Source organism: Taurulus bubalis (assembly GCF_910589615.1).
Source record: "Taurulus bubalis genome assembly, chromosome: 18".
In the NCBI taxonomy this organism is placed as follows: Eukaryota; Metazoa; Chordata; class Actinopteri; order Perciformes; family Cottidae; genus Taurulus; species Taurulus bubalis.
The window spans coordinates 1788753-1860353 of record NC_136606.1 but is presented as its reverse complement, the minus strand read 5'-3'; the positions used below and the strand labels follow the sequence as shown (position 1 = coordinate 1860353).

Here is a 71601-nt window from a genome sequence, read left to right as displayed (position 1 = left end):
CCCAGCAACCTAGCTACCCTGTCCAACAACAGCAACAGCAGCAGCAGCTGCCCCTGCAACCTAGCTACCCTGTCCAACAACAGCAGCAGCAGCAGCAGCAGCTGCCCCTGCAATCTAGCTACCCTGTCCAACAACAGCTGCCCCAACAACCTAGCTACCCTGCCCAGCAGCAGCAGCAGCAGCAGCAGCAGCAGCTGCCCCAACAACCTAGCTACCCTGCCCAGCAGCAGCAGCAGTTTCCCCAGCCACCTAGCCATCCTGCTCAGCAGCAGGTGCCTCAGCAGCAGCAGGTGCCTCAGCAGCAGCAGGTGCCTCAGCAGCAGCAGGTGCCTCAGCAGCAGCAGGTGCCCCTGCAGACTATCTATCCTGCCCAGCAGGTGCCTCAGCAGCAGCAGGTGCCCCAGCAGCCTAGCTATCCTGCCCAGCATCTGCCCAAGGTGCTCCAGCCACCTACCCATCCTGCTCAGCAGCAGGTGCTCCAGCCACCTAGCCATTCTACTCAGCAACAGCAGCCGCCCCAGGTGCCCCAGCCACCTAGCTATCCTGCTCAGCAGCAGCCACAGAAAAAGCAGATTCCACGCTATCCACCCAAGCAGCCCCAATGGCCTTTCTTCATGCCCCAGTTGCAACGCAGGATTCCCCAGATGTCACGCTACCTACCCAAGCAGCCCCAATGGCCTTTCTTCATGCCCCAGATGCCACGCTACCTGCCCAAGCAACCTCAGGATTATCAGCAGCCATACTAAAGTAATTATCCAACTTTTGCCAAAGTCACTACCCAAATGGGTGAAAGAGTGGACGGACGGACATTTGTCTGATGGCTTTAGTTACTTTTCAGATGACAGTTTTTCATCCCTTTCCTGTCCAGTGAAAACAAAGTTTCTCTGTGTTGCATATTTGTGATAAACTGAATGATAGTGTTCCTTTTGTGTTGACAAAACCCTCATACTTCTTACTCTGAATACAGGAAATCTGGAAAATGCATTGTCTTTTTACAGTGGTTTTCACAGTTTTGTGCGATGCTAAACATATTATGAACTTATACAATTCATTGCTGAAGATTAAACTCATACTTTTTTTTCCACCTGTTTTTTTTTTTTTTTTTTCTATTCTATTTATGGAACACATGTGACGTCTCCCCACTGGTGGGCACCCTGCTGTACATAATAAGCGTCCATCTGGATAGTAAATTGAACTGGAAAAAGAATGCTGTCTTAGGTGTAAAGTGAAACAGTTGGCTGCAACAGCTCCAGAGAAACTTTAAAAAGGTTCTAGACTTAAATGATCCAATTTATTTGAAAGTATGTGCTTGTTTGTCGAGGTGTCCTTAATCATTTTAGGCTCGGGAAGTTTGTTTTAAATATATTTCACATTCCTTGTTTTCTAAACTTATAAGTAATTGTTTGTTCCTCCAATTGATTCCTTAAATTTCCACCGAATATGACCAATAAAGTCTGTTTGAATCCAATTTTAATTCATATTCCAAGTAATAAAAGCAAGACAACAAACATGTATTTGTCTGAATTATTATGCATGTGTGGAAAAGACTAATTTAGTTGAGCAGAAACCATTATTTTAGTGTTGAAGTCTGATCTAACTTTCTTCTTTCCTCTTCTGGATGTTTGCTGAAACGTTTTAACTCATGATATATGAAGTATGACTGAATTAACACACTGGTTAAGGTGCCTAGATACTTTTACTCTCTCCTACTCTTATCACATATCTACTTTGGCTTTCACAACAATCTTTTTCAATCATGTTAAGGAATGAAATGCAAAAAGCCTTTGAACCAGCCATTCCTAGTTAAAATAATGTCAGGCAATTAGCCACACCTGCCATCAACTGCTCTCAACTGTGTCCAGTTAATCAACAAGGAAAGTAGGGTGAGCTTAAAAACAGCTCTAGTGTGTCTTCAGTCATGTTCTGTCTTAATTGTCTGGTTTGGTAGGAGCTGACAGAAGTGGCATAGTTTGCTGTTTCACTGGCCTGTAACTGTGGCTGAAGCCATGGGGTTCCTCTTGAGGTACAGTTTAAACATTATTCTGTTTGATCATTTAAATTGTTCCACTTGCTAGTAAAGCATAACTGTGGGATGTCTTGTCTAGATGGTTTCTGTTGGCCTTGCTAGCTGTTGGAAGACATCAAGCGAGTGGTAAGTTCAGTCAAGTTGTGAAGCTACTTATTTGGTTGTGGTCATGCACTAACATGTCTGCTCTACAGGTTTCAGTATTGGATCTGCTGAGAAGCATGGAGATAATGAAGTGCCAGTTGCAGGCTATCGTCCATATTCAAGTGGCTTTAAAACTGGAGACGGATCTTCATGGAGCAATAGGCTTCTTGGTGGTGGTTCAACCTCAAATGCATATGAGGCAAATGGCTACAACACAAAACTAATTGCGGGTTACCAGCCTGAAGCTGAATCTCAGCAACCACATGATCAGTCTGTGCCAGAAGTCCAGTATTCATCAAATTATCCTGAACAGCCACAGGTAGCAGAGTCTGGGCATCCGTCCCAGTGGCAGAAGCCCCAGGTTGCTCGGGGGGCTAGAGATTCTCCCCAGCAGCCTCTGACGGTTCCCCAGCAGACTAGCTATCTTCCCCAGCAGACTAGCTATCTTCCCCAGCAGACTAGCTATCTTTCCCAGCAGCCTCTGAAGGTTTCCCAGCGGCCTGCGACGGTTCCCCTGCGTGCTAGCCATCTTCCCCAGCGGCCTGCGACGGTTCCCCTGCGTGCTAGCCATCTTCCCCAGCGGCCTGCGACGGTTCCCCTGCGTGCTAGCCATCTTCCCCAGCGGCCTGCGACGGTTCCCCTGCGTGCTAGCCATCTTCCCCAGCGGCCTGCGACGGTTCCCCTGCGTGCTAGCCATCTTCCCCAGCGGCCTGCGACGGTTCCCCTGCGTGCTAGCCATCTTCCCCAGCGGCCTGCGACGGTTCCCCTGCGTGCTAGCCATCTTCCCCAGCGGCCTGCGACGGTTCCCCTGCGTGCTAGCCATCTTCCCCAGCGGCCTGCGACGGTTCCCCTGCGTGCGAGCCATCTTCCCCAGCGGCCTGCGACGGTTCCCTTGCGTGCGAGCCATCTTCCCCAGCGGACTACGACGGTTCCCCACCGGGCTAGCCATCTTCCCCACCGGGCTAGCCATCTTCCCTTCCAGCCTCCGCCGCCGAAGGTTCCCCTGGAGGCTAGCCATCTTCCCCTCCAGCCTCCGCCGCCGAAGGTTCCCCTGGAGGCTAGCCATCTTCCCCTCCAGCCTCCGCCGCCGAAGGTTCCCCTGGAGGCTAGCCATCTTCCCCTCCAGCCTCCGCCGCCGAAGGTTCCCCTGGAGGCTAGCCATCTTCCCCTCCAGCCTCCGCCGCCGAAGGTTCCCCTGAAGGCTAGCCATCTTCCCTTCCAGCCTCCACCGCCGAAGGTTCCCCTGAAGGCTAGCCATCTTCCCCTCCAGCCTCTGCCGCCTCCAAAGGTTCAGCATCAGGCTAGCTATCCTCTTCAGCAGCATCAGGCGGCTAGCTATCCTCTTCAGCAGCATCAGGCGGCTAGCTATCCTCTTCAGCAGCATCAGGCGGCTAGCTATCCTCTTCAGCAGCATCAGGCGGCTAGCTATCCTCTTCAGCAGCAGCATCAGGCGGCTAGCTATCCTCTTCAGCAGCAGCATCAGGCGGCTGGCTATCCTCTTCAGAAGCAGCAGCATCAGGCGGCTGGCTATCCTCTTCAGAAGCAGCAGCATCAGGCGGCTGGCTATCCTCTTCAGAAGCAGCAGCATCAGGCGGCTAGCTATCCTCTTCAGAAGCAGCAGCATCAGGCGGCTGGCTATCCTCTTCAGCAGCAGCAGCATCAGGCGGCTGGCTATCCTCTTCAGCAGCAGCAGCATCAGGCGGCTGGCTATCCTCTTCAGCAGCAGCAGCAGCATCAGGCGGCTGGCTATCCTCTTCAGCAGCAGCAGCAGCATCAGGCGGCTGGCTATCCTCTTCAGCAGCAGCAGCAGCATCAGGCGGCTGGCTATCCTCTTCAGCAGCAGCAGCAGCATCAGGCGGCTAGCTATCCTCTTCAGAAGCAGCAGCATCAGGCGGCTAGCTATCCTCTTCAGAAGCAGCAGCATCAGGCGGCTAGCTATCCTCTTCAGAAGCAGCAGCATCAGGCGGCTAGCTATCCTCTTCAGAAGCAGCAGCATCAGGCGGCTAGCTATCCTCTTCAGAAGCAGCAGCATCAGGCGGCTAGCTATCCTCTTCAGAAGCAGCAGCATCAGGCGGCTAGCTATCCTCTTCAGAAGCAGCAGCATCAGGCGGCTAGCTATCCTCTTCAGAAGCAGCAGCATCAGGCGGCTAGCTATCCTCTTCAGCAGCAGCAGCAGCATCAGGCGGCTAGCTATCCTCTTCAGCAGCAGCAGCAGCATCAGGCGGCTAGCTATCCTCTTCAGCAGCAGCAGGCTAGCTATCCTCCCCGCTATCCTCTGCAGCTGCAGGCTAGCTATCCTCCCCGCTATCCTCTGCAGCTGCAGGCTAGCTATCCTCCCCGCTATCCTCTGCAGCTGCAGGCTAGCTATCCTCCCCGCTATCCTCTGCAACAGCAGGCTAGCTATCCTCCCCGCTATCCTCTGCAGCAGCAGGCTAGCTATCCTCCCCGCTATCCTCTGCAGCAGCAGGCTAGCTATCCTCCCCGCTATCCTCTGCAGCAGCAGCGGGCTAGCTATCCTCCCCGCTATCCTCTGCAGCAGCAGCGGGCTAGCTATCCTCCCCGCTATCCTCTGCAGCAGCAGCGTGCTAGCTTTCCCTCCCGCTATCCTCTTCAGCAGCAGCGTGCTAGCTTTCCCTCCCGCTATCCTCTTCAGCAGCAGCGTGCTAGCTTTCCCTCCCGCTATCCTCTTCAGCAGCAGCGTGCTAGCTTTCCCTCCCGCTATCCTCTTCAGCAGCAGCGTGCTAGCTTTCCCTCCCGCTATCCTCTTCAGCAGCAGCGTGCTAGCTTTCCCTCCCGCTATCCTCTTCAGCAGCAGCATGCTAGCTTTCCTCCCCGCTATCATCCTCAGCAGCGTTGGGCTAGCTTTCCTCCCCGCTATCCTCTCCAGCAGCTGCCCCGCTACAATAATTACCCAACTTTTGCCCAAGGTGCTTCCCAAATGCATTCAAATGGTATACTCCATAGTAATAATGGGTAATGTGTGTAGTCTTCAATCAAATCCAGAGCAGCAATGGGCAAGGTATGTACATTAACTACAGAATCTGACTAATACTAAATATGTTTTCCTTAAATCCACCATTTTGTGTTTCAGGCACTGGAGAATCTGCAAAGACTGCTTCACACTAAGCCATTGTATTGATTTGTCAAATTAAAATAAACTGATCTTTGTATCCTATCATTTCAATTCATATGTCGTTTAGACAACTGAGAAGTTTAGAATCAGTTAGTGATGTACTGACCAGGGGTCCCATTTATCGAACCGTGCGTCCGATTCGCACTAAATGTTTGCGACTCAATTTCTGCCATTTGGGTTGGGCTATTTGGCATGCGTGGCCATCCATACAAACGTAGGCCAAATGACAGTTTCCTTATCAAAATCTGTCATTTTGAACTATATGTATATGCAGAATGTCCATCATGCCTGTTGAAAAGGTCACTTGAGAATCAGTTCCTGTAAAATCCCTTCTAAATGCATGCCTGTAAAGGGCCCTCTTGGTATGGTGAGTTTTTAGCAAATTGGATTAGAGTTTAAATTTTCAGGTAAATCTGTGCCTTGTGCTTCTTTGCCTGATAATTGAAGTTTGTCCAATCATGTTTAAACCAGTGACTCCATATCCGTCGAGGATAGTTCAGTCCAACTCGGCTTCTTAGACCGTTGCATTGTGGAGCTTCTGTAGGCCAAATGTACTCACCCCATGACAAATGATTCCTTTCATCCTAACCTAACTGGCAAATGTTCCCATTTGTCCTGGAACTATTGGAACTTTTTTGGACATTTCAGTAGTTTTATGAGGGATTTTCCAAATGGCCCTTTTTGTCCAGTCCCAAGCCACCCCTTTGAAACATAAAAAAAATATATGTACAATTGGTATTTTAATACGTTTTACTCCCTGACATGTCTTCCAGGCTCTTTTCTCAAATAGTTTGTCAAAATGTCTTTAATGATATGTTTGAGAAGTAAATCTGTCTATATAGATGGCCATGTTCTATCTTTAAGAGGACGACATGTGTGTTCAGCCTGGTATCTTGCATGTATCCTTAGCATTGGCGGGCCATGGGTTTTGTACTTCCGCCTTTCTCTCCTTCTGGATGCATTATTGTCTCTTCAAAGCACATTACTAACTCCTTTCCGGGAGCCTCTGTGCTTCCTCGCCTGGATCGTGGCTATCTGGAGCCGGTCCTGCCTCCTACCATGGCCCTGCTTATACGTCCTCTCTACCTCCTTCTGCTGACATGAACTGTGGTTATCTGGATCATGGACCATGCCTTCTACTCATATGAATATTTCTGTCATATTCATGTAATGTGCTATAACTCTGTTAAGTTATTCATTCTGGTCACATGACATCTATTGCTTCTGTCCATCCGGGGAGAGGGATCCTCCTCTGTTGCTCTCCTGAAGGGATCTTCCCTTTTTTCCCTGTGAAAGGGTTTTTACTATCTTTATTGGGGGAGTTTTTCCTGATCTGATGTGAGGTCCCGGGACAGGGATGTCATGTGTGCAGATTGTAAAGCCCTCCGAGGCAAATTTGTATTTGTGATTTTGGGCAATATGAAATGAACTGATTTTAATTGAATGTACTTAAACATTAAAGATGGAACATAGAAACAACTGAAATTAGAGGTTATTTATTTATTCATTAAATATTTAACTCAACATCATCAACTGGGAGCTGCAGCAGCTCTTCAAAAACGCATTTGTTTATTGAGGTGCCCCGTTAATATGTATTATTATTTTTATTACAACTTCAATATTCACAAAGATAGTTTTTCATACAATTCACATTAATTTATTTCAAAATGTATAATAACAGTAATTGTTCATCTCTCTGTTGTTTGATTCCATAAATGTTTGTATGGCTGAATTAGCACAGCGATGAAGCTGCCCAGATACTTTTACTCTCTCCTACTTTTATCAAATATCTACTTTGGCTTTCACAATGCAAAAAGCCTTTGAATCAGCCTTTCCTATAATGCAGTGGTTCCCTCTTGTCAGGTAATTAGCCACACCTACCATCAACTGCTCACACCTGTGTCCAGTTAATCAACAAGGTAAGTAGGGTGAGCTTAAAAACAGCTCCAGTGTGTCTTCAGTCACTTTCTGTCTTCAGTCTGATTCAGTCGTCTGGTTTGGTAGGAGCTGACAGAACTGGCCTGTAACTGTGGCTGAAGCCATGGGGTTTCTCTTGAGGTAAATTTTTAACATTATTCTGTTTAAATTGGTCCACTCACAAGTAAAGCATTAGTAACTCTGGGATGTCTTGTTTAGATGGTTTCTGTTGTCCTTGCTCGCTGTTGGAAAACTTCAAGCGAGTGGTAAGTTTAGTCAAGTTGTGAAGCTATTGACTTGGTTGACCCCTTTGGTTGTGTTCATGTACTAACATTTCTGCTCTACAGGTTTCCGTATTGGATCGGTTAAGAAGCATGGAGATAATGAAATGCCAGTTGCAGGCTATCGAACACATTCAACTGGCTTTAGAACTGGAGACAAATCTTCGTTGTGCGCTTGGCCACTTGGTGGTGGTTCAACCTCTAATGCATATGAGGCAAGTAGCTACAACACACAATTACGGGATACCAGCCTGAAGCTGAATCTCGGCAACTACATGATCAGTCTGTGCCAAAGTTCCAGTATTCATCAAATTATCCTCAACAGCTACAGGTAGCAGATTCTGGGCGGCAGCAGCCCCAGCCCCCTAGCCACCAGCCCCCTAGCCACCAGCCCCCTAGCCACCAGCCCCCTAGCCACCAGCCCCCTAGCCACCAGCCCCCTAGCCACCAGCCCCCTAGCCACCAGCCCCCTAGCCACCAGCCCCCTAGCCATCAGCCCCCTAGCCATCAGCCCCCTAGCCATCAGCCCCCTAGCCATCAGCCCCCTAGCCATCAGCCCCCTAGCCATCAGCCCCAGCCCCCTAGCCATCAGCCCCCTAGCCATCAGCCCCAGCTTGGCCATCAGCCCCGTAGCTATCAGCCCCAGGTTCCCCAAGAGCAGCCCCAACGGCCTTCCTACATACCCCAGATGCCACGCAGAAATCCTCAGCAGCCACGTTATCCGTCAAAGCGGCAGCCCCAACGGCCTTCCTACATGCCCCAGATGCCCCGCAGAAATCCTCAGCAGCCACGTTATCCGTCAAAGCGGCAGCCCCAACGGCCTTCCTACTTGCCCCAGATGCCACGCAGGACTCTCCAGCAGCCACGTTACCAGCCAAGGCGGCCCCAATGGCCTTCCTACATGCCGCGCAGGATTCCCCAGCAGCCACGCTACCTGCCCACGCAGCGACAATAGGGTAAGCTGTAAAATGTTTTAGCATTCGCAATACTTTCAGCATCTGTTAGTAATCTGGTCAATTTGTATTTCTTCCAGGTACAGCGCCACTGGAGGTCATGGCAACAACATTGGGTAGGGATATAAACTACAAATACAATACATAAATGTCAGGGTATACCCTAACTGAGCAAGCTGAGAATTGGACTTTGTAATGCTGACCTTTCACTTTGTTTTGTGTTTCAGGCATCACAACAATGGAGATTATTCAAAGACTGCTTCCAACTGAGCCTTGTTTTGACTTGTCAAATTAAAATAAACTCCCATTTTTGTACCCTATAATCTCAATGTATCTTCTAGACCACTGAAGTGTAGCATCAATTGGCGCTCAAAAAGACTAGGGCTCATTTATAACCATTGTATAGGACCTTGCTTGCAAAAGTTGTCTATTAAATGTACGGAAACTATAACCGATTCATATGAACACTTTGGAGACTTAGATGGTGCCCCAGCAGCTACGCTACCTTCCCAAGAAGCCTCGGGGTTCTCGGTAGCCAAACTATAGTAATTATCCAACATGAGCCCAAGGAGTTTCTCAAACTTCAAATGGGTAAACTGCAACTTTATTTTGTCCTGGCACTACTTGGCACATCTCCAGATGCAGTATTGTTCAATGTTGAGGAAATCCTGTCTAAAGCCTCTTGGATCAGCTGGAAAACGCATTTTCACAAGGCTGAGAACGGGCCGTTTTCAATGATGCATGGTTATTACAGCGACGCTTCAAACCATTTTATAGAATATGATTTAAAATCTGTCCCAGTCCCAATGTCCCCCTAAAGCCTCAAACTCTGAACCCTCATTTACTGACTTCACCTGGTAAATGGTTGAGTGAGGGCTTGAAATTATGAATGGGACGGCAACATATCGTGACCATGACGACATAACATATTGCTTGCAATTGTGGGTATTTAATACTTTTTAGTCCCTGATTTAAACGTCTTCAGGCTCTTTCCTCACAAGATGAGATGTCTTTTCAAATCTATTTACTTGTTTATCAAAACTGCTATAAAATTGAATGTTTGATTAATAAATTTCAAAAAATTATATATACATTTCTGATTTCATGTGTTTTCATGTTCCATCTTTAATCCTTAATGTTGTGTAAATGTAATTTATTGGGCTGAACACCCACGTGCCTCTTTATTTACCTTTTGTTGTACGTGTCCATTCTTCCATTGATAACTGCGCTTTTAACACCACATTGCTATGAATTGTGGTTAATTCCCTTGGGCAAAGTTGGCATCCAATGCTGACTTACGGAAAGAGTTCATAAAGGGCTCAAAATGTCTGCCAGGGCCCTCAAATACTTCGAAGATGTTCTTCCTCACTCTCCAAGTCTTCATCTTCCCATGAATCGATACCAAAGCCACTGATGTGGCATAACAAAAAAGTGCAAAGCCTGGCCTTACAAGAGCATATAAGGCTATTTCACATGTCTATAACACAATTCAACAATAAATATTAACAAACCATGAATATGACTCGAGAGGACTCGTTTTTTCTTTTTCTTTCCTGTATTCTATCATCAACCAATAAACCAGTAACATATACTGCTATATGTACCTCTTAACTAGTTTCACAAGTGTTTCCTGTATATTAGCCCTTTTGAAATTATTCAAATAGCCCTTGTGGTTGAGGAGATATTCTGTATTTAGTATGGGTATGCAAACCATTTGGAATTTTTTAGAAAAATGGCTGTTAAACAAGTTGTCCGTGAGTCCGAAAGGGTGGAGAATGGGATTGGGCCGTTCCCTCTTGTCAGGTAATCAGCTACACCTGCCATCAACTGCTCTCACCTGTGTCCCGTTAATCAACGGGATAAGATCGGTGACCTTAAAAACAGTTCCAGTGTGTCTTCAGTCACTTTCTGTTGTCAGGTTGGTAGGAACTGATAGAAATGGCTGAGTTTGTTTCACTGGCCTGTAACTGAAGCCATGGGGTTTCTCTTGATGTAAGTTTTGAACATTATTCTGTTTAAATTGTTCCACTCACAAGTAAAGCATAGTAACTCTGGGATGTCTTGTCTAGATGGTTTCTGTTGGCCTTGCTAGCTGTTGGAAGACTTCAAGCGAGTGGTAAGTAGTAGTCAAGTTGTGAAGCTACTAACTTGGTTGGGTTCATGCACTAAAATGTCTGCTTTACAGGTTTTAGTAATGGATCCGTTGAGAAGCATGGGGAGGATGATGTACCCGTTATAGGCTATCAATGGCAACCCCAGGCTCCCCAGCAGCCTCGCTACCCTCCCCAGGCTCCCTTGCTGGCCGCCCCCGTCGGCCGCCCCCGTCGGCCGCCCCCGTCGGCCGCCCCCGTCGGCCGCCCCCGTCGGCTGCCCCCGTCGGCCCTATGCCTCAAATGACGATTGGCACACATTAACATTACGGAAAAAGCGAAAAATCTGCTTTTTTTGGGGCTTCCTAACGGACGTAAAAGAACCCTTTAAAAATAAGCGGGTTTCGCGGCGGGCCAGTTCGACACTTCGGGACGGGCAAACGCCGGCCGAATCGGACCAACGGAGAGCGCGTGGCTTTTTTTTAAGTGCGGTCGAAAAAACGCAATCTCGCACCCTACCACAAGGTGGCGAGGGCTTGAAGACGATTGGGAACAAAAGGGACAATTGGCAACAAAATTGACAATTGGTGTAGCCTGCCCTTAATTGTCACTTTTGTTCCCATTTGTCACAAGACAAATGGGAACAAAAGGGACAAATGGGGAAGACAAAAGTGACAATTGATGGCAGCGGCCGGCGGGGTCGCGCGTAAACATTTTAAAGTGCCGTATCGCCGCCGTTCCTCGTACAGCGTCGAAACGTAGGTATCAAGACAGCGTTAAATTGTAGAAAATGGATAAAAAAAAAATACACCGGACAATTAGAATAAAATTCGGCCCACATTAATGTAGTCGAATTGTCATTTTCTAAGGAATCGATGATCCTTATAATTCAAAAAATGACAATTCAACAGTCTTAATTCAAATTACTTTAACCACTTTGAGATGTGGATTCTTTTCCTAAATTAAGAGGGGAGGATTCTCAACATAGATAGCATCCAATCTGGGACCAATAGCTGTAGTTGACATCTGGAAAAGGTACACAATGAGACATATCTCGAATCAGAATTCAGCCCAAATTAATGTAGTCGAATTGTCATTTTGTAAGGAATCGATGATCCTTATGCCGTGTTCACACAAACGGGTTGCGAAATATTCGCGCGTCCAGATTACATGTTAAGTCAATGCACAGCCGCGTTAAAGCGAATTTTTCGCCGAGCGTCGCGATAGAAGCGAAACGGCGTCGCAACGCCGCTTTTTCGCTGGCGTTCAAATATTTCAACTCCAGCGAATAATTCGCATGACGCGGAGTTGCGAAAGCCAATCAGCGTTGAGAAGCTCCGCTCGTCACCGCCGTCCGGTCGTCTATGTTGCATCAGCAAAATGGAGGACCAACTTATAGTTGCCGTCTGCGGTCACCCGGTGCTTTACAACACAAACTCATACGAGTTTCGTAATAGAATTAAGAAGGACACCGCATGGAGAGCTGTCAGCAAAGCCGTGGGGCTACCTGGTAAGTTTTTATTGTATTTATATGCTTTTATTCTAGCTATTTGTTGTACTTTATGAACCAACTGCCGGCATATGTCTTTCATGTCAGATGAGGTATGCTGTGGAAGGGGCTCAGGGAAAGGAAAGGAAAGGAAAGGAAAGGAAAGGAAAGGAAAGGAAAGGAAAGGAAAGGAAAGGAGAAGAGAAGGGAGAGTGACACGAGAAGTGGGTCAGGAGCAAAGACTAATAAAAAGTGGAAATACTCTGCGGTCCTGTCATTCCCCGACCCCTTTATCACTCTGCGGGTAACGAGCGGAAATATGGGGCGGAGGGTCGAGGAAGTCAGGACCGCAGAGTATGAAGCTACGCCAGGCTGAGGCAGACAGTGAAAGGGCAGGTCAGTCGACAAGTGAAGACGCAACATCACAGTCTGGTTAATTATAAGGAAAAGATTCATATGTCTGAAAAGTAACCATAGCAAAGTGTCTCCTAATGTTCATCTGTGATGTGATCACCTTTCTGTTGCCTGTAAAAGCTATGTTTTAGTCCAGTGTTATAGTTCTTGTTTAATCCTCCAGAGCCCAGGGTACAAAACTAACTTTTACCATTACAACTTTGTTTTGCTACAAGAAGTTTCTTTTATTTGAGTTTTAACATAGATGTAAAATAAACAAGATACTATCATATAGTTTGAACTATATGTAACTATAGTTTGAACTATATGTAACTTTAAAGGACAATAAATGTGCTCGTATTTGCAGAAAAATCACAATGTAATTAGTGTCACTTTTGTGTTATAACATTGTTTTATTGTTAATAAGACAGTCCAGATGGATTTGAGCCAGAGTGTTCTCCTTCTCCTGCTGCTCCTCCTCCTTCTCCTCCTCCTGCTCCTCCTGCTGCTCCTCCTCCTTCTCCTTCTCCTCCTCCTGCTGCTGCTGGTCCTTCCAGACCACCCTCAGGTATGTGCATGACCAAAGTTGGATTTCGTTTCTTTAATATGATTATAATTTATGAATTCATGGTATGTATTTCACAATGACAAATATGAACTATCTTTCAAATATCTTTGCAAGCTATTGTAGTGATGGAATGCAATAGTTTCATAAAATATGGTGTTTCCATTCCATACAGGAAGAAGAAGGGCCCAAAAAAGGCCGGCAACAGCATCGGCCAGCGAGCGGGAGAAAGAGATCGAGGAGCGGCTCCTCGAAGCTCTCAAACAACCGACTGTGCCTCTTTCTGAGGACGAGCTTTTCATGAGAAGCATGGTTCCTTCCCTGGAAAGATTGCCACCCCAGCAAAAAAATTACGTAAAATTTCAGATGCATAAATTGCTCTATGAAGCCGGCACTGTGATGCTGAATTTGGAAACATTGGAATGAAGGTCTGGGGGACAATCTTTCCAGGGAACGAACCAGCTTCAAACCTGTTCGGTTTCATTTGTTTGTTTTTGTCCGTTTGACATGATTGCACTTTTTTTCATATACTATATTATTATTATTTATATATCTTTATTATTAATGTTAAAATTGTGTTGAAATAAATTTATTCAATGTTACTTATTCCATGTTCTTTATTTCATTTACAAGAAAACTCTTTAACAAAGGAACCTTTCTTTAGTAATGTGTGGTTGGCTCTTAAAAGAGCCGTTTTGGGTGTGCTTGGGCACGGTGTCTTGCCATGGGATGGTTCCTTCAGCAGAGAAGAAGGATGTGAAGGCCTCCCTCACCCTGATGGCCTCTCTTGCTGAGTTATTGGCAGCAATTCTTCCCAGATCTGGCAGTGGCTCCACCTCTCCAACCGGTATGGTCGCTGCAGTTCGGGCTGTCCTCCGCAGGAAGTTATGCAGGACACATGTAGCCTTCACACACTTCTCCGCAACTTCTGGTTGGAGCTCAATGGCACGCCTGTACATCCTCCACTGAGAGGAAAGGATCCCAAAGGCATTCTCCACAACCAGCCGAGCACGGGAGAGACGGTAGTTGAAGATACGGCGCTCCCTTGCAAGGTTGCGGCCGGGTGTGACATTTGACCCCAATTCCCTTATATTTTGTTAATGTAAAAATTGCAATAATTCCCTAAATATTAATATTTAAACTCTAATTTTTCTCACAGACACTCAGGACAGGGCCTACAATGAGATCATGGGGTGAAATCCCCTTTAAAAATAACCAAAAGGCTTAATTGGCTGCGTGAAATCCAGGATTTGCAGAGGGTGTAAGACTTAACGAACCTGAGACCACCTGAAGAGTCTGGTCCGATCGGGGCTTTTTTTGTTCTGAACATGCTAGAGCTTAGCTTTTTGAGGTTGTAGCCACTCCCAAATGGAGTCCAACCATGCTGGATGTGGCTCTGTAACCCTTAGCAATGCTGCGTGGGAGTGGCTTGAAGACCCCCCAAAAACACCAATTTCACTCCTTCAAAGGTTCATATCTCCTCAGAGAAAGATTGAAAGTGCTTGAAACTGGATGGGTCCATTGTCCTGGAAGCCCTGAATAGATTCTAAAAACACAAGTCTCTAGACCCTCTAGAAAGCTAACTTCCGGTAGCAGCATGCTAGCTAGTTAAAACCAACTGGCCCTAGTAGAGCATCCTCTGTTGTCCACCAAACTCCAGTTTTGTGTAAAAAAGTGATTTTAAAAGTGTTTCAAGTGCAACCAGCAAAATCTCACTCCAGTCGAGAAAGGCCTTTTTCAAAAAATGCACTTTTGAAAATGACCCAATTGTCACAGACGGTGACAATTCTACTAATTATTCTGCCCATGTTAATGTAGTCGAATTGTCATTTTTTTGAATTATAAGGATTCTCGATTCCTTACTTAAAAGATGACGTTTCGACAACATTAACATGGGCGGAATAGTTGCTCCAATTGTCACAGTCAGTGACAATTAGACTAACTATTTTGCCCATGTTAATGTAGTCGAATTGTCATTTTTTGAATTGTAAGGCTTCTTGATTCCTTACTCAAAATGAGCTCAATCGTCACAAATGGTCCCATACGGCACTGAGAACCAGTCAATTTTAAGACTGGTCATAATACATCACAGATTAGTGCTAAAGACTCCAGATTTTGCACAGACACTCTGCGAGGGGCCTACAATGAGGTCATGGGGTTAATATTGTTCAGTTTGAAGGTCATTTTTTTTCTAAACATGTCAGAGCTTAGCTTTCTTTTTCATGTTGTACCCACTCCCAAATGGGGTCCAACCATGTTATTTTTACCACGATAGCCCTTAGCAACGCTGCGTGGGAGTGGTTTTAAAAACCCGAAAAACAGCCAAATTCACACTTTCAAAGGTCAAAAGGTCCCAGAGAAAAAGTTACAAACTGCTTGAAACTTGGTGGGACCATTGCCCTGGATACCCTAAATGACATACTAAAAGCAAGTCTGTAGACCCTCTGGAAAGCTAACTTCCGGTAGCAGCATGCTAGCTAGTTAAAACCAACTGATCCTTGAAGAGAGTCCTCTGTTCACCGTACCTGATTTAAAATATTAGTTTGGAATAATCACAAATTTTCAAGGTCATTCAATGACTTTCAAGGACTTTCAGATGATTTGAGGAATGGCCCTAAATGTCACAATACACTCCCACATTTGCATTAAACAAAATATTTTAGTCCTATTGTCACTATAGTTCCCATCTGTCACAGGATCCATTAGTTGTCAACAGTCGCCCTCTGCAGGATTTCATAGTTCAACACACCTTTATGCCCCATTTGTCATTCGGATGGACAATCGTCTGTTTTGTTCCCAATCAGCACCATGTTAATGTGTGCAGTTTGTCTTTTTTTTCCCAATCGGCAATATCGAAGACGGCGTGTCACATTTTTGACGATTTGCACATGGCCCCAGGAAAAGACTGACAATTAGCACACATTTTGGCAACTTCCCTTGCCGACCGCCGCCCCGTCGGCCTCCCCGAACCCCTCCCCTGCAGCCTCGACCGCTCCGCCGGCCTTGAGTGCCCCGTCAGCTTGACCTAATATTGGGTATGTATATGGTTGTCAACCAGAGCAGCAATTGGCAGGGTATGTACACTAACTCTGCAATCTCATTTAAGGCTTTCAAATGAGTTTTTTTTTTTTAATCAGTTTTGTGTTTAGGGCATCGCAACACTTGGGATTCTACAAAGACGGCGACCAACTGAGTCCTTGTATTGACTTGTCATTCAAATAAACTTACATTTGTATCTTTTAATCTCTCCAAAAAGTTGTTCTTGGATGAGGTTTCAGATGTACTCTCTGGATCCAACTTTGTTTTAAGCCTGTTCAGATCGCCACTACTGCGCACCCTACCAACGCTACACTTTTTGTGACAGGATTACTATTGATGATTCAAAGTGTCAATGTAGGGTGTGACTATACAAAACTGATACAATACACTTTGTATTGGTTTTTCTCATGGAAAACTCATCGTTCTGTGCAGTGACGTCTCAGTGTACCAGTCCATGTACACCAATAATCATGAGCTTTGGGTAGTGACGGTTTTCTTTTCAGGTAACGGCTAAATGCATTATATAAATTTACAGATGCAAACATTACGTTCTTATAAAATATGATTCGTTGTGGTAGCTTAAAATCTGAATACTTCTTTCAACACTTATTTTTAATCCTTTACAACACACATTACAGGTGACATCCTCCTCACTAGTAGGCACCCTGCTGCACATAAGCATTACACCAAAGCTGAAGAAGGCCAAAATAAGCTATGACACCTTGTTCCCCCAATGGCTTACAAAGATCGGCTGAATGTGTTGAGCTGCTTTGGGCGGAACCAGAAGTATCTGTTCAGACTGTCGTCAGCTCAAAGAGCTGATGCCTCTTGGATTTGACAACAGTTTATTTGAAAATCCTACTTCTGTGAAATATTTAATGCTCAATTGTTGGCCTTTGTGCAATGAAGGTTTAATCTAAAAACTGATTTTATTATATGAAGCATATCTAAGCGAGCATCAAAGAATAGCATACAATGCAGGTACTCCCATTTCCACATGCATGTATTTACAAATGTGAATGAATCCGAACGAGGTATGCAAACTACAAATAGCCTAGAGGTCAGATCAAAAAGGATGCAACTTTCTTTGACGTCCTGTATATTTGAAGTTTTTTTCCAACACCCTCTGCTGCTGCTGCCTGACCTCGTTCACTTTCCTGGCGAACAGTTCAACTCTAACTAGCCCAATTTACTGTTTAAGTCTTTCTTCTGCCCTCTACTGAAACAAATGTTTTAACATGATATATGAAGTATGGCTGAAGCTGAGCAGATTCTTTTACTCTTACCAAATTTTGGCTTTCACAATACTGTAAAAGTCGGGTTACGAGCCGCTACTACCTTCGGTCAGTGTCCCCGTTAGCTCCCCACTGTAGCCAGCTGGGGCTCCTGCTAGCGCGCCGTTACTTCCCCGCTAACTTCCGCAAGCTCCCCGAAAACCACCGAGGGTAGCGGGACCAGGCTCGACACCCGACTTGGGCAGAGGGGACGCGGCGTGCTGCAGCAGCTGCGGCCGGCAGCAGCGCTAGCTAGCACTGCTACTAGCTTGCTACAGCGGGGACACTGACCGGAGGTAGGAGCAGCTTGTAACCCGACTTTTACGGTAGTTTTTTTTCTTCACATTTTTAAATCATGTTCAGGAATGAAATGCTAAAAGCCTTTGAACCAGCCTGTTAAAAATAATGCAGCGGTTCCCTCTTGTCAGATGATTAGCCACACCTGCCATCAACTGCGCTCACCTGTGTCAGTTAACCAACGTGGTAAAATGGGTGAGCTTCAGTCACTTCCTGTTGTCAGTCTGGTTCAGTTGTCTGGTTTGGTAGGAGCTGACAGAAGTGGCTGAGTTTGCCTCTTCACTGGCCTGTAACTGTTGCTGAAGCCATGGGGTTCCTCTTGAGGTACAGTTTAAACATTATTCTGTTTAATTGTTAAAATCGTTCCATTTACTAGTAAAGCATAACTGTGGGATGTCTTGTCTAGATGGTTTCTGTTGGCCTTGCTAGCTGTTGGAAGACATCAAGCGAGTGGTAAGTTCAGTCAAGTTGTGAAGCTACTTATTTGGTTGTGTTCATGCACTAACATGTCTGCTCTACAGGTTTCAGTATTGGATCTGCTGAGAAGCATGGAGATGATAAAGTGCCAGTTGTAGTCTATCGTCGAAATTCAAGTGGTTTTAAACCTGGAGACGGATCTTCAAGGCGCACTTCAACCTCAAATGCATATGAGGCAAGTAGCTACAACGCAACTAATTACGAGTTACCAGCCTGAAGCTGAATCTCGGCCTCCAGTATTTATCAAATTATCCTCAACAGCCACAGGTAGCAGAGTCTAAGTATCAGCCCCAGCGGCATGTTCCCCAGCGGAGGTTGGCCCCGCCGCCCCAGAAGCTTCGCTATCTTCCCCCGCAGCGGCAGCATCCCCGGGTGCACCAGCAACCTAGCTATCCTGCGCAGCAGCAGAATCAGCAGCAGCTTAAGCAGCAGCAGCAGCATAAGCAGCATCAGCTTAAGCAGCAGCATGAGCAGCAGCGGCACCAACAACAACAGCAGCAGCAGCAGCAACAGCAGCAGCAGCAGCAACAACAGCAGCAACAACAGCAGCAGCAACAACAGCAGCAGCAGCAACAGCAGCAGCAACAGCAGCAACAGCAACAGCAGCAACAGCAGCAGCAGCAACAACAACAACAACAACAACAACAACAACAACAACAACAGCAGCATCAGGAGGAGCAGGAACAACAGCATCAACAGCAGCAGCAGCAGCAGCAACAACAGCAGCAGCAGCAGCAACAACAACAACAGCAGCAGCAGCATCAGGAGGAGCAGGAACAACAGCATCAACAGCAGCAGCAGCATGGCTACCCTGCGTTGCAGCAGCAGCATGGCTACCCTGTGTTGCAGCCCCTGGTGCCCCAGCAACATCTTGAATATCCTGCCCAGTGGAAGCCCAAGCCGCAGCAGCGGCTTCCCCAGCAGCCTAGCTATGCTTCTCGACGGCAGCCCCGAGGGCCCCTGTGGCATAGCTATCCTCGTCCACAGCAGGAATGATCCATCTTTTGCCCAAATGGATTCAAATAGTAATATTGTGCCTGGATATGGTCTTCAAACAAAACCAGAGCAGCTATGGGCAGGGTATGTAAATTCACTCAATCTGTATTCTGAATTTAAAATACTGATTTTCCTTTTTAAATCCATTTTTTTGTGTTTCAGGCATTGCAACACTGGACGTTCAAAGAAGAGTCTATGCATTGACTTGTCAACTCAAAATAAACTCCTCTTGTATCCTGTACTCTCTACAATGAATCTGTTTCTTTTCGACAACTTTAAAGTTCAGCATCAATGATCTCACTGACCGAAAACATTGAATTTTAAGAATACAGGTCAGGTTTCGGGGCTGCTGGTTGGTTGAGATTTCACACACTAATGAATGGAACGTTTTTTTATTTTAGGCCTGTGTGTCTCTACTGCTGCACTTGTCTACTAAACAAAAACATGCAAACTTTGTTCTTTAACTTGTAGTATTTTGTGTTTGGTAATATACATTATTGCTCCCGGCAAGACACCTAGACAAACAAGGACAACAAAATAGAACCATGTACAAATATACATGTATTTAAAAAAGTGTGTGTGTGTGTGTGTATGTGTATGTGTGTGTGTGTATGTGTATATGTATGTATGTGTGTGTATATATATATATGTGTATGTGTGTGTATATATATATGTATGTGTGTATATATGTATGTGTGTGTATATATATATGTGTGTGTGTGTGTGTATATATGTGTGTGTATATATGTATATATGTGTGTGTGTGTATATATGTATATATGTATATATGTGTATATATGTGTGTGTATATATATATGTGTGTGTATATATATATATGTGTGTATGAGAGAGAATATTGCTGTAGCATAAACTAGAAAAAAGTATTTAAAGAAGTTTAAATGCAGCAGTGATATTAATCCAGAAACATCAGATATGATAAAAACATAAATGCTTTTAATTAAAATACATTTTGCTGATAATACATACGTCTATTTGTGTTTCAGTATTTTCATTGAGTTGTATAAGTACTTTAACTGAAGGGTCTGAAGTATTATATCAGTGTATTGCTCTTAATTCATTGTAATGTCCCATTTTTATCCCTTTTGAAAGAACTCACATTACAGGCAACATCCGGTCCCCTAGGGGGCGCTCTGCTATAGAGCATAAGCATGACGCCGCGGCTGAAAATAAATGATTGACACTTCGTTGCTCCAATAGGAACCCAGAGAGCGACCTGTCGGCCAATCAGATGAACGTTTAAGTATTGTGGGCGGAACCGGAAGTAACGGTTCAGACGCCTATTTAAATTTCGCTGTTGACAGAAACAGCCGTTTCAGCTCTTCGGAAACCTTAAGATCGTTTGGAAACATTCAATCAACCGACATATCTAATTATATCTAATTATATTCATGTTGTTGTGTTCGTAGAGACGCCGGTTGTCGTTGACGTGTGACCGGTGCGCCTGTTCCGCCGCTGCTCCCTCCGTGTTGAAGGGAGTTTCCCAGCGCGTTCTTGTCCTCACAGCGACGGTAAAGCCGTCACCATCATGGGCGAGGTGGAGCTCTCGTGCCGGGCGTATGTGAAGATGTACCTGCACGCCTGTCTGTTTCCGCGCTGCAGCATCAACGGGCTGCTGCTGTCCTCCGGCTCGGCAGGGGGCGCTGTCTGCGTGACGGACTGCGTGCCGCTGCTGCACTCCCACCTGCCGCTGGCGCCCATCTGCCAGCTGGCCCTCACACAGGTAGGACAGGTGTGCTGGAGGGAGTGTTGTGTAGTACTGGTACTGGACTCAAGTACAAGTATTTATAAAGGAAGTATTTAGCTCCTTTACGTCAGTACAAGTATTTATAAAGGAAGTATTTAGCTCCTTTACGTCAGTACAAGTATTTATAAAGGAAGTATTTAGCTCCTTTACGTCAGTACAAGTATTTATAAAGGAAGTATTTAACTCCTTTACTTCAGTAGAAGTATTTATAAAGGAAGTATTTGTGTAGTACTGGACTCAAGTACAAGTATTTATAAAGGAAGTATTTAACTCCTTTACTTCAGTAGAAGTATTTATGAAGGAAGTATTTAGCTCCTTTACGTCAGTAGAAGTATTTAGCTCCTTTACGTCAGTAGAAGTATTTAGCTCCTTTACGTCAGTAGAAGTATTTATAAAGGAAGTATTTAGCTCCTTTACTTCAGTAGAAGTATTTGTGTAGTACTGGACTCAAGTACAAGTATTTATAAAGGAAGTATTTAACTCCTTTACTTCAGTAGAAGTATTTATGAAGGAAGTATTTAGCTCCTTTACGTCAGTAGAAGTATTTATAAAGGAAGTATTTAGCTCCTTTACCTCAGTAGAAGTACTGCACTCTGACTCGTACGTAGTAAAAGTATGTAATCAGATAAATGTACTCAAAGTAAAAGTATTGATGGGGAATATTTTTATTAAAATCGTCTCATGTTTCTGGATTAATGTGTAAACTACATTTTAATCCGCATCATATTCTAGTTGCCTAATAATAATATAATATAATAATGTATTATATCGTTGCGTCTCTGCTTCAGGTGGACGTGTGGTGTGCACAGACGCAGCAAAGGATTGTGGGATACTATCAAGCCAACGCCTGCGTGTCAGATAGCAGGTGAGTTTAGACGTTCATGATGTTCATGATGTTCATGATGTTCATGATGTTCATGACCCAGAGGTTCTGGTGTTTTGGTAAAGATCCTCTTCCTCCTCCTCTTCCTCTTCAGCCCGACTCCGTGTGCGCTGAAGATCGCCGACAAGATTTCTGAGCAGTTTGACAACGCAGTGCTGCTGATGGTGAGACACCTTCCTCTTCCTCACCCGAGCACACCTTCCTCCTCCTCACCCGAGCACACCTTCCTCCTCCTCACCCGAGCACACCTTCCTCTTCCTCACCCGAGCACACCTTCCTCTTCCTCACCCGAGCACACCTTCCTCTTCCTCACCCGAGCACACCTTCCTCTTCCTCACCCGAGCACACCTTCCTCTTCCTCACCCGAGCACACCTTCCTCTTCCTCACCCGAGCACACCTTCCTCTTCCTCACCCGAGCACACCTTCCTCTTCCTCACCCGAGCACACCTTCCTCTTCCTCACCCGAGCACACCTTCCTCTTCCACCTTCCTCACCCGAGCACACCTTCCTCTTCCACCTTCCTCACCCGAGCACACCTTCCTCTTCCTCTTCCACCTTCCTCTTCCTCACCCGAGCACACCTTCCTCTTCCTCACCCGAGCACACCTTCCTCTTCCACCTTCCTCACCCGAGCACACCTTCCTCTTCCTCCTTCCTCTTCCTCACCCGAGCACACCTTCCTCTTCCTCTTCCACCTTCCTCTTCCTCACCCGAGCACACCTTCCTCTTCCACCTTCCTCACCCGAGCACACCTTCCTCTTCCTCTTCCACCTTCCTCTTCCTCACCCGAGCACACCTTCCTCTTCCTCACCCGAGCACACCTTCCTCCTCCTCACCCGAGCACACCTTCCTCCTCCTCACCCGAGCACACCTTCCTCCTCCTCACCCGAGCACACCTTCCTCTTCCTCACCCGAGCACACCTTCCTCCTCCTCACCTGTCTGACCCCGTGTCTCCTCAGCTGGACGGCAGCAAGATGGCGTCAGACTACCGGCTTCCTCCCATCGTGATGTACGAGCGCAAAGATTCAAGATGGACGCTCAAAGACAAACACACGTGAGGACGAGTCGATGTTTTAAAGTAAAACATTTACAGCATTGTTTCCTGTGTACTTAAAAACTATTTATTATTTATCTTTTACTAATTTAAACATATTTTTGCTTTTTAGATTATTTTTTCAATCCTTCAAGCTCGTTTTTAAATAAAAGTGTAAGTAATAATTAACGTACACTTTAATTAAATAATAATGTAAGTATTAATTAACAATAGTTTTAAGACATTCATATTAGTTTTAAGTTAGTAATAATTAACTTATTAATGTATTTTGAGTAAATAATATATTTCAAGTAAGTTATAATATTTTTTTGAGTATTTTTACTTAAATATTTTTGCCTTTTTTAGTTAATTTTTTCAATCCTTCAAGCTTGTCCTCACCCGAGTGCCTTGATTAGTAGTTATAATATATATGAATCATGTGCAGGATCATGCTGCGGCACTGGGAGGAGACTCAGGCCATCGCCGGCCGGCTGCTGGAGGCCGGCGACGCGGCGCTGCTGGTGGACTTCGACAGCCACCTGGATGACATCACCAAGGACTGGACCAATCAGAAGCTCAACGGCAAGATCGCCGAGCTCGCCTCTCCGGCCAACGGGAACATCTAGACGAGGAAGAGGAAGAAGCCCGCTGACCCCTCGCCGTGTGACACATACACACACACACACACACACACCAGAGTCTCGGTTTATTTGTAATGCATTTACACGACAGAAGATACATCAATAGCATATTTACAGCCTCTGTGCCTCGTGCTCCAACTGTCTGATTTAAAGGAAAAATCACCTAAAAACACAATTTTAATACTTCTTAATGCACTTGTGGTCTTTGTTTTGGTCCCATTTCTTCTTATGTCTTTATTGTTTTTCCTTCATACTTCTCAAGCTCCAGGTGGACAAAATAACAGAAACACCTTACAAATACAAAAGTTCTGCAGTAAAAACTTAATGTGTTGAAGCCCAAAGTGATTAATAACTGGTTCATAACACGATAATCTAAAATATGTCTTCATAAAAAAAGACCTTGTCTGGGCTTCAGCGTTACTGCAGGACTTCAGCGCTGACCTGTAGCGTGGTGTTGTTGTTGTTTACTTCCTCACTCCGTACCAACGACAGCTAACATGTTTTATTTAAGCTGTCAGAATTTGGTGCGACTGTAAAATCACTAACTTCACTTTCTCACATTGTAATAACAAATAAATGCACTGGACGTCCCAGATTAATGTTCCTAACAGGATGTTGGGGAATTTTTTCTTTAAAAAGTCATCAACATAACCTTCAACCCACATTTATAATAAATGTTCCACAAAACATGAAGAAAAACTAACTTAGAGTTGCATTAAAACAATGTGAACATGAAGAACAGTATTGCATATTTTCTTCCTACTCTACTGAACTGTGCTCTTTAACTTCTATTAAACTTGTATTCTTTAACTCCCTTTATTTTACTGTAACATGAATAGTTATATATTTAACGTGCGGTCACATAAACACGACGTCATCCGCTGCACTGGTTCCCAACCTCCTCCAGCTGGTGATCGCCAGAATAAAAGCTCAAGTCTGTTGGTATCGCCAGAATAAAAGATCAAATCTGTGGGTATGACCAGAATAAAAGCTCAAGTCTGTTGGTATCGCCAGAATAAAAGCTCAAGTCTGTTGTATCGCCAGAATAAAAGCTCAAGTCTGTTCGCATCGCCAGAATAAAAGCTCAAGTCTGTTGGTATCGCCAGAATAAAAGCTCAAGTCTGTTCGTATTGACGCGTCTATCTTCTTGAGCCCGCGGTCCTTTCTAAGGTTCTCCGCCCGCAGGTTGGGAACCAGTGGCTGAGAGGAGAAACGCGTGCTGAGTTCACATCCCATTTTAAACATTTTTTTGGGGAAAAAACAAGTAAAAAAGACGACGACCGGTTAATCGATTAGTCCAGTGGTTCTCAAACGGGGCACGTGAGGAGCATCACTGGTTTAGTCTATGAAATGTAGACAAAAAGGTTCTTCAATTGAAGGTTTTTCCTCTTAAGATGCAACATTCAGCGGGACGTGACACAAAAGAAGAAGCTAGGTTGATGGATCAAAAGGCTGCCGCTCCGCAGTGTTGTTGGTTTCATGTAGTGCTCCCAGTGCTCCCAGTGCACTCTTCTCTACGTTCAGAAACAAAAGTGTTTTTCATAAGTGCATAAGATTTGTTCCGTTAGCTGTCGGGGCGATATGGACAAAAAAATCAACATAATTACCACACAAGCTAGAGGCTCTTATTTTGAAATCGTTCTGAATTCAGCCTCTCATACATTTTGTATGTAGTTCATATTTTTTTAGAGACGATACGTATCGCTCAGTGCTCTTATTTTGAAAAGAACGGGGATGACTTATTTTGGAAGGGTGCTCAGGCGGCCTCCGAGTCCAGCGTCGGCACGGCGACCAGGTTCAGGGTGACCTCTCCCATGGGAGACTCGCTGGCCAGCGACCGCAGGAATCTGATGGAGTCCAGGAGCGACGTGACGCTCTGCAGCTGCTGCTCCGCCCACAGGAAGCTCACCTGCAGACGCACAGGTGTGCTGTTGTTGTTGTTGTTGTTGTTGTTGTTGTTCTACGTCAACGTTTAGCTTCTGTGTTCTGGGTCACTATTGGGTAATATTCATGAAATAAAATCGATAAAAGATATTTTACCGACAAACTTTTCCTTGAAGTGAAAATAGTTTTAAGGCGGTAATTTAAAAAAAAATTGACAATAGTTTTAAATAATTAAATAAAAGTGTAAGTAATAATGAACACCTATTTTTAAAGACATAATAATTCAAGCAAGTAAGGATTAATTAACAATAGTTTGGAGTATTAAATAATAGTTTAAAGTAATTATTGATTAATTAATATTAGTTTTAAATAATTAAATGAAAGTGTAAATAATAATTAACACACATTTTTAAATAAATAATAATTTAAGCAAGTAAGAATTAATTAACAATAGTTTTATGAAATTCATATTAGTTTTAAGTTAGTAATGATGAACACTATTTTTTGAGTAAATAATAGATTTTAAGTAATTTATAATAGTTTTTCAGTAAAGATGAATTAAAAAATAGTTTTAATTGTAGTTAATTAATAATATTGAGCTAAAGTATTAAGTAGGTAATCATAGTTAAGTTAGTAATTCATTAACAATAAGTAAAGTAAGTTTGACAACTTGAATCTACTAAAGTAGAATGTTAATGTGATTATAGCGTCTACTGAATGATTCTGATGGAATGTGACTGTTATTGATACTATAATGTGTTTTAAACATAAATCGCTCGTTTACCTGAACCGTGATGAGTTTGTCGGCCGGGTCGTCGGCGCCGTGGAGCTCCTCCCCGAAACACAGCGTGACGCCGCACTGCGGAGGAGCGCCGCCCTGCTGGTGGTACAGGTCCAGTTCTGCAGATGATGATGATAATAACAATAAAGAGTTAAATATATCATTCACTTCACTGAGCTCAGACTGGACGAGTTCAGGAAACAACCAATTCACTGGTTTGAGGGCGAAAAACAAGATATTCTGGTTATTATTATTATTATTGATGACATTCTCAATATTCTGGTCTATATAATACCAGAAAACAAAAAAAAACTCTCCTTGTAGTTTCCCAGAATGCACTTGTTTTACCAAATGTATTTAATCTGATAAATCTGACAATTGAGAAGCTGAAACCAGAGAATGTTTGACGTTCTTATATTAATATTAATAAATTATATTAATATTAATAGATTAAATTAACTAAATGTTTCAGTTTGTAATGTAATGTAAAGTTTGCAGTAGAAATATTTGCATTAAATTGTAAATAAATAGGAAACTCAAGACTAATTTTTAGGCCCCTTCCTCGAAAATGTCATCCCCAAACTAAAAGGGTGTATCTCTGCAACCACTAGGGCTATTTGAATAATGCTGGTTATAATAAAAGGTACACATGTGAGATGTTGTTCAGATGCGTAAATATCAATATGTTTCTGGTTAAGAGTAAATGAAGATGACACACAGAAACAAATGAAAAGATTTCAGGTCCACCTATAAAAAATAATCACTTACAGGATGATTATTTCTTTGAAATGATGCAGCTGTAAGGTCCAACTCTAACCCAAATCATACTCAATATGTGAACATTCTCTAACCCAAATCATACTCAATATGTGAACATTCTCTAACCCAAATCATAGCTCAATATGTGAACATTCTCTAACCCAAATCATACTCAATATGTGAACATTCTCTAACCCAAATCATAACTCACTATGTGAACATTCTCTAACCCAAATCATAACTCACTATGTGGACATTCTCTAACCCAAATCATAACTCAATATGTGAACATTCTCTAACCCAAATCATAGCTCAATATGTGAACATTCTCTAACCCAAATCATACACAATATGTGAACATTCTCTAACCCAAATCATAACACAATATGTGAACATTCTCTAACCCAAATCATAACACAATATGTGAACATTCTCTAACCCAAATCATAGCTCAATATGTGAACATTCTCTCTGCAAAGGTTGACTTTGATAAAGTGAAGCAGAACAAAGTTAGAGAGGGTTTAGAACAGAGAACATTCAGGCAAGGCTATTGGGCCCCATTGGGACCTTGGGGCTAATTGAATTTTCTCATGTACCAAACTATATATTTCACTTGTATATTACTTATAGTGTTCAATACATCCAAATACAGCAGTTTTGAGCTTTTTTTCTTCATAAACAAGCTATGATTTCAGTTTTAAAAAACAAAAGGCGCTCACGCTGCTTGAAGGCGTCTTTGCTGAAGAGCAAGGCCGGCTGCGCGTTCCTCTCCATCTTGTGGGGCCCGGCCGTGGCCCCGTGCGGCCCGGTCCAGAAGACGCGGCCCTGGCAGAAGCGCCTGCCGTACACGCCCAGACGCGTGGTGGTCAGCGCCACGCCCCGCTCCATGAAGGGCAGCAGCGTGAGCAGCGCCTGCCGCTCCGGGCCGGACGGCTCCGGCTCCGGCAGCGGGATGCGCGGGAAGCGGTCCTTCAGGACGGCCGGCGTGGGCGGAGCCGGAGCGCACGGCAGGTACGCGATCCGGACGTCGCTGCTCTGGATCTGACGGCGGAGAACCTCGCGGCCTAAATAATGAACCGCCACGTTGAAGGAGTCCTGAGCTGGAGAGACAACACACAGAGACCTTTCAAAATAAAAGGTCAAATAACCGACTGGACGTTTCTTTGCCCTCTGACCCTTCATTACGGTCGCAAAAACTACGCCGTTCGTCGCAGCCAGAAGCTGTGAAAACCGCCGTTATCGTCAGACTTTCATATATTCAACGGTCCTCGAACGCATCGTGTGTGACAAACGCTTCCGTCGGGAAAAAGTAACCAAAACAAAAGCTTAAAATTGTGTTATTTCATCAGCTGAGAACAAAACTGAAACTCAGACGAGAGGCTGTCAAAAAGGTTATGTAACTGTTTTCACATATGATTTATGTCATAATAACTGTGTTGTTCTGCACTAGTTCTCTACTTCTCATCCTGATGGTTCTGTTTCTCCAGAGAGGAGCGGGACTTTTATTTTGAAAAACGAAAGACGTGAGCTGTGGGTTTGGGGTTCAGCGTCTCACCTCCAGCCGGAGCGTCGACGCTCTCCTCGATCCGAACGTCCAACTGGAACTCATCGACATCTGCAGACAGTTAGATATTATTATTATCATATTAATAATAATAATAATAATGCCAACATTTATTTTGTGGGCAGTTTTCATGTTTTCTTCCTAAAATAAGAAGAATGGTTCTACTCACCGTCTCTCGGCACGGCGGCGGGTTCTTCTGTCTGCACGGCGTTCCACCGCAGAACCTCAGCAGCACACTGCTGGGGTTATGACTATGTTTATGATTATGTTCGAGAGGAAAAGCTGCATTTATTGAAGTATTTCCTGACAACTCCTCACCTCCTCCGTCTTGATCCGCTTCACCTCCACGTCGCTGCTCTCTGATTCGCTGCTGCTGCTCCTCTTCCTCGTCTTCGGCCTCCTGGCCTTCGCTCTGGGTTTCTTCTCAGGAACCACGACGCCTGAGAGGAGCAGAGGAAACCCTCGTCACTGGTTTCCTCCCAGTAACACCTGCTGGTGTGTGTGTGTGTGTGTGTGTGTGTGTGTGTGTGTGTGTGTGTGTGTGTGTGTGTGTGTGTGTGTCAGATACAGTATCTTTAAGTTACAACCACTAGCAGAGAACACAGCAGGATATTTCATAGATAATGAAACATGCAGCAGAATCACAGCAGCTGACCTTTGTCTCGTCTGAGGACAGAGAAGCTGATCGATAACGATCAATAAAGTCGTGAAAACTAAAAGACATGAAGAGTTGACTCACATTCACTTATCGTTGCTGCCTTGTGTTTAGCTTTTATTGTTAGGAAAGATAGAAATGATAGTAAAGTAGAAAAAGTCTACTTTTAGTGCAGTCTGACCGGGACAAACTACTTTGTCGTAACATTGAACTTTGACCCTCTGAGTCGTATATCTGCCGTGTGGAGGATTCATGAGTCAGACGTACGCTGGCTTATGAAACGCAAAATACATCCTGACACGAGACCGACGAGAACAGGTGGAGAACAGGTGTTGGAACCAGGCGGCAAGCTGCGTTCTCTCTCCTGACCACCAGGGGGCGACCCCTCTGGTTGTATAGAGTCTATGCGTCATGTGTTAAAGCTGACTCCTCTGGTTGTATAGAAGTATATGCGTCATGTGTTAAAGCTGACTCCTCTGGTTGTATAGAAGTATATGCGTCATGTGTTAAAGCTGACTCCTCTGGTTGTATAGAAGTATATGCGTCATGTGTTAAAGCTGACTCCTCTGGTTGTATAGAAGTATATGCGTCATGTGTTAAAGCTGACTCCTCTGGTTGTAAAGAAGTATATGCGTCATGTGTTAAAGCTGACTCCTCTGGTTGTATAGAAGTATATGCGTCATGTGTTAAAGCTGACTCCTCTGGTTGTAAAGAAGTATATGCGTCATGTGTTAAAGCTGACTCCTCTGGTTGTATAGAAGCCTATGCGTCCTGTGTTAAAGCTGACTCCTCTGTATAGAAGCTCTGGTTGTATAGAAGCCCCACCCTGCTCGCTGATGGGCACCAGGCGGTAGACCTTGTATGGCTCTGAGATGTCCAGCTGCGCTCGCTCCATGACCTCGCTGAACTCTGGGCTCTTGTTCAGAGCGCAGCGCAGACGAGTCTTCCAGGAGGCCGGACTGTCATGGCTGCCCACCGTCGACTTGCCCTTAAACTCTGCCCACGCCTGAGAGAGAGAGAGAGAGAGAGAGAGAGGAGAGATAGAGATAGAGAGAGAGAGAGAGAGAGAGAGAGGGGAGAGAGAGAGAGAGAGAGAGGGAGATGGGGGAGAGGTTAGCCTATTGGCAGTTAACCTGTTGGCAGTCAGCCTGTTGGCAGTTAGCCTGTTAGCAGTTAGCCTGTTGGCAGTTAGCCTGTTGGCAGTTAGCCTGTTAGCAGTTAACCTGTTAGCAGTTAGCCTGTTAGCAGTAAACCTGTTAGCAGTTAGCCTGTTGGCAGTTAGCCTGTTAGCAGTTAGCCTGTTGGCAGTTAGCCTGTTAGCAGTTAGTCTGTTAGCAGTTAACCTGTTAGCTTGTCAAGTCATATTCCTCCAATGAGCGGTGTGGTGTATCTATGACACCATCAACAGGTGCTGTGCCATTGCTGCAAACAATGCTTTATCCATGACACACGCACACCTGTACTCTTTCAATCTTTTTTATTATTATTGTTATTATTGTTGTTGTTGTCCATGTGAGTTGTATGTGTTTTATTATAATGATAATATTATAATATTATAATCATAATAATATAATAGTAATAATATTATAATAATAATATAATATATTAATAACAATATAATAGTAATATAATAATATAATAGTAATATAGTAATATATTAATAATAATATAATAACCTTGAAGATGGCGGCGTCCTCGTCCTTCCTGAAGTCTTGCTTCCCTGCGTGTTTCCATGGGATACGGAACATTGTTTTATTGTCGTCGTCCCAGACGACGCCGGGGAAGCTGCCTCCGCTCACCTGCAGCAGGAAATACTTATTATATGATTTTATATATTCAAATACTAGCCTATGAGTACTTTTACTGTCTCAGAGTATGTTCACAGTGATGTATTAGTACCTTTACTGTCTCAGTATGTTCACAGTGATGTATTAGTACCTTTACTGTCTCAGTATGTTCACAGTGATGTATTAGTACCTTTACTGTCTCAGTATGTTCACAGTGATGTATTAGTACCTTTACTGTCTCAGTATGTTCACAGTGATGTATTAGTACCTTTACTGTCTCAGAGTATGTTCACAGTGATGTATTAGTACCTTTACTGTCTCAGAGTATGTTCACAGTGATGTATTAGTACCTTTACTGTCTCAGTATGTTCACAGTGATGTATTAGTACCTTTACTGTCTCAGTATGTTCACAGTGATGTATTAGTACCTTTACTGTCTCAGTATGTTCACAGTGATGTATTAGTACCTTTACTGTCTCAGAGTATGTTCACAGTGATGTATTAGTACCTTTACTGTCTCAGAGTATGTTCACAGTGATGTATTAGTACCTTTACTGTCTCAGTATGTTCACAGTGATGTATTAGTACCTTTACTGTCTCAGTATGTTCACAGTGATGTATTAGTACCTTTACTGCAGTACATGATGTGAATACTTTTACTACCTTAGATGTTGTTGTTTGGTGTCCCTAGAGACTCACTATCTCTTTTCCTTTCCTTCTCCTCCCTTCCTCCCTCATCCCCTCCCTTCCTCCCTCATCCCCTCCCTTCCTCCCTCATCCCCTCCCACACACACACACACACACACACACACACACACACACACACACACACACACACACACTCTCTTTATAAATACACACCTGCTCCACCATCCAGGAGCGCAGCCTGCGGGTGGATCTTACTCTGCCCGCCGCCATGACTCCTTTAGGACCGAGGAAAGGACTCCTGTAGGACTGAGGAAAGGACTACTTTAGGACCGAGGAAAGGACTCCTGTAGGACTGAGGAAAGGACTCCTGTAGGACTGAGGAAAGGACTCCTTTAGGACCGAGGAAAGGACTCCTGTAGGACTGAGGAAACACACACAGTAAACAACCTGCGCGTCATTACGCACGTATGACGCGTCAATAACACGTTACAACACTTTATTCACGACACATTAACAACAACAACAACAACAACAACAGAGCAGAACATTACTGTGAAAGTGGAATCATCGGCTCGTGGGTTCAGTTTCAGCTCGAGACTCAAAACAAAGCCATAAACAAACAGAACAAACAATGTTACTGGTTAATGTTAAATATAGCGCTGGTTACTGGTTAATGTTAAATATAGCGGCTGGTTACTTGTTAAATATAGCGGCTGGTTACTAGTTAATGTTAAATATAGCGGCTGGTTACTTGTTAAATATAGCGCTGGAAGAAGGAAGTAGCGGAGTTTCGTTTACCTCTGCGGGCTGAAGCGGCTCCTCTCCGGCTCTGCCGCTCCGCTCTGCAGCGCTCCTTTTCCCCGAAGTCACGTGACTTCGGGGAAGCGCTCTGGTGGCGGCCGGCAGGGGGCGACAACGGTCACACAAACACACACATTATATATTTATATTATATATTCATATTGTAGATATAATATATATATACGTTTACATTTTTTATATTTTATAGTCCTCAAATACTTTGTTTATGCTTTAATATCAATAACCATAATACTTCTAATATTCCCTCAAATGTTTTGTTCACAGGGTTTTTGTTGAAGTAAAAACACAGAGTACACAAAGTGATATACTTTGTGTACTCTGTGTTTTAGTACCTGTTAGTTTCCTGCCCAGAAAACATTAAAAACTCATTTTAAGGAACGATCACATCAAATTAATCTAAAATAATCAGGAATGTATTCACAAGAGCTGCTGAAGTTCATTTTAACAACATTTAGTATGTAAAGTAAATAACAATATTTCATTCTGAATGCAAGTAATGTTGAAGTATAAATGAAATAAGGCACCACTCGATGTAGTATTATAAATATAGTAAAAAAAACTTGAATAAACTGAAACAAAAACTACGAAAAGTTAAAGTCAATAAATCCACACTTCAAAATAATCATTTATTTATATTAAGCAAAACTCACAAAAAAGATAAAATATCAATATTCTTTAGATTTTTTATTATCATTTCTGTTTGTATTTCTTTCCGTTTTATTTATATAATTTTGCCCAAAAATATTTAAACATACATTTCCAAAAAAGGGCCTTTAAAAAAAAGATAAATCAACAAACTTTATATATTTGTAAAAATATCCAACACCAAATAAATTCCTCCTAATAAGTATTTTTGAAATATCTTCACAATCAGTGGAGGAAAAGAAAAGAAATCAGCTGCCACCGATTCATGTTCCTTGTTGTTGTTGTTGTTGTTGTTGTTGTTGTTGTGGGTCCGACGCGTTCGTCACCAGCCGGAGACCAAAATCATCGTTGGCGTTACATTTTGAAAAGACGCCCGACGCAGCGGCGAGGTTCAGGAGAACGTTCTATTTGTTCCGAGGAACCGTTTCTCCGAGAGGAACCTCCATCAGCTTCTGTGGGGGGAAGAACAATAATCTATTTATAGACACAAAAACACAATCTACATACACATGAGCAATAATAGTTATTCTGTCCGTGTATATATATATAAAATATTTCAGTTATTGTGGATTCTTTACTGTTTTTTACATTATTCTCAATGAGAATCAAATTATAAAATAACTTTGTAGTAACTATTTAACAAACTATTAAAAGTGTCACTAAAAACAAAAGAGTTTACATGCTCATTAGAGCTATTAATGACATGTTATGAATATACGTCATGTGACCAGGTGTGCGCCTCGGTGGGCGGAGCCTCTGACCTTGAGGAGTCCCGCCAGGTGCAGCTCGGCGTCCTCTCCGTCCGCCGGCCCCTGCGCGTCCACCTGGTAGCGCTCGCAGGCCCGGACCAGCTCGCTGGCCTCGTACAGGGGGCGGGGTCCAGGGAGTGGGCGTTGACCAGGCTCACCAGGTACTCCCGGTAGTGCTTCCTGAGGGGCACACCTGCGTCAGCACACCTGTCTGACTTAGAGCACATCTGTCTGCTGACTGACTTAGAGCACACCTGACTGACTTAGAGCACACCTGTCTGCTGACTGACTTAGAGCACACCTGTCTGCTGACTGACTTAGAGCACACCTGTCTGACTTAGAGCACACCTGTCTGCTGACTGACTTAGAGCACACCTGTCTGCTGACTGACTTAGAGCACACCTGTCTGCTGGCTGACTTAGAGCACACCTGTCTGCTGACTGACTTAGAGCACACCTGTCTGACTTAGAGCACACCTGTCTGCTGGCTGACTTAGAGCACACCTGTCTGCTGGCTGACTTAGAGCACACCTGTCTGCTGGCTGACTTAGAGCACACCTGTCTGCTGGCTGACTTAGAGCACACCTGTCTGCTGGCTGACTTAGAGCACACCTGTCTGCTGGCTGACTTAGAGCACACCTGTCTGCTGGCTGACTTAGAGCACACCTGTCTGCTGGCTGACTTAGAGCACACCTGTCTGCTGGCTGACTCCTCCTTTTTAAAGACCTTCAGAAACATTAAATATCTTTTGGTTTTGCCGTACTTATGTTTTTATGACTTTAGGATTCTTTCCCGACATACTATATTCTAATATTATGACTGTTTTTAACATACTATACAATTACCTTTTAATATATATATATTGTTTTTAGTAAACCATGAATCGTTTTATATATTAAAAAAAACTCATCGTGCATTATGTCAAAAAAGATATATATGTATATATTTATTTTGTATTATTATACATATATATATTATAGTTCTTTCAGTGTACTATATCATTTTTTTAAAACAATTGTGTGAAATAAATTATTTCAACTATTCTATGTTTTTTCCGACATACTATATTCTACACTGGAACATATTCTGAAATTCATTTTTAATATTGTTTTTAGTATAACATGATTTTTTTTATATATAATTATTTTAATTTTATTTTTTGACATAATGTACTATGATTTTTTATTTTTTTAAACACTATACTCCAACTTTTTTAAAGCTTTTTAAAACATACTATACAATTACTTTTTTATATATATTGTTTAGTATACCATGAATCTTTATATATAGAACAAATATATATAAATACAAAAAGAATGACATATATATATATAAAAAAATATTTTATATGGAAAATGAATGAACCATGAATCTTTTTTATGACTTTGTTTCAATGCGTCAGCGTTCCTTCAGTTAACTTAAAATTATTGAAAGTCAAGCATGTTTTTGACCGTCAGAATCCATTATATTACTTTATTATACTATGATATTACTATACTATTATTTTATACTATTATGATATTATGGCTTCCTAGGAAGGAGCCTGCTCTCTTTAACTGGTTCTGAACTCACTCGCAGAGTCCGGCTTGGCCCGGCTGGGTCTGGAGTCCACAAGGGGAGTCGATCTGCTGCCCGGCTTCATCCTTCTGCTCCATCACACAGCAGGCGTCTGCTGGAGGAGGAGAGCTGAGACTCACATCACGGGTTCACATAACCTGGACTTAAGTTTAACCTGGACTTTAAGTCCAGGTTCTCTTGGTCTTTAAGTCCAAGAGAACCTGGACTTTAAGTCCAGGTTCTCTTGGACTTTAAGTCCAGGTTATCTTGAACTTTAAGTCCAGGTTATCTTGAACTCCATGAGGCGTTCAAGTGTCTTTTCTCCTGAACGCGATGAAGACAAAGTAAAGACGGGTTTTACCGGGTTGAGCTGCATCAGAGGGATCCGTGTTGAACTCCACGCCGCTCCTCTAGGAGACAAAGGAACATAAAGAACATAAGGGAACATAAGGAACATCAGCTGGTCCCAGACTTGAAGGTATTTGATGACCTCATGTTCACAAACCATGAACAATAAAACCTCATCAACTCATTCCAGCAATGAAACTAAAAACATGATTCTTCTTGAAGAAGAATCCTCCGTTCTGTTTAAATGCAACTTCTCCTTCTTTAACGTGTTTACTTCCTTTCATTATTACATATTTATTAATTATTCCCACTAACAGAGATGCAAGTGTTGTGTTTGTTGTCAGAGATATATTTGTGTTTGTTGTCTCTTGAACTTGTAAAATAGAAAAAAGAAACCCAGCAGATTGTATCTCTGCAGACAGATCAGAACCACTAGCTCCCAGTAGCTCCTCCCAGTAGCTCCTCCCAGTAGCTCACCTGCAGCAGAGCCTGCAGTCTGGGCGGCTCCCAGTCTCTGAGGTAGAAGAGACAGTCCCGCGGGTGGTGAGCGTGGTGACCGCTGTAACTGCACTGAGCCGCCTTACAGGTCGTCTGCGCGCGCACACACACACACACACACACACACACACACACACACACACACACACACACACACACACACACACACACACAAGCCTTAGAGAAAGATACACACATCACTAGTGTTTGGATTTGCAGACGTGACATTATTGCAATAAAATAAAAAATACTGCAAATATCAAACCGATGAATTAACTTACAATGTTTTTATAAAGGTTCCCTCCAGAGTTCCCTACAGAGTACCCGACAGAGTTCCCTATAGAGTGCCCTCCAGAGTGCCCTCCAGAGTTCCCTACAGAGTTCCCTACAGAGTGCCCTCCAGAGTTCATACAGAGTGCCCTCCAGAGTGCCCTCCAGAGTACCCTCCAGAGTACCCTCCAGAGTGCCCTCCAGAGTGCCCTACAGAGTGCCCTACAGAGTGCCCTACAGAGTGCCCTCCAGAGTGCCCTACAGAGTGCCCTACAGAGTGCCCTACAGAGTGCCCTCCAGAGTTCCCTACAGAGTACCCGACAGAGTTCCCTATAGAGTGCCCTCCAGAGTGCCCTCCAGAGTTCCCTACAGAGTTCCCTACAGAGTGCCCTCCAGAGTTCATACAGAGTGCCCTCCAGAGTGCCCTCCAGAGTACCCTCCAGAGTGCCCTCCAGAGTGCCCTACAGAGTGCCCTACAGAGTGCCCTACAGAGTGCCCTCCAGAGTACCCTCCAGAGTACCATACAGAGTGCCCTCCAGAGTGCCCTACAGAGTGCCCTCCAGAGTGCCCTCCAGAGTGCCTCCAGAGTGCCCTCCAGAGTGCCCTACTGAGTGCCCTACTGAGTGCCTCCAGAGTACATACAGAGTTCCCTCCAGAGTGCCCTCCAGAGTGCCCTACAGAGTTCATACAGAGTGCCCTCCAGAGTGCCCTACAGAGTTCATACAGAGTGCCCTCCAGAGTGCCCTCCAGAGTTCATACAGAGTGCCCTCCAGAGTTCATACAGAGTGCCCTACAGAGTTCCGTACAGAGTTCCGTACAGAGTTCCGTACAGAGGACCTACAGAGTGCCATACAGAGTGCCCTACAGAGTACCCTACAGAGTTCCCTACAGAGTACCTACATAGTTCCCTACATAGTTCCCTACAGAGTACATACAGAGTGCCATACAGAGTACCTCCAGAGTTCCCTACAGAGTTCCCTACATAGTTCCCTCCAGAGTTCCATACAGAGTACCTTCAGAGTTCCCTACAGAGTTCCCTACAAAGTGCCCTACAGAGTGCCCTACAGTGTTCCCTATAGAGTTCCCTATAGAGTTCCCTACAGAGTACCCCAGAGTTCCCCAGAGTACCCCAGAGTTCCCCAGAGTTCCTCACCTTGTGGTACGGGTTGTTGCAGCCGCTGCAGAACTGGTACCGGCACTGGGAGCAGCTGAAGTGCATGCAGCCGCCTTTGGTGAGAGCGTACTGGAACCTGCAGGACGGACATGCTGCAGGAGGACAGGGCACACTGGTCATACTGGTCACACTGGTCATACTGGTCACACAGGAATGTACTGTTGTTGTTTGTTGTGTTGAATAAAGTTGATTTCAGTTATTATTTCAGAGCATAAAGATATACAACTGAAGTACTTGAGTAAAGATATATAACTGAAGTACTTGAGTAAAGATATATAACTGAAGTACTTGAGTAAAGATATATAACTGAAGTACTTGAGTAAAGATATATAACTGAAGTACTCGAGTAAAGATATACAACTGAAGTACTCCATGAGGAAAGGTCAAAGGAAGTAAAGCTCCTCACTGATGCCGTTGTCTCTCAGGAAGCCGGCCAGACCCTGGCGCTGGTAGTCCGGGTCGTTGTCCCTCTTCCACTGCTGGAACTGCTCACAGGACAGGTCCTGGTGCTGGGGCTCCCACTGGGGGATGAAGGGAGAGAGAGAAGGAGTCAGAGAGCGAGCGCCTCCTCAGCTTCAAGGCCGCATTCCTGAGCGCCGGGAGGCGTTTGGTGTCTGGTGTAAACCTGGGAGACCTCGGTACTCACGGGTTTCTTGCACTGAGCGCAGAAACTCCTGCAGCACGACGGACAGGTGACCTTCATCTGGTCTCCATCGTTGATGAAGCCAGAGGTGCACTGAGGAAGAGGAGGGAGAGGAGGAAGAGGAGGAAGAGGAGGGAGAGGAGGGAGAGAAGTTTAGGACACAAATGGACTACAGTAGAAGTACTACATCACAAGTACTACAGCACAAGTACTACAGTAGAAGTAGTGAAGTAGAAATACTACAGTAGATGTACTACAGTAGAAGTATTACAGTAGAAGTACTACAGTAGACGTACTATAGCAGAAGTACTACAGTAGAATTAGTGAAGTAGAAGTACTACAGTAGAAGTATTACAGTAGAATTAGTGAAGTAGAAGTACTACAGTAGAAGTACTACAGTAGAAGTATTACAGTAGAATTAGTGAAGTAGAAGTACTACAGTAGAAGTACTACAGTAGAAGTATTACAGTAGAATTAGTGAAGTAGAAGTACTACAGTAGAAGTACTACAATAGAAGTACTACAGTAGAATTAGTAAAGTAGAAGTACTACAGTAGAAGTACTACAGTAGAATTAGTGAAGTAGAAGTACTATATCAGAAGTACTACAGTAGAAGTAGTACAGTAGAATTAGTGAAGTAAAAGTACTACAGTAGAAGTAGTGAAGTAGAAGTACTACAGCAGAAGTACTACAGTAGAATTAGTGAAGTAGAATTAGTGAAGTACTACAGCAGAAGTACTACAGCAAAAGTACTACAGTAGAATTAGTGAAGTATAAGTACTACAGTAGAAGTACTACAGTAGAAGTAGTGAAGTAGAAGTACTACAGCAGAAGTACTACAGTAGAATTAGTGAAGTACTACAGCAGAAGTACTACAGCAGAAGTACTACAGTAGAATTAGTGAAGTACTACAGCAGAAGTACTACAGCAGAAGTACTACAGCAGAAGTACTACAGTAGAATTAGTGAAGTAGAATTAGTGAAGTACTACAGCAGAAGTACTACAGCAGAAGTACTACAGCAGAAGTACTACAGTAGAATTAGTGAAGTACTACAGCAGAAGTACTACAGCAGAATTAGTGAAGTAGAATTAGTGAAGTACTACAGCAGAAGTACTACAGCAGAAGTACTACAGTAGAAGTACCGCTGTGGACGTAGTTTGGACTCTTAAGAGAATCAATATCAGTTAAATGAACGACAACAATACATTTAGAATATTTTCACCTCTTCTTTAGTATTTGAAGAAAACAATAAAACCACTATAATTTACTGTAACAAAGTATAATATTTAGTATTGTGATGTTTTAACTGACTCCAGGCTGTAATCAAGACAACAAAAGGCTCTGAATGTGTGAATATGGATCATAAACATATGAGACACATGAAGGTGTTTTGGGTTCTCGTTAAAGGTTCTCCTCCGGTTCCTTCAGATAATACTGCTATTGTGGATTACTTTACTGCTTTTATTAACGTTTTCTCATACTACTTGTTTTTGTATTTGACTATGTCTCTGTGCACTTTACCCTGTTTGCTGCTGTGATCCTGCAGGACTAATAAATATAATATAATCTCATCTTCTGAAGCGGACTCACGTGGCAGCACCACAGGAACTTGGGGTCCTTCATGAGCGCGTGCTCCGTCAGCTTCTTGTGGAACAGCTCGTATGCGTCCGGCTCCAGACAGTTACGCAGCTGCGCACACACACACACACACACACACACACACACACACACACACACACACACACACACACACACACACACACACACACACACACACACACTTTTCAATATATCGCTCACCGGGTCAAAGCTATTTCTCTTACGTGTCATGGTTCTAACTTTAGTCATGGTTATAATGGTTATAACTTTAGTCATGGTTATAATGGTTATAACTTTAGTCATGGTTCTAACTTTAGTCATGGTTATAATGGTTCTAACTTTAGTCATGGTTATAATGGTTATAACTTTAGTCATGGTTATAACTTTAGTCATGGTTATAATGGTTATAACTTTAGTCATGGTTATAATGGTTATAACTTTAGTCATGGTTATAATGGTTATAACTTTAGTCATGGTTCTAACTTTAGTCATGGTTATAATGGTTATAACTTTAGTCATGGTTATAATGGTTATAACTTTAGTCATGGTTATAACTTTAGTCATGGTTATAATGGTTATAATGGTTATACGTTTAGTCATGGTTATAAGTTTAGTCATGGTTATAATGGCTATAACTTTAGTCATGATTATAACTTTAGTCATGGTTATAATGGTTATAACTTTAGTCATAACTTTAGTCATGGTTATAACTTTAGTCATGATTATAACTTTAGTCATGGTTATAATGGTTATAACTTTAGTCATAACTTTAGTCATGGTTATAACTTTAGTCATGGTATAATGGTTATAACTTTAGTCATGGTTATAATGGTTATAACTTTAGTCATGGTTATAACTTTAGTCATGGTTATAATGGTTATAACTTTAGTCATAACTTTAGTCATGGTTATAACTTTAGTCATGGTATAATGTTTATAACTTTAGTCATGGTTCTAATGTTTATAACTTTAGTCATGGTTCTAACTTTAGTCATGGTTATAATGGTTATAAGTTTAGTCATGGTTATAAGTTTAGTCATGGTTATAATGTTTATAACTTTAGTCATGGTTCTAACTTTAGTCATGTTATAATGGTTATAAGTTTAGTCATGGTTATAACTTTAGTCATGGTTATAATGTTTATAGCTTTAGTCATGGTTCTAACTTTAGTCATGGTTCTAACTTTAGTCATGTTATAATGGTTATAAGTTTAGTCATGGTTATAACTTTAGTCATGGTTATAATGTTTATAACTTTAGTCATGTTATAATGGTTATAAGTTTAGTCATGGTTATAAATTTAGTCATGGTTATAACTTTAATCATGGTTATAAAGGTTATAACTTTAGTCATGGTTATAACTTTAGTCATAGTTATAATGGTTATAACTTTAGTCATGGTTATAACTTTAGTCATGTTATAAGTTTAGTCATGGTTATACATTTAGTCATGGTTATAATGGTTATAACTTTAGTCATGGTTATAACTTTAGTCATGGTTATAACTTTAGTCATGGTTATAATGGTTAACTTTAGTCATGGTTATAACTTTAGTCATGTTATAACTTTAGTCATGGTTATACATTTAGTCATGGTTATAATGGTTATAAGTTTAGTCATGGTTATAAGTTTAGTCATGGTTATAACTTTAGTCATGGTTATAACTTTAGTCATGGTATAATGGTTATAAGTTTAGTCATGGTTATAATGTTTATAACTTTAGTCATGGTTCTAACTTTAGTCATGTTATAATGGTTATAAGTTTAGTCATGGTTATAATGGTTATAAGTTTAGTCATGGTTATAACTTTAATCATGGTTATAAAGGTTATAACTTTAGTCATGGTTATAACTTTAGTCATGGTTATAATGGTTATAAGTTTAGTCATGGTTATAAGTTTAGTCATGGTTATAACTTTAGTCATGGTTATAATGGTTATAACTTTAGTCATGGTTATAACTTTAGTCATGGTATAATGGTTATAAGTTTAGTCATGGCTATAATGGTTATAACTTTAGTCATGGTTAGAACTTTATAACAACAATTAATAACCCACAACTAACACTCTTTAACAGGTAAAACATCACGACACAAGAGTTTGTGACACAATTGGTAACATTAATAATTGTACATTTATAAAATTACACCGCCGAACTGCATGCTGGGTAAAGCTCGCCCACTATCACAATAAGAAGAAACTCCGTCGCTACATAAAAAAACGTAACAGAGCGATGCAGGAGGAACAATGAGAGACCAGAGATGCATCAATACAACTAGACTTTGAGCACCGTTCAGTTCCAAGAGGGATTTAAATCAAATCCATTCGATTGGGCCTCTAGAAAGTGGGCGGGGCCTGTGAATACTCTCACACACAAAGTTACAGATTGATTGATGGGTGTCATGATGCACACGTCATATTTTGTATATTTTGTTTTAAGCAGAAGAAAATACTATTGGATGATTGGAAGTCACATGTTTCTCTTTGTGGTCTTGATTTTCAAAATAAAAGTCCTGCTCCTCGCTGGAAACCATGATGACTAGAAGTAGAACTAGAACACGTCTTCAGTGCAGAATAACATAATATATAAAAGTAGAATTTCCTCTCCTCATGTGTGTGAAGAGATTTTAAATGAGACCCATAGAATAAAATGTTTTTGATAAGTTTGATAAGTTGTTCTAAGCGATGACATCATCCGGCCCCGCCCCCCTGCGTCCGGCCCCGCCCCCCTGCGTACCTGGATGTCCAGCGTGGAGAAGTAGCTGTCCAGCTGCTCCGACTCGTTGATGTCCGGCTCGCCGCAGACCGGACACACCATGTCCCGGATGTGTTTGTCTCTCACGGCGACGGTGAAGTGCTGCCCGAAGCACTCGTGACACACGGAGCACTGACAGGAAGTCAGGGACTGCATCTGCAACGAGAGGAGGAAGACGAGTAAACAACAGGGACTGCATCTGCAACGAGAGGAAGAGGAGGAAGACGAGTAAACAACAGGGACTGCATCTGCAACGAGAGGAGGAAGACGAGTAAACAACAGGGACTGCGTCTGCAACGAGAGGAAGAGGAGGAAGACGAGTAAACAACAGGGACTGCGTCTGCAACGAGAGGAAGAGGAGGAAGAGAATACAATTTTTTTATTTAAATCCAAATTATTGCAAAACAAAATAATCACACATATTTATGTATTAATTAATAATACATGTATTAATAATTAATACATGTATTATATATTTACTGCAATAAAAAAGTATATAATTACTGCAAAGCAAAGTAATTACATATGTATTTCTTAATAAATGTATCATATATTTAGTAAATGTAAGTAAAGTACATATATTTATTTATATAAACACATTATTATATTACACATTATTATTATATTATATTATATTTAACACATGCATCATTTATTTTGTCTAATCAAAACATATTATTGCTGCAAAGCAAATTAATTACACAATTATTTATTCTTAATACATACTTTTCTTTAATTATTAACAATAAATTCTGATTTATTTTCAACATGCTTCACAGAAAAACTCAAACCTGCAACTGTGTACATATTCTGAGAAAATTACATTTTCTGGAGAAAATTACAATATTTTTCTCATTCCACTTTTATTAGCGCGCAGCAGCAAACAGGTGAAGTTGCGTGCGCTCACCTTGCTGCGGGGGAAGTTGCTCAGGCAGCAGGGGCACTCGTTGATGAGGACCCGCCGGATGAAGTCCTTGTCCTGGGACTCCTTCACGGCTTGCACCACGTCCTCCAGCGAGGAGGTGACGTCGGGCTCCTGCAGCAGCGCCAGCACCAGCTCACAGCGCCCCCAGCTGGGCAGGTCGTGCAGCGCCAGCAGCCGCCGGCACGTCCGCTGTGGAGAGAGGAGCCGGAGAACCCAGTTAAACTAGTTAGACCAGTTAACCCAGTGGTTTATTTCAGTCACGCCACACTCTGGAGGAAGAGAAATGTTCACGCCCCAACAAGAAGCTGATCTCCCTGATGGGCTGTTTTTGTTTTGGCAAAACGGCAAGAATCTTGGCTGTCGCTCAATTACTAAGGATGGGTTAAATGCAGAGAATAATTTCCCCACTGTGAGATTAATAAAGGATAAAAAAAAAAAAAGTGAAGATAAAAAAAAATAAAAAAATAAAAAAATTCTAAATAAAATAATCTACGCCCCTCCTTTAATACCTCCGCGTCCCACTAGAGGGTGGCGCCCCACAGTTTGAGAACCATGTAACAACAACGGCTGGGATTTTTTTTAAATAAAACTGCTTTTTTTATTCCCCCACTACATGAAGTCATCTACGTATAAGAAATAAGTCAAGTATTCTGGTATTATAAAGAAAGAAAAGGTTCAATATCATGGAAACTCTTAGATTTAGCTGCTAAATGTACATTTTTAACATCTCATGTTACTAAAGCATCTAAAAATGAATTCTTCTAAATATAAACTAAGCTGAACCTGTTTGTCCGGGTGTTTGGGGTCGATCGGCGGCTCTGGCTGGTCGGTCCAGATGCGCTGGTGGAAAGGCTCCAGCAGGGGGCGCTGCAGCAGAGAGAGAGCGCCTTTCACCTCGCCTCCACTCAGCCGGAGGGCCTCCTCACAGCGAAGCACGTCCCTGAAGCCCAGCGAGTGAAGCTCCTTCATCTACACACAGACACAACACATGAAGCATGGGCTTCTATACAACCAGAGGAGTCGCCCCCTGGTGGTCAGGAGACAGAATGCAGCTTTAACACATGAAGCATAGACTTCTATACAACCAGAGGAGTCGCCCCCTGGTGGTCAGGAGAGAGAATGCAGCTTTAACACATGAAGTATAGACTTCTATACAACCGGAGGAGTCACCCCCTGGTGGTCAGGAGAGAGAATGCAGCTTTAACACATGAAGCATAGACTTCTATACAACCAGAGGAGTCGCCCCCTGGTGGTCAGGAGAGAGAATGCAGCTTTAACACATGAAGCATAGACTTCTATACAACCAGAGGAGTCGCCCCCTGGTGGTCAGGAGAGAGAATGCAGCTTTAACACATGAAGCGGGTGTTGGTCGCCCTACCTTGACCTGTCTGTCTCTCAGCAGCTGTCTCACGGCTCTGTCGGTGTCTCCTCCCGCCGTCAGCCAGGCCCGCTTGGCCTCGGCTCTGGACAGCTTTGCGGCGTCGCCCGGGGCGCTCGGCTCCGCCTCCTCGCCGTCTCGCTCCACCTGGACGGAAGCCGCCATGGCGCAGATCTCATCCAGCAGGTGCGGCAGCTCCGACGTCAGCCAATCACAGGGGCTCGTGTTGCTGCCGCCGCACATGCAGATGGCGGCGTACACCTCCTCGGCACTGACGCCGCGGCGCTCCGCTTCCTGGTGGAGGAGAAACGGGGCGAGACGCCATGTTTGTTTACTTTGAACCCGTCAACACTGAGATATGTGATTCTTTAAATGTTTTACTGCATTAATTGATCCTTTTATTTTAATATCTGTGGCCGTCTTCCACAATTATCTCACTGTTAATGAATCTATTAATAAAGAAAATAAGCAGCAGATTATTTAATAATAGAACAGACTTCTCCCCGACTCGTGCTTCAATTAAAATAGATTGACTGAGTATTGATTATTTTCATTATGAATACTTTTTTTTTAAAGTGTTAAATCCTCTGGGACAAATACATTGTTAATCATTAATCTGTAGATTATTTTTCACATTCATAAATTAATTATTTGTTCTATAAAATGTCAGAAAATAGTGAAAAAAAATAACATTAAATTGGTTAATTTCTATTTTGATCATTGATGAGTCGTTTAAGTCAAATTCTCAGGCAGAAATGCCAAATATTTAATGTTTTAATGTTTCTCACGCGCGAGGATTTAGCTTCTTTTTCACTCTTTACACAATGTATCAATTATTTTAGAAAATAATGTGCATAATTGATGTCATGTGACCTACTCTGAGCCATGTGACCTACTCTGAGCCATGTGACCTACTCTGAGCCATGTGACCTACTCGTGTGACCTACTCATATGACCTCCTCTGAGCCATGTGACCTACTCTGAGCCATGTGACCTACTCTGAGCCATGTGACCTACTCGTGTGACCTACTCATATGACCTCCTCTGAGCCATGTGACCTACTCTGAGCCATGTGACCTACTCGTGTGACCTACTCTGATCTGCTGGACGAGGTGGAGGCCGTCCTCCCGCATGGTCTTCTGCCGCTTGGCCTCCACGTGGACTCGGGGCGCCGGTTCCGCCGGCGGTCGGACGTCTCTGGTACCGGACGGCGTCTGCTGGAGGGACTGAGGCAGAGAGGCTCCAGCGGAGTCCCTGGGCGACAGGTTGCACATCTCGCACACCGCGGTGGGAGAGGAGTTCACGTAGGTGCAGAACTGGCACATCCACTGGGAGAGCTGGGAGGAAAAATGAGTTTTTTTTCAACATAAATCCATTAATGTCACGGCTTTAACCCTCTGGACCCAACACAGCCGGTTTGCCCTAAACAAAACTACGCCGTTCATCGTGAATAGAAGCTTTAAAAAGAAGTTATTGTCGTCGGATTTTCATCTTTACGACGATCTTTGAACGCATCACGTGTAACAAGCAGCTCAAACGAGGCTCAAGTTTACGTGATATTTCATCAAAAACATTTAAAATCTTTGGTTGAATCAGATTGTGTAGAGAACATTGAACTCTGAGCTCCTCAGTGGAACTATGACGTCATGATTGATTCACCTGAGAGCAGCAGTCATGTGACCGCATGAGGAGAAACTCTGAACTTCAGGAACACAACGAGAACGTCTTCATGCAGAATAACTCCGTTATTATGACAAAAATCATTAAAAAGAAAAGACGCAGGTTGATTTTTTTATTATTATTCCATTGTTTGACCATTTTTGTAAAAAACAAATATACATATATATATATATATATATATATATATATATATATATATATATATATAATTTTTGTAAAAGAAATTATCAAAGAAATTCAACTGGCGTATTTTTACTTTTAATGATTGATGTCCTAATAACTGAGTTATTCTGCACTGAAGACGTGTTCCAGAGAGGAGCAGGACTTTTATTTTGAAAAGACCAAAGACCAAAGAATGATCCTAAAACCTGGATAATAATCACAGAAAATGCTCCTAACAGAATATCACAGGGTTCATACACATGTGACCAGTGGGTTTCATGACTTTAAACCAAATGTCATGACAAACATTTAGTGAGATCTGGGTGTAAACAGTAAAAAGTGAGTAAATGTAGTATTTAAACTAACAATGAGAACACAAAGCATACAGTAAACCTTAAATGACACAAATGAATGAGACAATAGTTTGATTAAAAGAATAAACATTTATATGAATGCCTGCATATATTTTGAGTCTTTCTTTTAAAAGCATATTCATTATTTCAAACTCAGCGTAAATGAACGTCATGAACACATGAATATAACACATTTACATGAACACATGAATATAACACATGTACATGACTTTTACTAAACTTTGGGGATTTTATTTTTTTAAAGGACTTTTCCAGGCCTGGAAATAACCATTTTACAATTCGAGGACTTTTCCATGTTCTCCATGACCGTCAGAACCCTGATATCATGTTCACAAATACGGAATATTGTCGTAGTCTGAATAACAAGAGCGGAGAGGGAGAGCGGGACAAACCTTCGCTCCGGACTCGGACGGGGGTCCCGGGCTGGACGGCGCCGGCGCCACCGGCGGGCGCGTGGCCAGACGGGGGCGCTCACACACCTCGCAGAGGATGCTGCTGCCCTGGTTCACCACCGTGCAGCTCCTGCAGCGCCACTCTGGGGGGCCACAGCTCACCGGTCAGTGTGTGTGTGCGTCTACCTGAAGAGGAGCGGCGGTGCGTTTAGGGTCTCACCCGTGCTGGGAGACGTGGGCGCCGACACCGGGACCTCCTGGACGGCGGCCGCGGCGAGGCGAGGTCGCTCGCAGGTCACGCAGAGGACGGCGCGCATCTCGTTCACCGTGGTGCAGCGAGCGCACGCCCACGGAGACAAGGAGGGGCTGAGGGCAGGCAGAGGGTAGGGGCACAGAAAGAATGAATGGATGAATATTTTATTGCCTATCTAGGTCTGAAGAAGAAGAAGAAGAAGAAGAAGAGTGAAGAAGAAGAAAGAGAAGAGTGAAGAAGAAGAAAGAAGAAGAGAGAAGAAAGAAGAAAACAAGAAGAAGAAGAAAGAGAAGAAGAAGAAGAGTGAAGGAGAAGAAGAAGATGAAGAAGGAGAAGAAGAAGAAGAGTGAAGGAGAAGAAGAAGATGAAGAAGGAGAAGAAGAAGAAGAGTGAAGGAGAAGAAGAAAGAGAAGAGTGAAGAAGAAAGAAGAAGAAAGAAGAAAGAAGATAACAAGAAGAAGAAGAAGAAGAAGAAAGAGAAGAGTGAAGAAGAAGAAAGAAGAAGAAAGAAGATAACAAGAAGAAGAAGAAGAAGAAGAAGAAGAAGAAGAAGAAGAAGAAGAAAGAGAAGAGTGAAGAAGAAAGAAGAAAACAAGAAGAGGAAGAAAGAGAAGAAGAAGAGTGAAGGAGAAGAAGATGAAGAAGATGAAGAAGGAGAAGAAGGAGAAGAAGAAGAAGGAGAAGAAGAAGAGTGAAGGAGAAGAAGGAGGAGGAGGAGAAGAAGAAAGAGAAGAGTGAAGAAGAAAGAAGAAAAGAAGAAGAAGAAGAGAGAAGAAAACAAGAAGAAGAGTGAAGAAGAGAGAAAAGAAGAAGAAAACAACAAGAAGAAGTGAAGAAGGAGAAGAAGAAGAAGAAGAATAAAAAGAAGGGTGATTCTCGTTCTCCATGATGAGTTGTATTTTTTATGTACTTTATATTTGTTTATTTATTATATTTCGTCATATTTATCCGCCACACCTTGAGGTCCGTGAACAGAAAACATAAAAGTTACGAGACGACCAAAGAAATGTCTCAAACTGATCAGTTATTGATTGAATCGACAGATCTGTAAACAAGGTTTCTCACAATAAACAAAGAAAGAACCGCTTTATTATCTGAAGATCTTTTGGAGGACTCTGGATACAACAAGAAGATGCTGATCAAATCAAACCTGCATGAAATAGGAACATGAACCACAACAATATGCAGAGTTGATCAGAAATGTAAAATATGCAAAAGAAAAATCACAGAAAGTTGCATTTTTATCTTCACGAAATTAAATTATCCTTTTTGCATCCTGTTGCTGAAGGTTTTGCTCATTCTTATGAGATTTTAAATGATCGTTTATTATCTCTCTGGAAACAGTGACTTCCTGTTTGTCCTCACCTGGAGGCTTTGGCCGGCGTGACGAAGGCCCGGTCGTGTCCCCGCCGGTCCGGGTGCGAGTGGAACAGCTTGTCGCAGTTCTCACACAGCCTCTGGGCGCAGGCGGAGCACTGGGCGTGCACGGCCGAGATCCCACAGATGGTGCAAATCCCCACAACTACACAACAAAGACAACAACAAAACAACAAGTTGACAAACAAGCGTCGAGGCCGGCGGCCGCGTCCCTGTTTTGAAGCCCGGCGGCGGCGGCGGCGTACCCGGCGGGCTCTGCAGCGGGTCTCTCCGGTGGTCGGCTCTGGAGGGGAGGCGGTGGAAGAGGTCGTCACAGGCGTCGCAGAAGGTCTGACCGTCACAGGACGGGCAGACCAGAGACGAGGCGGCGCCGCACAGGCTGCAGTCACTCGCTGCAGGAGAGAGAACAGTGAGAGAGATATATATATATATATATATATATCTCTATCTATCTATCTATCTCAGTAGGGGGAGCGTCCAGCAGCGGTATTGAATTATATTATAATTTATGGACAACGAGTTGCCAAAGCCATAGTCAATCCAGCACAGGCGAATTCTTCTGCAGACTTTATTAAGGGGAGCGAAAACATCAAGAAATACGTGGTCTTTCGTTTGAAATTATTTAGTTCGCTTTAGCTAGCTAACGTTAGCTAGCTCTGATAGTGCGTTAGCTACAAAGGCTCGCGTGCAAGCTAGCTAACATTAGCTAGCTCTGATAGTGCGTTAGCTACAAAGGCTCGCGTGCAAGCTAGCTAACATTAGCTAGCTCTGATAGTGCGTTAGCTACAAAGGCTCGCGTGCAAGCTAGCTAACGTTAGACAGAGTGCAGTCAGTGAATCATTCCCCCATCCTAAAAAGTTACTGCCATCTTGTGGTTGACAACCAATCCTCTATTTGGGTAAAATACAATTAGTTGAGACTGCAGTTGACTGGGGGTTTCAAGGTTTAAATGTTTAGATTAAGTCCTTTATCACATGTAACATGCTGTTTTTGTTTCTACAGAAGCATGGAGTAATCAGCTCAATAATAGAGACAATTGAAGCGGTATCGAACCCACGGAGCGGACGTCCGAGGTCACGGTTTGCAGCTTTGAGGACGACGGCGGGTTAGCAGTGTGACGTTCACACAGAAACTGTAAAGGAACTGAAACATAAAACACGACAGCGGGGAACAAATCTCTTGACCCGTAATCTACCTAGACTTTGATTTTTAAAGCTTGATGAAGACCTCATGGTGACCAAGTTTAAAAAAACAAAACGTTTTCCACTAAATGAGTGTCTGAGTGTGTTTGGTAAATATAAAATAAATAAATATACGACGACCTCCAGTATCAAACAGGACCTTTTATTATGAAATATTACTATGACGCTCCAACCTACTCTTACATTACATTACACTTCCTGTTCACGCCGGCACGCACATGCCCAGTGTACGCAAACAGTCACGTGACATTCGTTTTCAGGTAAGGGGGCGTGGCTTGCAGCTCACCTGTCGGTGGTTTCAGAGGTTGTCCTCCGGGGTCCGGAGCGGGTTTAGGTGGAAGAGACGGAACCTCCCGGGGTTTGTCCGCCGGTTTGTCCGCCGGTTTGTCCGCCGGCTGCTCCTCCACCACAGCGTCGGTCACCGGCTGGTCCTGGAAGATAACCGGCATCACATCATGACGGCTAGATTCACGATGACCTCACGGGAGGAAACGCCCGGCTGTCGCACGACTGGCACTTAAGTTTTGACCAAAAACAACACAACATCCTATTTTTCTGTGTTTGTAATAATTAACACTAGATTCTTGGCTTTTAGTCGCATGTTGCGCAATGGTTTGATCTGAAAACACATCTTGTGTGGTTGATATTATTAATAAAGCTTATTTATACAACAAAGTGTTTTTCAAGGCAGAATAATAAAGAATAAAAATAAAATGCCAGATACACACAATTATTTACAAACAAATATAAACATTTTTTAAAGTGTGCTGATTTGTAAATAATAGTTAAAAATCCCTAAATAAAAGTCAGTGAGCAAGTCACTGCGTTTTCCACAACAATGTCCTGCAATACATTTCACAAAAGTTGTTTACCTTTTTTTTCTGTCCACAGAAAGACACAAAAGGGCTTTTATTTTGAAACGGAAACAGGAAATGTTGAAATAAATATAAATATTGACTTTTTCTTCATGTCTGACATGTTGAACGGATGGAAACTGGAGTTCATGTTGCTGGTATGAGGTCAATAAATAAATAAAAAGATCATATTTGATGTCTTTTCTTGCAGTAGAGAGAAAACAGACGACTGAATGAAGACAGATGATCAAAAGGCTGAAAGACGTGTTGTTCCTCATGTTTAAGGATCTGTTTCACCGAGTGTGTCTCAGCTAGATGAGGCGTTGGTGGCGCTGGTACAGACCTGCTGGGTGAGGAATGGGATGACGCCTCTGAAGTTATCTGGGTGAGGATGGGAGCCCTGAACAGAGACATGGAAACAGGGAGCGTTTCACACCGAACGCCGTTTAAAGAAAAAAAGGTTTTCGGACTCCTGAACGCTCACGAACCTTAACCAGCATGTCCACCTCCGTGCGCAAGGTCATGACCTCCAGCGTCACCGCGGCGACTTTGGCGGCGTCCGGCTCGGTGACGTCGTCGGGGAAGCTGAGGCCGTCGATCTGCTGACTGGTGTAGCCGTACAGGAACAAGACCGTGCGGCCGCCCTGGAAACAACATGGCCGCCGTAAATACAACGTCCCAGATATGGGAGGAAGGACGCTTCCTTGGGAGGACGCTCCCTTGGAAGGACGCTCCCTTGCTTGGGAGGACGCTCCCTTGGAAGGACGCTCCCTTGCTTGGGAGGACGCTCCCTTGCTTGGGAGGACGCTCCCTTGGGAGGACGCTCCCTTGGGAGGACGCTTCCTTGCTTGGTAGGACGCTTCCTTGGGAGGACGCTTCCTTGCTTGGGAGGACGCTTCCTTGGGAGGACGCTTCCTTGGGAGGACGCTCCCTTGGGAGGACGCTCCCTTGCTTGGGAGGACGCTCCCTTGCTTGGTAGGACGCTCCCTTGCTTGGTAGGACGCTCCCTTGGGAGGACGCTTCCTTGGGAGGACGCTCCCTTGCTTGGGAGGACGCTCCCTTGCTTGGTAGGACGCTCCCTTGCTTGGTAGGACGCTCCCTTGCTTGGTAGGACGCTCCCTTGGGAGGACGCTCCCTTGGGAGGACGCTCCCTTGGAAGGACGCTCCCTTGCTTGGGAGGACGCTTCCTTGGAAGGACGCTCCCTTGCTTGGAAGGTCGCTCCCTTGGAAGGGCGCTCCCTTGGAAGGTCGCTCCCTTGGAAGGACGCTCCCTTGGAAGGACGCTCCCTTGCTTGGTAGGACGCTCCCTTGCTTGGTAGGACGCTCCCTTGCTTGGGAGGACGCTTCCTTGGGAGGACGCTCCCTTGGAAGGACGCTCCCTTGCTTGGTAGGACGCTTCCTTGGTAGGAGGCTTCCTTGGAAGGACGCTTCCTTGCTTGGAAGGTCGCTCCCTTGGAAGGTCGCTTCCTTGGAAGGTCGCTTCCTTGGAAGGGCACTCCCTTGGAAGGGCGCTCCCTTGGTAGGACGCTTCCTCCCCAGTCGGGCCCTGCAGAAGCCTAGACTCCTCCTTAGTACGTTTTAATAATGTAGAATAATCGTACTCAAAGATCCTCATGAGCACACGGACTCACCCTGATGGCGTCCACGGTGGTTCTGAAGACCGGGTTGTTGTGCTTGACGCTCCTCCAGTACCGGGGCCGGGCGGGACTCGTCAGGTTGCAGCCGTACTTCTCCAGGATGCTCAAGGCCTTGACCAGCCGACTCAGAGACTCCAGGACCTGAAGAAGGGGGAACCAGTTCAAAGTGAGCGGTCAGTCAGGGGGCGTCTCTCAGAGTCAAGGACGCTTCACCAAGGAAGCGTCGTCCTTCCAAGGAAGCGTCGTCCTTCCAAGTGCGTCCTACCAAGCTTGGAAGGACGCTTCCTTGGAAGGACAATGCTATATATATATATATTTTTTTTTTTTTTTTTTTTTTTTTTTTTAATATATATTTGTTTTATATAATAAAATGAAGAAAAATAAAAATAAATTCAATAAATTAAATAAAATACATTTAACTAAACATTTTGAATAAAAAATAAAGTATGCATGTCAGGAACTATGGGTCCAAGCAGACCATTGCGAGCCGGTACCTCCTGGGTGCTGCGGCAGGTGGTGTTCTCCGCCAACATGGCCTCCACCTCCAGGTGACGGTACTTCTCCGCCAGAGGCAGCAGGAGGCCGGCCATCGTCTGCACCTCCGCCTTCACGTCCTGGGCCGAGCCCGAGGACGAGAGCAGCGCCTGGGCTCTGCTCCGGACCTCCTCCATCTGGACCGCCTCAGGGCTGCAAGACCAACAGTATTATGTATTTTAAATCAAACAGCTTCATCAATGCAATGCTCTGGGTGAGATGTGCTGTGTTTTTCTCTCGTTTGCGTCATTGTAAATGTAATATATGTAAGAGTTTGACTTAAGTTTGACAATTAAAAGACGTAACATACATTGTTTGACTTCAATTAATTCATAAAAATTAAAGAAGATATATATTTTTCTTGACCAAAGTTCTGAGAGTTGGTTGCATTTTTGGAGCGTTTGCACAAAAATGGACAATTTTGGGGGAAATATGTAATAAATCTGAACTTCAGGGCAGAATAAATGTGAATACACGATCGAGGAATAATTTCTGAATTATTTGAATATCTGTGGAAGAAATTCAGTACGAATCAGTTTTTATTCCTCATATTTAACATGTTGAAGGAGAAATATTACTGCATTTACTAAAGCAATTTAAATGTTTTATATGTTAAATACTTTAAAGCTACTGCATTTCTGCTTATTATTTTATGTTTTGTATGATAAAACTTTATGTCAAACACTTTGAATTATCTTTGAACTTGAAATGTTCGAGATAAATAGCTTAAACCAATATATATATATATATATATAAAAACACATGCAAATATATACAAATGTATATTTAAAAGAAGAAAAAAAAAATATATATATATATATTTGCATATGTATATAAAACAAATATATATATATATATATATATACATATGTATATATATATACTATATATATCATGCCTTAAACCAGGAAAATAACCAACATGTAATATGTTTTTATATATATATATTTACATATGTATTAAAAAAATACATATATATTTACATATGTATATATAAAATAAATATATACACACACGTATTAAAAAAATACATATATATATAAATATATATTTACATATGTATTTATAAAATATATATATATATTAAACCAGGAAAATAACTAACATGTAATATGTTTATATATATATATATATATATATATATATATATATATATATATATATATATATATATATATATACACACACACATATATATATATATATATATATATATATTTACATATATTTTATATATATACATATATAAATATATATTTACATATGTATTACAAAAATACATATATAAATATATATTTACATATGTATATATATAAAATATATATATATATATACATATACACACACATATATATATATATATATATATATATATATATTTACATATATTTTATATATATACATATATAAATATATATTTACATATGTATTACAAAAATACATATATAAATATATATTTACATATGTATATATATAAAATATATATATATATATATATATATATATATATATATATATATATATATATATATATATATATATATACCCTTAACACGGCAAAGAAGCACGATATGATAATACGATAAGAAGCACGGCATGACTAGCATGTAATATGTTGGATACTTGTGACATGTTAAGGTGTATTTGTGAGCAACGCAACATTAACGACATTAAAGTCGTTTCAGGGAGAAACGTTGAGGCTTCAGCCAGCGAGCGAAAGCCCGAAAACAACAACTCACGACGTGGAAAGCGAAACTTTAAGTTAAAGTGTGAAACAGCCACGACCACACGACTTTACCTGCTCGATGACGTCACCGCCGTCACGTGCTTCGACGGCTGTTCGTGCTTCGGCGGGAAAGTCGACCGTGTTTATGTCAACAAAAATAAGCAGTTTTTTAAATGCATTTTAGTGGCGAGCGTGTTACCTCAACTAGTTCCGTGCTGGAGCTAACGCCAACGTAGCTTTCAATGCGGAACTACTGTTCGACGTCTTTGGTTCCGGCTCTACTTCCGGTAGGGCTTTTATTCTTTCAAAATAAAAGCGGGATTTTCCACAACCAATTTCCCAACTTTTTTTGTTTTGTCGCTTTGCTTTAGACACCATTAAATAAAAAAAAATTAATAAAATAAAAATGTTCATCTCATATAACATTATTATTCCAACTAATATTAGGTCTGTGAGTTATTCTAATACGAGGAGAAATGCAGGAAGACATGCTGGAAAATGATCGTTCAAAACAGGACTTTAGGACATTCATGTTTTCAATGTTAAACAGATGATGAACACACATTTACGCATTTAATGTCTTTTATTTCACATGTGGAAATGTATATAAGAATGTGTAATTCATTTGTGTGTTATTAAAAAAATGTTTTGAAGCCACAACAGAATATTGTTGTTTTTCTCATAAAAATAAAAATAAATGAAATACATAATGTTATGTGACATGGTGTTATTGTCTCCATCCTGCTCTATGTGGAGGATTGTGGACACATACAACAACAACAACAACAACAATAATATTTATAATACCCAAAAATATTTAAAATGTAACAATAATGACCATAACAATATTAATAATACAATACATTATTTTAATTTATCGTGCATTCACATACAACATCACATAAAACAACAACAATAATAATATTTAAAATACAAAACATATTTTAAATGTAACAATAATGACATAATAATAATAATATTAATAATAAATTTAATACATTTTTACATTTGATGTACTTTATTTCACATGTGGAAATGTAAATAAAAAATGTGGAACTTATTTGTGTGTTATTAAAATATTGTATTGAAGCCATAACAAAATATTGTTGTTGTTTTCCTCATAAACTGAAAAATAAATGAAATACATAATATTATGCGACATGGTTTTATTGTCTCCGTCCTGCTTTATGTGGAGGATTGTGGACACATACAACAACAACAACAACAACAACAACAAAATTGATAATACAAACTTTTTTTTATTGAACAATAATGACCATAATAATAACAATATTAATAATACAATATATTATTGTATTGTTTCCACGTATCTATCTATTCGTGTGTTTATTTACTCATAACGCTCTCACGTCTCTTCAGCGGACGTGCCGGACACGGCCTACTTTCATGGGCGGAGGGACACAGTGGGAGGCGCTACTGCAGCAGACAATGAAATAGAAAGCAAACTGCACGAGGAAATAGAAGCTACAGAAGTCTCTCCCTCGTGCACCAGAACTTCTCTCCTTCTCTCCTCCGTGTGTTCGGGTTCCGAGTCTCAACGAGTCTGAACGAGTCTGCGCAGTCATGTCCAAGACGTCCAGCCTGAAGATCAGCCGAGCGAGCGCAGGGAAGGTACGTGAGTCTCCGCGGAGGACCGAGTAGACGCAATAAGTTAAGATGAGTTAAGATGAGACGCGTGCATGAACACGCGTTAATAACGGTAGTTTGTGACGTGGGGCTGCTCGCTGGACGGGAAAGTCCCGAAAGGGAAGCGAAAGTAAAGCCCAACAGAACCGAACGGAACCGAACCGCCTGTTGAGTTCGCCGCTGAAACTGCGCGTCATTCACTGCTTTCCCCGTTTCCTCCAACAGGTGGAGCACTTCCGCCAGAGCCTGAACCATGAGGTGTGTACCGACTGGGTTATAGGAGGAGACCAGTTAAGATCAAACCAGTTAAGATAAAACCAGTTAAGATGAGTTAAGATAAGATACATTAAGATAAAACAAGATTAGACAAGATAAATTAAGTTAAAATGAGACTAGATTAAATAAAATAAGTTAAAATGAGATAAAATAAGATAAATTAAGATAAAATAAATTAAGATGAGACCAGATTAAATAAAATAAGATAAAATAAATTAAGATGAGACAAGATTAAATGAAATAAATTAAGATTAAATAAATTAAGATAAAACAAGATAAAATGAAATAAATTAAGTTAAAATGAGACAAGATTAAATAACTAGATTAAATTAAGATAAATTAAAATGGGATAAATTAAGATATCCCAGTGCAGGAGTTACAGCAGCACAGGAACAGTAAACAAGAGACGTAGTCAAAAGAAGCAATAAAAACAGTAATAAGGAAAATGAAGTAACTGAAGAAGTTTTATAATATCCACCCAATAAGATTTTTCTGTATTTTTGTATTTATTGTTTACAGAAGTCTGTCTGTCTGTATATATATATATATATATATATATATATATATGAGGGCTGGGTCCTGAAAACACACACACACTATTCTAACTATGTTTTAAATGTTTCCAGGCAGAGACTCTGTTCTCCAGCTCCATCCCCAAGAGGATCGAGCGGCTGGACGCTCTGCTGAAGGTCTGTGTTCATCACACACTCCAGAGGGTTAGTTCCTGTCAACTCTCATCCTGAGAGTGTGTGTGTGTGTGTGTGTGTGTGTGTGTGTGTGTGTGTGTGTGTGTGTGTGTGTGTGTGTGTGTTTTCAGGACCCGGCCCTCAGTGTCTCGGACATGTCCTCCCTCAGGGCCCCGCTGGACATCCCCGTCCCAGACCCCCCGTCCCCCGAGGACGAGGTGAGCTCTCTGCACCTTAACCAGCATCCTGGCACTTAAAGTATACGTTAAAGATAATTCAAGCTAACGAGAAATAGTTTTCATGTGTTGGTTTGGCTGCAGGTTCTCTTCCGCCAGAAGCATTCATTAAAACTAATGCTCCTGCAAAAGGTCCAGAACATGAGAATAAAGTCTAACTTCCAGGGAAGGAGCCTGACGGCTGTATGTCTGAACTGAACTTTCTTTATAAAAAATAAAGTTCAGATGAATGATATCTCAACAATATTAACAGTCAGTTTTTGAATTAAACTGGATGAATGATAAATAATAAATACTCTAATGATAAATACATGTTATTCTCTAATTTCGAGTAAAATAAAAACACATAGCAGGAAACAGGAAGTACTTCACCGGGTTGCTTTGGGCTCTGAACGAGGACACATGGCCTCAAAGAGCCTGTCCCACCGCATTGCATTGTGGGTTGTTACCCAGAGTCCTCTGTCACATTTATACATGTTACCAGGCCCAGTTTAATATAAAACACCATGTTATACAATATATATATATATATATAATTGTATAACATGGTGTTTTATATATGTATGTATATATATTTTTTATATATACATATATATTGTATAACATGGTTTTTTAAATATATATAGATAAAACACCGTTATATAGTAGGGGTCTGGTGTGAATTGAAATCAAACCCCATTTAATATTCATCTCACAGGAAATGGAGACGGATAAGAATGAAGATGAGAAGAAAAAGAAGAAAGGTAAAAATATGTTGTTTTGTACACGATGATCACGACTGTTAGAACAACAACAACAACATGGTCTCTGCCCTGCAGCTCCACTGTGCGGCTACATCGAGGGCAATCACAAGATCATGGCGCTGCTGGAGCTCGTGAAGCCGGAGATCGTTGCTCTCAGGGAGACCATCATCACCGTGAGTTCACCTCCTTCTGGACCTCTGACCTGAGTCCTGAGAACTCTGTTGAGTTAAACTGACCTGAGAACTCTGTTGAGTTAAACTGACCTGAGAACTCTGTTGAGTTAAACTGACCTGAGAACTCTTGAGTTAAACTGACCTGTGAACTCTGTTGAGTTAAACTGACATGTGAACTCTGTTGAGTTAAACTGACCTGAGAACTCTGTTGAGTTAAACTGACCTGTGAACTCTGTTGAGTTAAACTGACCTGTGAACTCTGTTGAGTTAAACTGACCTGTGAACTCTGTTGAGTTAAACTGACCTGAGAACACTGTTGAGTTAAACTGACCTGTGAACTTTGTTGAGTTAAACTGACCTGAGAACTCTGTTGAGTTAAACTGACCTGTGAACTCTGTTGAGTTAAACTGACCTGTGAACTTTGTTGAGTTAAACTGACCTGAGTCCTGAGAACTCTGTTGAGTTAAACTGACATGTGAACTCTGTTGAGTTAAACTGACCTGAGAACTCTGTTGAGTTAAACTGACCTGAGAACTCTATTGAGTTAAACTGACCTGAGAACTCTGTTGAGTTAAACTGACAGGAGTCCTGAGAACTCTGTTGAGTTAAACTGACCTGAGAACTCTGTTGAGTTAAACTGACCTGTGAACTCTGTTGAGTTAAACTGACCTGTGAACTCTGTTGAGTTAAACTGACCTGAGAACACTGTTGAGTTAAACTGACCTGTGAACTTTGTTGAGTTAAACTGACCTGAGTCCTGAGAACTCTGTTGAGTTAAACTGACCTGTGAACTCTGTTGAGTTAAACTGACCTGTGAACTCTGTTGAGTTAAACTGACCTGAGAACACTGTTGAGTTAAACTGACCTGTGAACTTTGTTGAGTTAAACTGACCTGAGTCCTGAGAACTCTGTTGAGTTAAACTGACCTGAGTCCTGTGAACTCTGTTGAGTTAAACTGACCTGTGAACTCTGTTGAGTTAAACTGACCTGTGAACTCTGTTGAGTTAAACTGACCTGAGAACTCTGTTGAGTTAAACTGACCTGTGAACTCTGTTGAGTTAAACTGACCTGAGAACACTGTTGAGTTAAACTGACCTGTGAACTTTGTTGAGTTAAACTGACCTGAGTCCTGAGAACTCTGTTGAGTTAAACTGACCTGTAAACTCTGTTGAGTTAAACTGACCTGTGAACTTTGTTGAGTTAAACTGACCTGAGTCCTGAGAACTCTGTTGAGTTAAACTGACCTGAGAACTCTGTTGAGTTAAACTGACCTGAGAACTCTGTTGAGTTATACTGACCTGAGTCCTGTGAACTCTGTTGAGTTAAACTGACCTGAGTCCTGTGAACTCTGCTGCTTTGCCGAAGGTCTCCTCCTGGATTCAGCACCTCATCCCCAAAATAGAAGATGGAAACGACTTCGGGGTCGCCGTCCAGGTACACTTCCTTCGTGCACGTTGAGACATTTTGGTCGAATGTCTAATTTATTATGGTCTTCATTAATAATTGATTACTTTTGTTTTCACCGCAGGAGAAAATCTTGGAGAGGATCGTTGCAGTGAGGACCAAAGTTGACGGTTTTCAGACCAACATCAACAAGTGGGTTGGACATGAAAGTATTTAGTGTTAGATTGTGTCTAGTTTACTAGCTGTTTTGGCAGAATAGTATATTTTTTACAGTGTATGTATATATTTTTAATTTACAGATGTACGTGTACGTTTCCTAACTTTCGCCCTTTCTGTTGAATTCTTGAGGTACTTCTCTGAGAGGGGAGATGCTGTCGGAAAAGCTTCCAAACTGACTCACGTGGTGAGTGTTCCTTCTCTTGACGGGTATCTGTGTGACACCTCTTCTCCCTCTGAGCCAAAGAGCTCCATTAACACACCATACGCACCAATGGGGATTAATCCGCCGCTAAAAATAGTCCCCAAACAAAAGCTCTCTTTCCTCCTGATGGTTTGATTACAAAAACTACAGTGATTCTCTCTCCTGACCACCAGGGGGCGACTCCTCTGGTTGTATAGAAGTCTATGCTTCATGTGTTAAAGCTGCATCCTCTCTCCTGACCACCAGGGGGCAACTCCTCTGGTTGTATAGAAGTCTATGCTTCATGTGTTAAAGCTGCATTCTCTCTACTGACAACCAGGGGGCGACTCCTCTGGTTGTATAGAAGTCTATGCTTCATGTGTTAAAGCTGCATTCTCTCTACTGACCCCCCTGGGCCTAAATTCTTCCACAGCCAGCTGCTGAAAGCAACACACCTACTTTGATGCCACAGTTTGGGGTCTTTTTGATCACGGTGTTAATTAACTCAACCACAGATTATTCCTGAAGAAAACCAAACAAAGAAGATCCTCTTTCAGGACGATTGGAGCCAGAAGTGGAGTCAGATTGTTGGCTCGGTGTCCTAGCTGGTTTGACCCCGGGGCTAGCTGGTTTAGCTAGTTTGACCTCGGCTAGCTGGTTTAGCTGGTTTAGCTAGTTTGACCCCGGGGCTAGCTGGTTTAGCTAGTTTGACCTCGGCTAGCTGGTTTAGCTAGTTTGACCTCAGGGCTAGCTGGTTTAGCTGGTTTAGCTAGTTTGACCTCGGCTAGCTGGTTTAGCTAGTTTGACCTCGGGGCTAGCTGGTTTAGCTAGTTTGACCTCGGCTAGCTGGTTTAGCTAGTTTGACCCCGGGGCTAGCTGGTTTAGCTAGTTTGACCCCGGGGCTAGCTGGTTAGCATGCTTGAGGATGCAAAGACGTCTTTGACATAACGGCAACACGGTTGCCTCTTTGCATTCTGTCGATTCTCTTGGTTTTAAACTAAAATTGCGTCCAGGTCTTTCGCATTGCCTCCTTTTTAAAGCTCTGATAACATGACTGTAAATACCTTTACCTCGGCTTTCTCCGCCTGCAGATGGACTACCGCTCGCTGGTCCACGAGAAGGACCAGGCCATCTACTCGGAGATCAGAATCATTGTTCTCGACATTCGCGGCTTCCACGTAAGTCAGACGGCCGTCGCTCAGACGCGTTTACCGGCCCGCTGTCGCAGAAGAAGAACTAAACCGCGCTTTCCACCCGTTTCCTGCAGGCCGAGCTCTACGACATCATCAGCAAGAACCTGGAAAAGGTGACCAACCCAAAAGGAGAGGAGAAGCCTCCCATGTACTGAGGCTGGAAGCGTCATGGCTCAGTAACGCTGCATGTGTGACGCAATCTGCTTTTCCCTCTCAGAAATAACTGGATGAAAGTTATTAGTCTGTTTGATGACACTTTGGTTTCATACCGCACTAAATTGAAGTTGTTCAACTCTGAGTTTTAACAAAATTAATAAAGAAAAGCCTTTTCCTGCCAGCTTGTCCGTCTGTTATTATTTATTTATATATAAATATATATATATATATATATATATATATATATATATATATATATATATATATATATATATATATATATATATATATATATATATATATATATATATTTCTCTTTTACTAGAGTTTAGGTATTTTATTTCTATCTACTCTATAAATGTAAAAGATATACATGTTAATTGTTATTTTTTTATTTAATTAAAAATATATATATGCATTCTCTTTTAGTAAGGTATAGGTATTTTATTTAAAAATATGCAAATTATATATATAAGCAATGTCCACTAGATGGAGATATTTGACCTAGTGATGGCGAGATGAAGCTTCCTGAAGCATTAAAGCTTTCCATCCAATTGGTTCGCTCATGTGCCGAAGCTTCATGGGGCTTCATCTGCTCTACTGCGCCACCAAGTGGACAATAGATGTAAAACAGGCAGAGTGATCATAGCGACACCATGGCGTTGGTGTGTGAAGCTTTAAATTGAATAAATTATGTTTGTGACGCCAATACATCAATTATTAACTTATTAATATTGTGTTTATCTTTATGATATAATGGCGGGGTCAAAATCAAAACTCGAAACCAATTGGGAGAGGGTTGTGATGTGACTGTGGGTCAGTGGTTAGAATATCCGACTTTCAGTCAGAGGATCGGTGTTTCGAGCCTCAGCTCCGTTAGTCCATGTTGATGTGTCCAATTTAGTAAAAATAAGAACTTTTCCACAGTGCTGGGCTTTTTGAGACTGTTTCTCCTGCTTGATAAAATACCCTTTCACAGGCACACATGAAGCTGTACAGAGAGGAAGGGGGAATCCATTGAGTTTCTCTGCCCCTTATATTTCAAATCGCACAGCAAACCCACGAACCATTTTCTGAATCAGTCGCGTGGTGCGACGGCTCAGAGGCTTCGAACGTCACCGCATACGTCATCGACACAAGCCTCGATACGCGCTTCACTAAAATCTACCTGATTACTCGACACGCGCATCGAAGCCTCGACACGAAAGGACTCATCACTAATTTGACCAGCTATAAGATATTAAAGGAAGGAAAATTAGGTGAGAAACATTTATGATTTTAAACAAATACTGATTGATGTCAACAAAGACCTCAAACATGTTGGAAGAGAGACACTTTTAAAAAAAAATCTAAAAGTATTAAACCAGAATATCTCACATGAAAGTGGTGAAGTAACTGTAAAGGTTTGAGATATTCTTTATTCTTCTATTGTACATTTTACTTCTATGTATTTATGTAATAAATGTATTTTTCACTATTTACTTTCAGATTAGGATTTTACTTCCAAAACAACTCCAATAAATATAAAATAAAATGCATTGAACAGAAGGTTTATTTTCTTTAATAATAACATATTTATATGTTTTATCTGCAGCGGCCTAACTTAAAAAAATGTGATGGATTGTACATGTAAAAGATGTGCATGTTAATTGATATTTTGTATTAAAATAATTAATGAATAAATATACACATTCTCTTTTCGTAGAGTTTAGGTATTTTATCTATCTATACGAATATGCAAATTATATATAAAAACAATGTCCACTAGATGGAGATATTTGAGCAGTTATAAGATATTAAGGGAAGGAAAATATAAACTTATGAGGTGAGAAACATTTAGGAATTTAAAAAAATACTGATAAATCATAATAAATCATAATAATTTGATGGTGAATATTTAACCATAAAGTTAGTTTAACATATTAAAGCAGAAAACAACTCAAATATAAGGTTTAAGTCTTTAAGCCACGTTACACTTTGTGTCCCACAGATGATTATATATATTATAATGATTATCTTCTAGTCTGCTATATTCCAATATTTAGGACAACTCTTCCCTCATGTCCTCTAAATCTAGCTGAAGCGTTTCATAACCCGTGCAGGAGGTGGAGGATACGTATTGAAATCCAGAGACACGGAGTTCATAACAGCTGGTTTTATTGGTGAATGCAGCGTTCAAAGTTCATAACAAGGTTCATAAAGACGTAACAAAGTTCAAAACAACGTGAGACAGAGGAGACGTATATCTGGTTCATGTGACACAGAACCCACGCAGCACTTTTTGGGGAAAATTCTGCTAATAAGAAGCTGGTATAGAGAGTAAAAACAAAAAATCAAAAGAGAAATCAAAATGTAAAAATATAAAATCAACCAGTTCAAGGTTTGATTATTTCAGCTTGTGGCCAATTTATATATTCAAGGGAATGAATCACATTCCAGCACTGTATTGATCTGATACGTGCACAGTTATTGTTTCTGTTATTATACCAGTTGGTCAACTATCTGCATCAGATTCTGCACTTGAGGTGAGTGCGAGGCCTTGTTCTCAAAAGGGACACACCTGCTGCCACACGCTGTAACTATGTTCTGGAGGTCACGGTTGCAGGAACGCAGAAACCCCTCAAAGCTCACGCCTTCCTGCCTCAGGTCGTCCTCTCGAGTGAACAGGATGATGGTCTGCTCGTGAGCTCTTGGGCCAAAGGCGTCCTGCAGCTTCCTCAGGACGCCTCTCTCCCCGTCTGTGAACCTGCTGACGTGGATCACCAGTAAGAACACAGTGGGCTCACCCTGACACAGCGCCTCGCACCTCCTCACATGCCCTGCTTTGGTGGACCGGTCAATGTCATCGTCAAAGATGTCTGGGGTATCGACCACACGAACACGTCTACCACCCAGCTCCGCCTCCTGTGCTTGGCACTCTCTGGTGATCTGGATTGAACTGGCTCTTGACGTGAAGACCTTCTGTCCCAGGATTGTGTTCCCACTGGCACTCTTTCCAGAGCCGGACATCCCCAGCAGAACCAGGTTCACTCTGGAGGCGGAGTGGACCCTGTGGTGGTTTCCTGCTGAGATGTAGGACAAAAGAACTTTACAATGGATGTCTTCATAATTACAAGCAGCTGCTTTTAAAGAAAAAGTTTTGATCTAATAATAAAAACATTATATGAAAGCTAAATAGCACAACATCTTAAAACTCATCAAAGCATGAAAAACAAAGTTTTTTCCGCCTCAAAGCAAAAATACAAAACACTACCACTCATAACATGTTCTGTAATTATTTACTAGAAAGCACAGGTCTCACATTCTGAACTAAACTAAAAGGCCAAATGAGAGTTAATGGGAACCACACGTTGGCCTTGATGTGAGTCCTGCTCACCTGCTGCCTGCTGAGGGTTAAAGGACGGGGAGGCTGGTGGTGGAGCTGCAGGAGGGCCAGCTTGCCTTTAAAGCAGAAGAAGAAGAAGAAGAAGAAGAAGAAGAAGAAGAAGAAGAAGAAGAAGAAGAAGAAGATTAACTTCAAGATCAACATGTTTGCTTTTGCAGACTCTGAGGGAACACGCAGCAGAAGGCTTCACATGAAGAGCCATAACTCTGCTTCACCTGTTGCCGGCTGGCATCAGACCTCTTCCTCCAGCCATCCTGCTCAGCTCAATGAACAGCTCCCCCAGGGTGCAGCACCTGAAGGGGTGCAGTGCAGCGGGTCTGTGGCTGAGCGGCAGCACCACGGTGAAGTCCTCTGAGGGTTTTCCAGTTATCTTGTTCAGCTGCTCCCACACCTCCTCTGCTGAGACGCCGTCCCTCACCACCAGCAGAGACATGTCAGCAAACACTCCACTGTCATACCTTTTCATGTCTGGTGTAGATATGAGAAACATGTTATTTTCATGTTTCTTATTTTTTTTTGCTAATTCTGTCCCCAGGATGCTGGTTATCAGGGCGTTCTTCAAAGCCTCGTCAGTCCCCAGGACGACGAGGCGAATCCTCTTGTCTGTGAAAAAACAAACATAATTTACCTGATATGTAAAATAAAGAATCCTACACATCTGAACAGGACTGTAACCAGCAATATTGAACAACACTTTATGGATGTTGTTGTGATATATCTGAAATGTAAACGTCTGTGTAATTTGTACATTTTTAACAATCTTTCTATAGCTTTTTATTCTTTATCCTTTTTCTTCAAATATGACTCTTGATATCTAATAAAGGAGGTATTTGGCTTCTAACCTCTCCTGCACATGGTTCAAGCTTATCTTTTTGTGCAAATAAAAAAATGAGCAAACAAGGTTCCTTTTACTTCAACACATCGTCCTGCTGAACACAGAGAGCATCACAGAGGGAAGGTGCTGTGAAACCTACCGGTAGACATGGTGCTCGGGTCCATGGTGTTCAGGGCCATGGTGCTCCTCGGGGCCATGGTGCTCCTCGGGGCCATGGTGTTCGGGGCCATGGTGCTCCTCGGGTCCATGGTGTTCGGGGCCATGGTGCTCCTCGGGGCCATGGTGCTCCTCGGGTCCATGGTGCTCCTCGGGTCCATGGTGCTCCTCGGGTCCAGTGCAGCGACACAGAGAGTAGAGCGGCGTCTGCAGGACGAGGAGCCGCTCTGCCTCTTTTATCTGGAGCTCTTATCAAGAAGCAAAGGGGCGGGCAGCTGAGGATCTGCAATATAAACCTCTGAGGCCAGCGCTGCTCACCTTTGTTGAGACAACGCTGCTGAGAGAAGATGGCTACGCTTCCTGCTGGTAAGACTCAAAACTACAGATTTAGTTTGGTGTATTTTGCTTAAAATCACAATGTGCTCTTATTCACTACTTTGTGCATTAAGTCAATGACATCATCGTTCAGCCTAAACAGAAGGTGTGAACTGTGTGCTGCAGGTCCCGATTTGAGAATCGTGATGATCGGAAAAACCGGCGTGGGCAAGAGCGCCGTTGGAAACACCATCCTGCAGGAGAAGAGCTTCCTCTCCCGTTCCAGTTCAGAGTCGGTGACTGAGACCTGCACCAAAGGTGTGAAACGCTGGGGCAACAGAGTGGTCAGCGTGGTGGACACACCCGGCATCCTGGACACCTCGAAGTCCCAGGACTTCATAAAAAAGGAGATCGTGAAGTGCGTGGAGGTGTCGTGTCCCGGGCCCCACGTCTTCCTGCTGGTCATCCAGGTCGGTCGGTTCACCAGAGAGGAGAAGAACTCCGTGGAAGCCCTGCAAAAGCTGTTTGGTGAAAAGGCCAACCGGTACATGATCGTGCTGTTCACCCGTGGCGACGACCTGGAAGGCCAGACCATCCAGAAGTACGTCCGCGATGCCAAGCCGGAGCTGAGGAAGATCATCCAGAGCTGCGGGAACAGGTTCCACGTCTTTGACAACAGAAGCAAGGACAGAGGCCAGGTGGTGGAGCTGATCAAGAAGATCGACGACATGCACGCTGCCAACGGGGGAACGTTCTACACCGACGCCATGTTCAAAGAAGTGACGGAGAAACAGCCCCAGCGAAAGGGGACTGTGACCACCGTTTACCCCTACGACTTCCTCGACTTGCTGATGCAACGAGTGATTCTGTTTCATCTGATGCTGAACAGAGAATAACGAACCCACAAGCAGCATAATCAGTTGTTTTAGGATCACACTCGTAAAGTCTGGGAAAAGCAAATCAATGTTTACCGATGTCATTAATATCCAGTCAGAACAGGAAATGAAACAATAGGTTTTGTAGAAAATCTGTTGAAAAATAAATCAAATAAATCAAAGTCAAGTAATTTTGATTTAACGCAAATCTGCTCCAAATATCTTTTGTGTGTTGTTGATTGTAAAAATGTTTCTCACAGTCATGAGGAGAATTCCCTCGTCTCTGCTCACATGGACCTGTCCTGTGTGAAATCACGCTGGTTCTGGAGGTCTGAACTTCAAAGTATGCTGTTTGATTTTCACTGATTGGAAATGACTTATTTGTTTTACGCTGTTCAATGATGAAATACAAATATTGATAACCCCCAAAAGAATCTAAGTTTCATGTCCTTCAAATATGATAGATACACGTTTCATTATTACATTATACATTATTATTAATTATATAATTACTTCTGTTGGTAAAATATAATATATATAATATGATCATTTTTTGCAACAAACATATTCAGCCAGCGTGCACAGAACCAGCAAATGAAATGCTCATGAATTCATCTTTTCACATCTACATTAATCCATTTAGTTATTATTTCTTCTTCAATATTGATATGATCTGTTAAATTCTCATTGGTCAAGAGAGGTTTCTGCTAAATGTTCTCCATCTGAATTACATTTTATGTTCAGGAGTAATTTGCATTGCAATATGAATATTGTCAAACAAAAACTACTTCAGTGGCCAGTGTGTGTGAGCTAAAGGAGGCGATATTAATATGAATAATGATAATGTTACAACATTAAACGGCATCTTTGAACCTTCAACAAACGGCTGCTCTTCTGCTTCCAGGCAAAATCCTCCCTCAGCGCTGAGCAACTTGCTCACATTCAGGTTTAAAGCATGAGGATTTGTTATATTCAAAGTAATTATTATAATAAGCTTTATTTTTAAAGCACCTTACATGACATACAATGCAGCTTAAAGTGCCTCAAGGTAAAACACAAAAGTCTCTAAAAAATAAGGGACACAAGTGAAAACAATAAAATAATAATTTTTATATATATATATATATATATATATATATATATATATATATATATATATATATATATATATATATATATAATAAAACAATACATATACAATAGTAATGAGTAAATAAATATAAATAAATAAGTAATAAAATAAATAAATAATAGTAATGAGTAAATAAAACAAGATCATATAAGTAAAAAAAAGGTTTTAATGTGTCTGTTCATCCTTTCTACTTGGCTTCAAAAACAAGTCCTCCAAATGAAACAACAAGATACAACTGAAATATATATAAATATATATATATATATATATATATATATATATATATTATTTATATATTTTTATAATATATGTATATATATATATTTTTAAATATATATGTATATATATGTATATATATATATATATATATATATATATATATATATATATATATATATATATATATATATATATATATATATACCCACCCTCCACAAACAACGTTTTTTTAAATCTGATTCACAATCTTTTCTTTAAACTAAGTACTTTAGAAAAAGATGCTGAAATATTTAGGTTAAAAAAAAGATGAAATAGTTAGTTAGGTTTAATAAAGACGATGAAATACCTAGTTAAGTTAAATACAAGATTGTTAAATACTTAGTTGGGTTTAATAAAAGATGATTAATACTTAGTTAGGTTTAATGAAGATGATGAAATACTTAGTTATGCTTAATAAAGATAATCCCGGAAAATCCCCGGTAGGTCGATGGGGTTGGGCTGGTCAAGTGGTCATTCATGACGCACAACGTCACCGAGGCGAGGTTGGAGGCGTCAGACCGAGAAGCGCTGCGTAATTGCGCATTGCTCGACGGGAGTGTCCGCTGTCTCCTTTGCCTTTTCTTTCCCCGTCAAAGTGCTTAAGATAGCTCCGCAGGTCGGTCCCCACATCCTGCCTCCATGCCCGTAATAGTGGAAGATAATCGTCCGTATAGCAGAGTGAGTGTCTGCTGTCCACACATGACAGTCTGCATCATGAACGCGACGGCGCGTGTAATGGGCAGCGTGCCGAGTATTGAGTGGGCCGGTCTGACAGTAACTCCCGGGCCACTTTTTTCCCCAATCCGCCGTATGTGGACTATACGGCACTGAAGGCCGAGGTAGAAAATGCACGGGTTAGGATTAAATATCACATCACAAAACAATGTACGTTCTCTGAAAGTGAGCTGGATCTTTGTTGATCTTTCTTCTGTTACTGATCAATATAAATGTTCTATTAGGTGTGTGTGATCAGACTGTGAGGACTTTGACCAAAAGATTGTTGGCAAATGAAGGTGCTGTCGTTTAAAAGCTTTATATTAAGACAATTTAATTGAATTATAAAGTACCACAGATTAAGAAATGCAATATGTTCATATGGTAATAGTTGTGTAGAGTAGTTTATAGATGGATGACATTATGTAAATATGAATTAATCATGTTCAATAGAAAACGTGAAGAAAAGCTAGTTATAACAGCCTGAGTAAAGATGACTATCAAAGGGTGAGTACATTTATGTCAAAGCAAGAAAGTTGCAAGTAAAATTTACTTAAATATGATTTTAAAAAACAGTTATTACTGGTGAGTAAACATAACTTAAGAACTTGAGTAAAAGGTACTAAGAATTTCTGTGTGGAAATTGTTACCTAGCTTTTTTTAAGTAAATGACGTGTAAGAATTAATGTATTAAAAACTAAATGTACTTAAAGAATCAAAGTAAAAGTCTGTGATGTAGAGTCAAAATGAAAGTGAACTCAGGTGAAATTCCTCCATCATATCTTCATCTTTTTATCAGAATCAGCGTTTTTGTTTGAGGTTCAAGGTGGAGTTGTTTATCCAGTCATTGACACTGTTAATGTGTAACATTAAAACCAGATCATATCACCAGTTGCACAAGACAATAAAACAGAAAGATTTCGCGTTCCCTATTCTAAGATCACTAAAGAGGTCAGTAACCTGTCAGGAGACAAAGCCACAGAACAGATGAAACGTTTAAGTCTAAAGAAATAACATGTTCAGGATTCTGTACCAGAAACACACTAATGAGGGAGATCCAGGTAGCTAAGAAGAGCTACACTGATAAGCTGGAAAAATTGTTTTCAGCCAACAACCCCTCGTCAGTTTGGAGAGGCCTGGAGGTTCTCACAAACTACAGGAGACCATCCAACCCCCTGAGGACAATCACCGACTGGCTGGCGACCTGAATGTGTTCTATTGCAGGTTCTATAAGTCCACTTCCACCCCGCCCAACTGCCCCGTAATCAAACTACCACCTCACTCTCTGCCTCCTTCTCACCTCCGCATCCAACCCCCCACCGGCACTGAGGATCTGGAAGAGGATGTGAGTCTGCTCTTTCAGAGACAGACGACCCATCTTTACGTAGATCTTCAACCGATCACTGGAGCTGTGTGAAGTCCCTTCCTGCTTCAAACGCTCCATGATCATCCCGGTCCCCAAGAAATCCTCCATCACAGGATTAAATGACTACAGGCCCGTCGCCCTGATGTCTGTGGTCATGAAGTCCTTTGAGAGGCTGGTGTTGACCCACCTGAAGGACCTCACAGGGCCCTGCTGGACCCCCTGCAGTTTGCCTACCGTGCAAACAGGTCGGTGGATGATGCAGTAAATATGGGACTGCACCATATGCTGCTACACCTCGACTCCCCAGGGACATATGCAAGGGTTCTGTTTGTGGACTTCAGCTCTGCATTCAATACGATCATCTCGGAGGTTCTGCAACCCAAACACTCCCAGCTCACCAGGCCAGCCCCCACCTGCCGGTGGATCACAAACTTCCTGACAGACAGGACGCAGCAGGTGAGGCTGGGAAAAATCACATCCAGCACCCGGACTATAAGCACTGGCGCCCCACAGGGATGTGTGCTCTCCCCTCTGCTCTTCTCTATCTACACCAACGCCTGCACCTCAGGGGACCGTCTGTTAAGCTCTTGAAGTTCGCAGACGACACAACGGTCATCGGCCTCATCAG

General features: G+C 42.4%; 5 protein-coding genes across 5 annotated transcripts; 3 read left to right on the top strand and 2 right to left on the bottom strand.

Moving 5' to 3' along the window:
- Positions 1 to 20452: 20452 nt before the first annotated feature.
- On the top strand, positions 20453 to 23388 carry emc9 (ER membrane protein complex subunit 9). The gene is made up of 5 exons (XM_079234117.1): positions 20453 to 20815; positions 21628 to 21704; positions 21817 to 21886; positions 22683 to 22777; positions 23202 to 23388. The coding sequence occupies exons 1-5, from the start codon at positions 20621 to 20623 to the stop codon at positions 23380 to 23382; spliced, it is 618 nt and encodes a 205-aa protein (XP_079090243.1). The 5' UTR covers positions 20453 to 20620; the 3' UTR covers positions 23383 to 23388.
- Positions 23389 to 23447: 59 nt separating this feature from the next.
- irf9 (interferon regulatory factor 9) lies at positions 23448 to 31745 on the bottom strand (the record flags this gene model as incomplete). Its single annotated transcript, XM_079234112.1, has 9 exons — positions 23448 to 25306; positions 26066 to 26181; positions 27541 to 27921; positions 28377 to 28436; positions 28555 to 28621; positions 28704 to 28825; positions 29866 to 30046; positions 30717 to 30839; positions 31689 to 31745. 9 exons carry the CDS (start codon positions 31743 to 31745, stop codon positions 25154 to 25156), a joined length of 1260 nt encoding a protein of 419 aa, XP_079090238.1. The 3' UTR covers positions 23448 to 25153.
- Positions 31746 to 32972: 1227 nt separating this feature from the next.
- LOC306750644 (E3 ubiquitin-protein ligase RNF31-like) lies at positions 32973 to 55228 on the bottom strand. The gene is given in 25 exon segments (XM_079234107.1): positions 32973 to 33394; positions 33704 to 33813; positions 33816 to 33871; positions 35263 to 35359; positions 35609 to 35657; positions 36073 to 36186; positions 37517 to 37629; positions 37944 to 38058; positions 38184 to 38273; positions 39771 to 39869; positions 42512 to 42685; positions 43437 to 43643; positions 44238 to 44423; positions 44833 to 45126; positions 45927 to 46169; positions 47441 to 47583; positions 47661 to 47806; positions 49059 to 49215; positions 49316 to 49462; positions 50559 to 50703; positions 51470 to 51526; positions 51615 to 51770; positions 52758 to 52904; positions 53258 to 53450; positions 55096 to 55228. Coding segments are annotated over 24 exon segments (3270 nt in total). The 5' UTR covers positions 53435 to 53450; positions 55096 to 55228; the 3' UTR covers positions 32973 to 33346.
- A 1233-nt stretch (positions 55229 to 56461) lies between these two features.
- psme2 (proteasome activator subunit 2) lies at positions 56462 to 62116 on the top strand. Its single transcript, XM_079234394.1, has 11 exons — positions 56462 to 56655; positions 56896 to 56928; positions 57573 to 57635; positions 57764 to 57850; positions 58566 to 58611; positions 58687 to 58784; positions 60150 to 60218; positions 60313 to 60380; positions 60537 to 60591; positions 61680 to 61766; positions 61856 to 62116. The coding sequence occupies exons 1-11, from the start codon at positions 56608 to 56610 to the stop codon at positions 61934 to 61936; spliced, it is 735 nt and encodes a 244-aa protein (XP_079090520.1). The 5' UTR covers positions 56462 to 56607; the 3' UTR covers positions 61937 to 62116.
- Positions 62117 to 66660: 4544 nt separating this feature from the next.
- LOC306750696 (GTPase IMAP family member 7-like) lies at positions 66661 to 67535 on the top strand (the record flags this gene model as incomplete). Its single annotated transcript, XM_079234163.1, has 2 exons — positions 66661 to 66679; positions 66815 to 67535. 2 exons carry the CDS (start codon positions 66661 to 66663, stop codon positions 67522 to 67524), a joined length of 729 nt encoding a protein of 242 aa, XP_079090289.1. The 3' UTR covers positions 67525 to 67535.
- Positions 67536 to 71601: the final 4066 nt, after the last annotated feature.

Excerpts from the sequence above, each read along its gene's own strand:
- psme2 (XM_079234394.1), top strand. The coding sequence starts at position 56,608 with ATGTCCAAGACGTCCAGCCTGAAGATCAGCCGAGCGAGCGCAGGGAAG. Across the intron at positions 57,851-58,565 it reads CCCCGTCCCCCGAGGACGAG|GAAATGGAGACGGATAAGAA; the intron begins GTGAGCTCTCTG and ends TTCATCTCACAG. Across the intron at positions 60,219-60,312 it reads ACTTCGGGGTCGCCGTCCAG|GAGAAAATCTTGGAGAGGAT; the intron begins GTACACTTCCTT and ends TTTTCACCGCAG.
- emc9 (XM_079234117.1), top strand. The coding sequence starts at position 20,621 with ATGGGCGAGGTGGAGCTCTCGTGCCGGGCGTATGTGAAGATGTACCTG. Across the intron at positions 20,816-21,627 it reads GCCAGCTGGCCCTCACACAG|GTGGACGTGTGGTGTGCACA; the intron begins GTAGGACAGGTG and ends TCTCTGCTTCAG. Across the intron at positions 21,887-22,682 it reads ACAACGCAGTGCTGCTGATG|CTGGACGGCAGCAAGATGGC; the intron begins GTGAGACACCTT and ends GTGTCTCCTCAG.